General features: G+C 43.1%; 2 long non-coding RNA genes across 3 annotated transcripts; both read left to right on the forward strand.

The window, feature by feature from the left end:
* Positions 1-23,540: 23,540 nt before the first annotated feature.
* Positions 23,541-44,485, forward strand: LOC138107592 (uncharacterized). Its single transcript, XR_011149628.1, has 3 exons — positions 23,541-23,825; positions 39,365-39,412; positions 39,865-44,485. It is a non-coding gene; the product is annotated as an uncharacterized lncRNA (long non-coding RNA).
* Positions 44,486-59,420: 14,935 nt separating this feature from the next.
* Positions 59,421-62,939, forward strand: LOC138107127 (uncharacterized). 2 transcript variants are annotated; one of them, XR_011149247.1, is made up of 5 exons: positions 59,421-59,631; positions 60,299-60,369; positions 60,723-60,800; positions 61,370-61,453; positions 62,827-62,939. It is a non-coding gene; the product is annotated as an uncharacterized lncRNA (long non-coding RNA). The 2 variants fall into 2 exon arrangements; XR_011149248.1 differs by lacking the exons at positions 61,370-61,453; positions 62,827-62,939 and adding an exon at positions 61,106-61,363.
* Positions 62,940-72,089: the final 9,150 nt, after the last annotated feature.

Genomic DNA, 72,089 nt, shown 5'->3' on the forward strand with positions numbered 1-72,089 from the left:
TACCACCCACCAGTCTCCTCACTTGATCTCCTTTGCCTGGCTGGCTTCTCTAAAGTTCTCTCTTGGTTTTGGGGCCTCCAGGCCGTGGGGTAGGAGTTAAGCACAGCACAGCAGTGGACAGCTGAGCCCTTCTTTGATAAGAAGAAGCAGCAGGGTCTCTTCTCAGCCACCTAGCTGGAACTCCTCAGTAGCTCCCTTTAACCTTGAATTCAATATAGCAACTTAAAAGGTGTCTCCACTAGCAGCTGCCTTCCTCCACTTTTACTTGGCTGGGCATTGTTGTTATTTATTGTCCTGCTAATTCCTGTGTCACTGCATGTATCATGCTAGTGGTTACTGGGATCTGTTCTTTTTCCTCCCTAAATCATGGACAGTGATGCTGAGCAGCACAGGCCCAATATGTAGCCCTTGGGGACCTGAAAATAGTCTCTTAGATGAGGATTTCACCAGTCACCACTTAGTTATCTTGGCTGTGAAATAGTAGCACACTGGTTTGATTCTGCCCTGTGGACCCACAGGCAGAGCATTTGCATGACATACAGTTACTCAGGTGAGGAAAGGTGTGATGAAGAAACACCCACTCAAATAATGAGCAAGAAACTAATTCTGCCCAATATTCTCATACATGCCATGCTATTAGGAGTCACCTATTCCAATAAAAGTTTCAGAAAGGGCATCTAAGAGATTGGCTGGAAAGTTGAGTGTCCTGAAAATTCTCAAGTGGCTTTATTGCAGTGGGGTAAAAAGATTATTTGGTCAAAGACCTTTTAAAAAGTGTAAGGTGCATGTGTGGGTGTGGTAATGTCCAGTGAGGCTGTGTGAGATGCAGCTGGGGGGGAGGTGAAGTGGAGAGAATGATTAAGGTCCAGGTTAAGGCAGTCAGGATAACGTCACTGGAGTCACTCCTGTTGGTTTGTATTTCATAGAGTCATAGAATGGCCTGGCTTGGAAGAGACATTAGAGCTCCTCCAGTTCCAATCCCCCTGCTGTGGGCAGGGACACTTCCCACCAGATCAGGTCGCTCAGAGCCCCATCCAGCCTGGCCTTGGATACTTCCAGGGATCCAGGGGTGTCTGGCTTCTCTGGGCAACCTATGCCAGTGTCTCACCACTCCCATAAAGAACTCATTTCTAATATCTAATCTAAACCTACTCTCTGTCAGTTGGAAGCCATTCCACCTTGTCCTATCACTCCAGGCCCTTGTAAACAGTCCATCTTTCTTGTAGGCTCCCTTCAGGTACTGGGAGGCCACAGTTTGGTCACCCCTGGGCGCCTTCTCTTCTCCAGACTGAACAACCCCAGTTCTCTCAGCATTTCCTCAAGGAGAGCTCCTCCTTCCCTCTGATCACCTTGGTGGACTCCTCTGGCCTCACTCCAACAGCTCCATGTCCTTCCTGTGCTGAGCCCCAGATCTGGACACAGCAGGTGGGGTCTCACCAGAGTGGGGGTAGAGGGGCAGAATCCCCTCTCTTGACCTACACTCCAGGGCAAGTGAAAGTACAATTTGCATTTTAACCTGTAAGAGTAGCTCCTGGAAAAAGTAATAAATCCAATTGTGCTGCAGTCAGAGATCTCCATTAACTGTGGAAAGGGAGTTTGGCTGCATTACACTGGGAAAGCTACTTCAGGTTTTCACCTTGCTCTAGCATTGTTAGTCCTCTGAGGAATTACTCGGTGTTTCTCCAGCACTTTCCTTTCCTGCTGATAGAACACCTTGTTTGTCACAGCAACAACAGTGGTGACTCTGCTGCTCGGGCACAGGAGATGTTCATGTGAACTTTGGAAATTATTGGTGTTTCAGAGCAAAAGGGATCTGATGTGTTAATGAGATGCTAAGCCCAGAAAGTAAGGTATGCTACAAGCTCATTAACCAAGATTCCTTTGTAATCATCTTCAGTAATGCCCTTGTTTCAGCTGTTGGTTTTGCTTTCCTGTGTCTATGCATGCGCTTAGGGGAAAAAAAATCCTTGAGAAATAGAAGAATACAGTTGCAGGTGCTGAAAGATATTTTTAGCTTAGTGTTTGACAGAGACATTGCTAACGCTGCCAAAAACAACCAAAGGTGAGAGTGGATCCGTGTTTCCTTTAAGGGAGCCTGCTCCAGACCTGAAGGCTCCTGGATGCTTGTCTGAGCTGGCTGCAGAGTTTACAGCCAGTGACTTAGTTTCCTTCTGAAGCTGAGTGTGTTTGGAGGCAGGCAGGAGTCCCTGTAGCGGGTTCTTTTGGCTGACCTCTTTTTGGTCCTTCACAGAAACATTGCTGCTATTGCAAAAGGCAAAGCAGGTCACTGCTTTGTGATGTGTCAGGGCACAGGGATGGGCCGAGAGCAACCTTTGCTTCCCTAGCAGATCCCAAACTCATTGTCCTGGCTTGGAGTTGGCCTGGCTGCTGATCCATGTACTGGAATGGTTTACTCACCCTGAGAAAACAGACCTTCCTCCTGCAGGTGTCCAGCTCTTGTGGCTGGAGTCGGGGCTGAGCCCTCTGTGCAAATGCAGGGAGGGAAGTGGAGAACGCTGAGTAATTTTCCAGCCTTACAATTTAATAGCCGGCTTGGAACTGATGAAGTAGAGAGGGCTGCTGTAGAAATAAAGAGGATGCAGGAAAGCAGGAAATTGCAGATCACTTCCTGCAGCCATCCTCAGGTCTGATCATGCTCCCTTTGAGATCAGCTGAGGTTGCTGTTGCTCCACCAGTTCTGCGGTAATGGTTGGATGCAGCCTTTAAACAGGCACATCCATCAGATGCCTTTTATGCGGGTACCCCAAAATGTGCTTATCTCTTTTCCTGGCAGGCTTCTGAGCCAAGGCTGCAGGCAGGTGCAGCACCTGGGGCAGGTTAGCAGCTGTGGGAATGGATTTGCAGCAGTCTTTTGGAGCAAAGCATGCCAGATCCAAAAGCTCCAGGGCTTGGTAACAACTGCCAAGAGACTCAGAGCTCTGGATAGAGACCTAGAAGTATGGATAGCCAGCTGAAACTGAGAAAACCCAGTTTATAAAAATGACTGTTCAAACAGGCTTGATGTGGTTTTGCTTAAAATTTGACCAACAGTCAGTGTTTAAACTGGACAAAGTTTTATATTATTAGAGTAATCTCACTCCTTTGGAGTTAACTAAGGGCAAAAAGGAGATAATTCCTTTAAATGAAATTTCAGGTAAGAAAACAGGAGTCAGGACTGTTTGGTCTTTTAATAAACAAATAACAAAAACCCAGACTAAATGCACCCAGAAGAACAGAAATGTTTGGCAGGAGTTGGCTTCCCAGCAGGAGAACATCGCAGTTAACTGATGTAATGAAGCAAAGATCGGGGAAGATTAAATGGAGACTGAGGAGAAGGCAGCAGCAGCAGGTGAACCCTGCTTAGTGGAGAGTCTTCTTCCCCAGATTGGCAGTGATACATTTCATTTTCCAGGTATCGGGTAAAAGGGAAGAGCTCAGGATAAGGAATCAGCCTGACTTTAATCTGGAAGTCATGGAGACCAGTGGTCTGGGTTAAGGCCTGTAGCAGGTTGGGTTTGTAACCGGGCAGAAACACCAATTTCATGTAGTGGTTTGGTCCAAAATACTCATTACTGTTTATCTTCTGTGAGATAAGAATTAGGAGAAATGCAAAGCAGGCACCAAACTTGAAAGAATATAAAGAAGTTTATTAACAGACCTAAAAGAAGAAAAGAAAAATCATACCACACCTTCAGAACTCCTCTCCTCCTCCCACCTTCCTCCCTTCTCCCACTGACAATGTAAAAAGACAACCCTTAAGATGTTCAGTCTGTTTATCACTTCCATAACAACTTTGTTCAGTCCATTTAGGAAGAGGAGTCTCTCCTTGCTCGTGCTATGAAAACATTATGACAATGAGACAGCCGCCCACTTCCAAATAACTTTGTTCAGTCCATTTAGGAAGAGGAGGAGTCTCTCTGCTCGCATGTGAGTCCCTTCCCCCAACTTGCAGCTTTTCCCGCAACTGCTTTCGAGGGTCCACTCTTGAAGGTTTTTGGGGTACAATTTTAAGGTTGAGCTGTTCAGAAACAAAAAACAGAGGCCCTTCTCCTTCCCTGGGAGCAAAGGGTCTTCCTCATCTTCACCTTTAGGACTATCTCTGGGAGCATCTCTAGGAACTGAGGTTTTCTCCTTTTCCATTTGGAGCAAAAGTCCTCATCGCTTCCTTCTCTCCCTGTCCAAACTTCTCATGAAATTACAGCTGTGTCAGCCTCTGCCTATCTCAGCGCAGGTGCTTTTGCTTATGAGTTGAACACTCCACCCCCCATATCTTCATGAGATTACAACGGGTACTCGGATATATCATAGCTTCACAACAGAATTTCAGCTTTAAGTATCGCCTCTTTCTTTTCCCTCAGGTTTTCAGCTCTTCACAGCAATAAAAGGGTTAATCTCACCTAGGCCTTGCAGCTGGAATGTGGCTCATCTCAGTGGAGGGGGGGGAGCCGAGCCGCTCCGGCTGCCCACAGCAGAGCTGTGGGGGGGGTTCCACGGGTGGAACAGGCCCATTGGCTCCAGGCTGGCTGTGGCCCGGCCCAGTCTGGCCCGAGCAGGGCCTGGGCCGGGCCCGCTGACCCCCACATGGGGCCCGCAGCCACCTGTCCCAGCACTGGAAACGAGAGAGAGACTCTGCCTTGGGGTTTCCTATTCGTAAGTGTGGATCACAGAGGTGGTCACAACTTTAAGTGGCTCAAAGAATTGTCCATATTCAAACTGGCCATCTGATAGGTCCTGTTAGGTCACAGAGGAAGCTGTAAGCACCCCTTTGCAAGGACATCACTTCTGGGACCATGCTAGCTAACCCATGACAAGGCCTCTCTTGGCAGTGCTTACTGGCTGCAGCAGGAGCTGTGTTGGTAGAAGAGATTGAGCTGCAGTAGATGTTAAGAGTTTCTGAGTTTGTGAGGATGAGGTTAAGAACAGTCTTGGAATTTGTGTTGGGTTGAGCTTCTGCAACATGCTGTCCTTTTAGTAAAGGGCAAGACAGAGCAACATGCAAGGAAATGTTTGAAATATATATTTTTTAAAAGGTAATAGAAAGCAAAGAAACAAAACCCAGACACAGTCTTTCATTTGCACTGTGAATTCTCTGAATGGGTTGCTCTGTGAACTTCATCTTGTATTTGGAAACTCTCCTGAAATCCACCCTTTTCCTCTCTGCTGCTGCAAGGGACCCAGCTGGGTAATGATGGCTGGGTTTCATCTGCATGATTTTGGGAGTCAAAGGGATTGTTTTGTCCATGGCTTATTACTGGTACGAAGCCTACAGAAAGCACCCTTTATTTGTATTCCAGAACCAGCTTCCCCAGCTGTGATCCACTCTGGAGTTGACACTTGTAAAACAAAACCAAATTGGAGCTTTTGCTTTATCCATTAATTTAATAATTGTTTTCTCTGTGCAATGGCGATCCCTGGAACGGATGCTTGGACCTTCCTGCCTGTCTGATAGGTTATATTTTAAAGGAAAATTGTAAGAAGTGAGAGGTTCCCACATGTTCATGGTCCTACTGCAAACCTCTAGGAAAACTGAGATGCTAAATAGTTGTTCTGGAGCTTCCTGCAGCATTTTGTAAACCCTGGTTTCCTCAAGAGAGGCCTCTTTAATGTCATATTTTCTGCTGCTAACCTACCCTCCCTCCCTTCTCCCTGTCTTTTTCAATATCTACCCTGCAGAGGTGGTAGAACCCTGAAACATTTATAAGATTTTTCTCTTCATGTGAGCCATGGAAAACTCTGCTTGTCCTCTGCCCAGTACCTCCATCCATGAGGTCAGGGCAGGTTAAGGTGAGGGTTGAGGTCAGGGCCAGGTCCCCTGGCTCCCCAGAGGCAGCTGCAGCTTCTGCTTCCCCAGGACAGGAGTCCAGACCCTCAGGGAGAGTTCACAGCCCTGACAGAAGCCGAGCTGGGGTTCCAGCACCCTTTTGTGGTGCTGTGCTGTACTGGGAGGTGCTGTGCTGTGCTGTGCTGTGCTGTGCTGTGCTGTGCTGTGCTGTGCTGTGCTGGGAGGTGCTGGGAGGTGCTGGGAGGTGCTGGGAGGTGCTGGGAGGTTGGGGCAGAGCAGGGCTGCTGCCTGCACCTCTCACTGCCCCTGTCCCTCCTCACGCTGCTGCACCACTCATTTTCCTTATGGAAGAGTAACATTTTGTGACTAAGACCGAGCTTCATAACAGCAGCAGCAGCAGCCAAATTGCTCTCCTTTCTGACTAGTCCTTCAAAGGAAAATCTCTCAAATCTGACTCCCAAGGGGCTGAAATCAGTGTGGGTGTTAAGCAACGTGGCTTGGCTATTTGGGTAAAATGGCCTCGTTTTGATTAGGTAGGGAATCGGAGGATAAAGGGATTTATTTTTCTCTGAATTGGGCATAGAATAGCAATGTAAAAACCTGGATCAAATAGCTAAAGCCAATATCTTCCCCTTGAGGCTTTCTTTTGGTTCCTTTGTAGCACATCAACTTAAAAGGGACTTAAACTCCAGTTTCTGAAGGTTGCTGAGTGGGAGGGAAAAAATAAAACAGGTGTTTGGAGTTCACAGATGCAGCCTCTTGAGAAATTGTGGTAACAACCTGTCGTCCTTGGAGTCAGGGCTGATAACTCTTACGTGTCTCTCAGTCCTTACCTAAATTATCTGCTGGCACCTCTGCAATTTAATGATGCCATGTGACGCTTGGTACAATACAGTCCCTTTAATATGTTCCCACTCTCCTGGTACTTAGGAAGGCAGCGTGGACAGGAGGGAAAAAAAAGCATTTTTGCTACATTTTGCCCTGGATCTGTTAATCCTCTCCAGCCTGCTGAGCAGCTCAGGCTGTCAGCCACCTTTGGGCACTGCTGACCAAGAAGCTGATGCAGACACCTCTACCCACCTGCAGATACCCTGTCCTCCCTGCATATTCCTATATTTGGTGTCAAAAGGAAGGAACAGAAGTGCTTATTTTAACACCTCTCACATTAAGAAGCTGCTCCTGCTGAGTGGGCATAGGTATATGTGCTGCTTCTTGCTCCAGACAGAGCCTGGAGGCCCTGGGTGGGTGACAGGGTGGGCAGGCAGAGCCCCTCATGACATAGGGGGTGATGAACCCGCCCCCCTGTAAGGAAAGGGGTCAGCAAAGGCCTGACCCTGCACCCACAGAGCTGCCCCCAAGCACCAGCTCCGACTCCAGCTTCTGTCCCAGATTTCCCGGATTTGCAGTAACTTGTTTTACCCCTTCATGTTGCCTGCCCAGATCTTAATTTGCTTTACAGTACATCTGCTGCCACGTTACCTGAAATACATTGAAGGAAACAACACAAATGGCCTCCCAGATGTGACAACAAAAGAACAGAAAACAAAACAATTCCCTTAAAGGGGAGAAAAGGAGGGGGGAAGGGGGAGAAGCAAGGAAAGAAGAAAGACTTGGATATTTTGGCAGATATATTTGGTTAGGACTTTTTTCAAAGAATCTTTTGTTTTAATAGTCTTTGGTTAAAGGAGAGACTGTTTTATTAAGAGTATTGCTTCTGCTTCTTTTCTGTAAAATTAATATTTGCCCATGAAAAAGGTACAGCTTCTACTTTGCATAGTAGAATGCTAATTTTGACTGCTTATCTTTGCTCCCTTTAATTTTTTTTTATGAAATTCTACCTGGATCCCTGTAATCCTAAATTCAACATGAAGAAGGAACCTGAATGCTACTGCAGATCTGCTTGCTGGTTTCCAAGATATCTTACAAAATTTCCAAAACACCTTATGCAATATGTGACCTGGAGAGAAGGCACATCTGCTTCCGTGAAAAAAAAAAAAGGAAGAAACGGCAAGTTTCCCTGCCTCCCTGCTCCCAGAGAAAAGCTGGAACATTCAAAACCTAAAGGCATCAGTAAGAGAAGTTACATACTGAGCAGATTCTTAAAAATCTTACTGTATCTAAGTAACATCCTGGGCTTGTTTCACAGCATGTTGAGTTTTATTTTTTTGACACGGAATGGTTTCTATTCTGGAATTGCACTTTGCCATGGAGAGCGTTGCTACAACAGGAATGGGATTCCAGCATGATGGAGGCCCTCTCCTTTGGGAAAATCTTCCCACAGTTCGTGTCATTATTGCAGGGAGGCGATCCCTGGGGGTGCCCACTCCGGTCATGTCCCTGCTGTCCCGGGCACCGTTGCAGGATATTCCCGTCACAGGTTGGATATGGCTCCACGTTTGCCAAGAAGTTTCTTGTGTTGTGTTTTTTCTAGTGGGACACTGTCCAAGACAACCACTGCCCATCTCCCAGGGTGAGAATTCCCTCCCTGGGGCCATAACAGCCCCAACTGTGAGGAGCAGTTGGATGTGCATCGGTTGTGACATTGGGCTTGGATCAAAACCTTGAGTCCAGAAGCATGAAGCAGTTTCTGTCCCTGCTTTCCTTAGGAGAGAATTTTTCCCTCACTGAACTGCCCCACACCTTTGCAGACCTGTTCTGGCCAGCAGGCTACTGCTTCCTCATTAGCATGATGCATTGTTAATGAGCTGCTCTACAAGGAGCACAAGGAAGCCTTAACCAGAGGCCATGAAATTTTGTGTTATATCTATTTTTTTTTTTTTCAGTTAGTTCACAGAGATGCATTAAAACTCTGAGCAACAATGACAGAATGATCCTGGGTGAACAGGCTGAATCAATGGGTAAGCAGTTCCTTTAAGATTAAAAAAGGTATTAAAATAGTCAAGCTTTGTGCAGCTTTGAAGCTCACAGGCATGACGTTTTTGGTGGTTTTACTACATTTTTTTGTGTTTGAGTCAAGTAGATAGTGTCAAATCCTGATGAAACAAATTCCAACATCCTAAAGTCAAATGATGATATAATACAACATGTACAAATGGTGAGCTGGCTTTTTTCCTTTCCATTCACTCAGGGTATTTTTACTACAGCTGAGAATTTAACTATGTGTATCACTGCAGTTTAGAAACAAGCTGAGGGAGGTAGGTAGGTAGTTAACTCAAAATTATTGGAAAATATTAAGACCACTTGTAATTTCCAAAGATGTGTATATGCTGGGCAGCCTGTATCTCCATCTGAAGGCATTTTGCTGTAATGTTCTTCATCTTCTCTGCACTTTGATGAAAGATCAAATTATTTTGGTACTCTGTTTCGGATGAGGAATTGCCTTTTCAGGTAGTGCAATTTCAGCGTAATCGCTGAGGGTAACATTCTATCATTGTCTTGCTAAGGAAATCTATTCTTGCCTAAATTAGTTCTGTGACGAATCATCTGGGAGTATTTCAAAACAGAGCAGCACAAAAAGCCCATCTTGAAGTGTTTGGCTTCTGCACTGTAGCTTTCTGAGCTCTCAGCACAACAGGATCTGAACCCCTTCCAGCAGCACACTAAACACCATGACAAACATCTGCCCTGTTTCATTTGCTTTTGCATCCTCCCCTCTGGGGAAAAGGCAAGTGCAGTGACATGGCCAATTTTGGTCAGGCTTCTCTGTGTGAGATTTGTTAGAGTTTTTAAGCAAGATGCATTCTTCTGAATTCCAGTGAGGAAAGGCAAGGTGGAAGAAATGCACGGAGCATTTGGATTGGCAGGCAGAAATGTTTGTGAAGTGTGGGTGGGTGGTGCTCACCTTCCTCAGACTAAACTGGAGGAATTGCTGGTCATACTGGGATTTTTTTGTGTGGGAGAGAAGCAGAGCTGGACTTTCTGAGAGCAAGGGGCAGGTGTGCTCACTGCTAGATGGCAGGAAGTGGAGGGGCATCTGGCTGGAGTCCAGCAACGAGTCAGGGACTGCCCCTTGGAACACAGGCTGGGAAGGGGATGAGCAGAAGAGTCACTTCTGGAAACTGCTGCGTCAGAGCTTTGGTCTTGGAGTCACACTTATTCACAGGTTGTCCAAAGTGAGATTTTTCTGGCTGAGAGGTGGCAAACATGACACTACTTTGGGACTGCTGGTCCTCAGGTGGGAAGGACTTCAGCTTTGAGGGAGCCTGGAAATCCAACTCTGATGTGCAGCCCTTCTGCTGGCTCAGGTCTCAGGAGCTGGACTTTATCTGCATTGCTAACTGTGGTGATGGCTCACTGTTAACTCACTCATGAGAGAATCTCATTAACAGGAGCAGTGCTATTACCACTGCTGCTGTTCCAAAACAGGCACATTTTGAGATGGAATTCAACAGCATCAAACAGACCTGATGGAGGCACAAATAGTTAAATTGTCCTGAAAATCGACTCAACTTGCCAGAGGACAGAGGAGTTTTAGTAGTCGATGTTAAACCACTGTGGGTATTCATCTTTGCTCTCCATGAGAGGTGGCCAGGCCTTCATCCATTGGCAGTGGGAAGACCTGGAAGCCTGGCTATTCTCACCTCCACCAGCAACATCACTGCTCTGTGGCACAGGAGTCACTGCTCTGGCACCCAAAGGTTTCAGTCCTGTAAAATTGGCTTTGCTGTCCTGTAAAATGGCATAGTGCACAAACTTACCTGGACTCATTCCTAAATCCTAAGCTGCTTTATAGAATAAACTGGACACAAATTACAAACATCCTTTGTCCTTTTCAAAACCTCATGCACAGCTGCCTGTACTCACTAGTCCTGGGATAAATAGTCCAGACTTCAGAACAGAATTTTCAGATCAGTTCTACAAAAAAAGCACTAGGTAAAAAAGTACTAGGTAAAACAGTTCTTTAGTTCCTAAAACTGGGAGATCCCAGCTTCATATGTCCTCTGTACAATATCCAAAGCAAATATTTTGTCTGGATCCTAAGGTTTTTTCCTTGAATTTTATTTATTTCTGTTTCTCAAAAAGCATGCAATGACTGGCAAGCTGGGGATGATGGGACAGGAGACTGAATCAGCACCATTCTGAGGAAGAATGTGAATGTTTTCGGAGAGAGAAAGGAGGAGACTCCCAAGGGCAGGCAATCCTCAAAGACAGGGAGGAGAGAGAGGAGTGAATAAAAAGGCTATGCAGGCAAAAGAAAAATTTGAAATCAAACTTAGCATAAGATTAGCAAAAATGTCTGCACTTACATCACCGGAATGAACAGGTCATGGTTGGCAGTTGGCAGCCCTCTCCATGGGGAGCAGGAAAGGTGCCCTCTTGTTTTCTGTCTTCCAGCTCTGGGCTCAGCTAAATGTTTTCAGGGATGCTTTATGATTTCCAGCTGAAAGGCACATGCTGAGCTTTAACTTAACTCCTGTAGAGTGACTCCTGCTGCTTCTCCTAAATGCTTTAGTGTCTATTGCAGAGCTTCCCAGGCTGCACTATAAACAATAAATGGTTAAAAGCCAGTGAGGAAGGAAATGGCTGGTTAACTAATCCTAGTGAAAATTGGCCCTTGATGAAGTGCAAACTCTGAGCTGCCTGTGATGGGCACCAGGTTTTCTTTCAAACCCTGGGCTTTTTGTTTCTGCTGCTGTTGGCTACTGCAGAGTCTGATTCTACAGGTCAGGGGCTGTTTGTCACCACTGCTGCATGGACAGACTTAGCCTTCAGAAGGCGGTGGTTTATGTTGTTTCTTTCTTTTCTTCTGTTAATCCTTATTAGTGGAAAGAGAAGCTAAACTTGAAAAGTGAAAATGGTGAGAGGAGAATGACATGTCTGCTGATCATGATTATGCAATGAGAAGAATACTGGCATAATGAAGGGAGAATTGCTAACTATGCTGTGGTCTGTTTTCACATGTTTATGACAATTAGGTATGGCAGTGGGCAGATTGTCACTGATTTTAGGCAAAGCCCTTGAGCAGGCACAAAGGAGCTTAAATGCTGACAGGAAACAACTCATCCTTTGCAGCCCACCTCTGCATTTCCAGCAGGATTAAATTCACCCATCAGCAGCAAATGCACAGTGTGGAGCTGCACGAGCAGTACCCAGCCATTGTAATTTTTCATAGAAGCACAGGAGGGAAGGCAATAAACCCCCAAGGGCCTCAAACCCAGCAGGTACAATATCAGAAAGCTTTGTATCAACTTAGGAGCCCTTCTGCATGTGCGTGGAGTGTGAAGTCTTTCACCCAAATTTAGCTTGTCTTTGCTTTGGTCTAATGGTCCCTGGCAGATCCGTAGTTCTCCATCACAAAACCTCCAGCCCATGGTCTGTTGGCAGGATAACTTTGAGGAACAGCACTGGGCAGCCATTCTTCCATGGGATAAAAGTGTTCCAGCTCTTCGATGCGATATGGAAAGGCAGATCCTTGTGCTGCCACTGAACCAACCTGAAGGCAGGGGACCTCGAGCCTGCAGCTGCCTGCACAACCAGAGCCCAGTTTCTCACATGTGTCAGCCCTGGACAGCCTCCCCACACTCAACTTGAAATGCAGCGAGGCTCCCTGTTTTCAGTGATTCAAGCATCTACATCCCATGATCAGCCTTATGGATTTGCTCCAGGTTTTGTTGTGCTTATTGCCATCCCAGGTGGCTATGAGTTAATTAGTAAGCTGCATGTTTCAGGGTGCACCACAGCCCTGTATAAACAAATCATTACTGAATAAAGAATGCACAGATAGGATGTATTTGATGTTGTGGAAAAAATGCTTTGGTTTGACCAGGACAACTGAAATTCAAGTATTATTAGTGACCATATGTGGTTCCTTACATTAATTGGCTTCACCTGGATTTGGCTTTTGGAGATTTGGGAATAAGGACTTATCTAAGGATTAGATAGTAGGAAGAAATTCACTGTGAGGGTGGTGAGGCATTGAAACAGGTTGTCCAGAGAAGTTGTGAATGCCTCATCTGTGGAAGTGTTCAAGGCCAGGTTGGATGGAGCTCTGAGCAACCTGGGATAGTGGAAGGTGTCCTTGTCCATGGCAGAGGGCTGGAATGAGATAATATTTAAGATCCCTTCTAACCCAGGCCATTCTATGATTCTGTGATTTTAACTTCCTTTGTTTTCAGACCAGCCTTTGCTTTGTTGATGATCTTCCCTCAGATGCTAAAAGGAAACCTGTTTGTGTTTGGACATCTGGGAAAGATGATACAAAGCCAGCAAGATTCCTGTTGGTGAGGCACCACCAATACCTTCTGGTCTTGAGCAGAAGTCCAGTGTCTCTCAAGTATTTTCTCTCTATGTGTCACCCTCAAAGGTTGCCTTAGCACACAGATGGCCCCAGCACAATGAAGGATGAAGGAAGGCAGCCAAGCTTGAGTGGCAGGCAGCCCTAGTGGTGGGGGACAGATTGAGGGGTCTGTGTCACCACCAGCAGGAAGCCAAGCATGTGCTCTTCTCTCCCATCACCAAACCTCCAAGTTCCTTCACTCTGGGGTGCCTGTCCCCTACATGGGTATGTCCAGGCCTGAATCTACTGGTTTTCTGTGAGGAGAGATAACACAGAATTGAGCTGCGGGCTGCGGGACCTGCCTGCAGAGGCACATGGCAGCACAAAGGAGCACATGGCGGCACAGAGAAGCTTGTCTCCACCTGACCCTGGGGGGAGGAGGTGTCACACAGCAGACCCCTATGGAGAGGAGCCTGCCAGGAGCTGACAGACGGGTGAACAGCGAGTGACCATCCCATAGAAGGAAGTGTGCTGCTGATGTGGCAACACGGGATAGGTCACGGGGTAGTGAGGATTAGCATATAAGGAAATACTGTGCCTTAGAAAAGTGTATAAAACCAGCTCATTTCTTTGAATAAACGATTCAGATTCCCTGCCAGTCTTGGTCCGTGCCTCAATCACCAACAGTTTTCCATTCCTCTGCTCTTTTCCCAATAAGTCACTTTGCCAGTTTGCATCCTTCCCTTGCAGGGCAGTGTTGGTACCAGGGAAAAAGAGTGGGATGGGGGAGTCAGAGACGATCAGCAGGATGTGACTCTTAAGAGACAGTTTGGCATCTCACCACCCCTGGACACCCACCTCAGTGGAGTCAGGAGATCCCTGTGGATGGGCAGGTCCATTCCACAGCAATTGCATCCATCCCATCCCTGCAGCCAGGTCCCCGTGACCATAGCCTCACATTTAATTTCTAAAGAGCTACAGAGGGTTTTCTGGTGTTAAATTCTGTCTTGCTGATATGTTTGTTGAGTCAGTGCCCCACTCAACGTCAACCTGAAACACAGCTTGAGACTATTAGCACAGTTCCTAATTTCAGCTGTGCTTATGAGCCTTCAGCTTGAGTTTGTTCTCCCACTGGAGTCATCATTTACTTCAGCATAATTTTTTTAAATTCATACCCCTCCTCTCAACACATACAGACCTCACAGAAATTTTCATGCATTTAAATGAAAAAGACAAACAGTTCCCTTTCCTCGTTCACATTATGCAGCATTGCCCTTCTCTGTACTTTGTCCTATTTCAGAGCTGTCATGCAAATAAACCCAACTTTAAAAAAAAAAAATCATTAAAAAGCATGCATCCTATCAGCCTCCTGTCTCCTCATCTTGCTGTATCTGCAGGAAGAAATCCCTTCTCCTGCTTGCCTTCCTATTTCAGGTGTTTCCACCTCTTTCCTATCTGTGATCCAGTATCTTTATGGTTCCCCAGTTGCCCAGGAAACAAACCCTGACTCCCTTTACCCGACGTGTAGTATTCAGTATTCCATGAAGCTAGTGTTTCCTGAAGTGTTTTATTGTGGGTTTTTCTTCCTAAACTACTCCAGAAGTGGAAATTCTCCTTTTCTGTAAAATCTGTCCCTGTACTGCTGGGACACCCCCATTTCTTTATCCACCTGAGTGTATCTGGATGAAGCAGTCATTGCATTTTCCACCTCCATTACTGCAGTATCTGACTGAGTTTAGTATTATTCCTTTTGCTCCTTTGACTGTACTGAACAGTCATCCTTCTGCAAGGCATTCTGCATGGATCCCATTGGATGGCCACAGAACAGCAGTCCTCTTTGGCGGGCACTAAAGATGGAGAAGGCAGACCTGGCTGCGGGGTTCGTGGTGGGCAGTTGCTGGAGGCAGGGGGTTGTCAGCAGGAAGAATCATTTGTCCTTGCTCTTGGTACAAGTGCATGGCACTGGTTATTGGCTCTCCTGGGCAACAACCACAAGCCCACGTACTAGTCTGAAAACAAACCAGTGCGAGACTCCAAGTCAGAACTACAATTTAATAGGAAAATTAAAAATAAAGGCAGGAAACACTGGCTTAAACTAACAGAGACAGAATACAACCTGACACCCTGTCGGTCAGGGTGGTGGTAGCAGTCCAATTAGATGGTGGCTGCAGTCCTCCTGAAGTGACAGGTGTGGTTCTGTTGAAACTGTGATCCTGTAAAGGGTTTGGTCTTCCTCTCAAGGTCCAGCAGTGGTTATGTAGCTCTTGTCCTCTGGGAATCCAGTAGGTAAGGGCTGACTGTGGTGTTTCAAACCTCAGATTATATCCAGGATGGAATGCTTGGTTCCTCCCCCTGGGCAGAGCATCTCACAATGGGATGATGTAATTTTATGAGTCATGCAGTGAGGCTGGATTATCAGAAGATATCTTTCCGGAGGGAGTTATCAGGGACGTGTCATGGAAGACACAAAGAACACTGCCCCACCTGGTTTTAACAGATGGTGATAGAGCACATACTTTTGGTTACATCTTACATTGTAACCTAAAACAACCCAACTCAAACAGTGCTAATAAAACCTTCCCAAAAGGAGAAAACCACCAGAAAACAACAAAAAACAAAACAACCAGCCCTAAAAATTATCCCAGGATATATGATGGGGTAGGGCTTTATGGAGCCAAATGCAGGTTGTTCCCATGGACCGAGTATCTTGTTCTTGCTGCAGCTGGAGCTCTTTGTGAGGAGATGTGGATGTTGGTGTGGCTGTGGTGGGCAGTTTGCACAAATCACAAGTGCAGTGAGCAGGAGACACTGGAGCAGATATGGAACAACTCAAGGCTTTTGACTGTAATCCTCCCATCTCTGATATATCCCACAGAGACCCCTGAGGCCAAGAGACTGCCTTTTCCAAAAAGGAATATGTCCTGGAGTAAGATCTCCAGTTTGTGGTAAAAATAACTATTATTTACTTCACAGGCCCATGGGAAAGCACCAGCCTGGGCAGCAGGAGACCAGCAAATCACAGATACAAAAATGGATGTGCCAACTTCTGTGCAGAACATCCACTGGTGGAGTTAACCTGCCCCATCTTCACTTTTCCCTTGTAAAACTTTGGATTATCTTGATTTTTAGTGACACATGTAAGGTGAAAATGGTCTAAATCTTAATGATTCATGGGATGGGGACTGTTTCTCAGCTTCAATAAATCCATTAGCCTCTTTGTCAGTGAGGAGGGAAGAGCTGTTTTGAATTCATGGTATGTTTTTAAAGTTTCTTTCAAAGAGTACTTTTTTTTTTTCTCTCCTCTCATGTTTCTGAGAAGAAACCAGCCTGCCAAACTGCTCTAGGAAGCTCTTCTGAGATAGAGACATCCATCTCTGTGTACGGTCTGTACTTGTGAAGCAGAGCATAAAGCCCTTTTTCCATTTAATCCATATTAATTATCTCTCTACAGCTCCTCTGTAGTTTCCACACAGCCCAGGCACCAAAAACTTGTGTGGCTGCATCTTGAACAAATCAGAGCCTTTCAGTCCCCACCTGGTAAGTCAACACTCCAAAAATAAAAATAAATAAAAAGGTTTACTGCTGAAGGATTGAAGCTTTCCACGCTTGAAAACTGAATGCGGTGGGACTGTGGACTAAGGCAGATATTTTTAGTGCCATCAATATCTCCTGGAGTTGATATCTCCCAAGACAGATGGTTGTTTCCCACAGAACGTTGTCAAATGTTTGCTCAGCCAAGATCAGTTTTGTTCCAAGTCCTTTCCCACCTTCTGGTGAAATATATTTCACTTGCCAGACAAAAAATAAAAGAAACAGCATGAAACCTTGCCACTGTAGAGGGTTCTCATTCCCATGGCTCTCCTGTGTCCTTTAGCCGTGTGACTGACATCTCTCTTGGTGCTGAGGAGGAATAATGATGCACCCATGGCATGAGCACATAGGGGCTCAGGTCTCATGTCAGATTTCCTGTGAGACCAACACATCACTTCTCAGCCTGTCAAAGGCTCTCGCTGCCATGCTTTGCTCTTACATCTCCTAAGCCCAAGGAAATCCTGAGCTCTTAACCTGCACATCCCAAACTGATCTTGTAAGAAAATGAGGTGCAAGGGGGAAGGAGGAGCAGAAGTGGTGCTGAGGAGGGGGCACAGAGAGGCTGAGTTTGTGCCTGTTGCTCAACAACTGCAGCATTTCTTTTAAGTACAAGCCCATGTGAGTCTGGAGACACAGAGACCCTTTGTGGTGTCCTGCAGTGTGCAGGGCTCTGAGGGGATTTTCAGCCAAAATTAGTGGGGGGACAAAGGACTTTTTAAAGGGTGGCATGGAATGCATTTATTTTCTTTTCCTTGCTGGTTGCTATTTTTAGCTGAGCCTGACTTGTCACAGTGTAAGAGACAGAGCTGGTTCTTTCCAAAGTACAAGTTCCCTTATAATGCCTGATTGTTACAAGTGAGAAATTACAGCAGCCAGTGCCAGCAGCAGTTTCTGAAATGTTATGATGATTCCTTCCTGCTACACTTTAGCTTGTTGTGGCTCTGTATTTGAAAATTGTTAATATATGGTTGTTTTCTAGCGAGGACTTAGGCAATCCAGGCTCAGTAGGGTATCTCTCATCTTTATCGCTTCATACACAAAAATAATTCTGATTTAGTTTTGTAATTCTAAATCCTTTTGAAAATGCTATGAAATCAAATTCATTCTTCTGCACACTGAAAGGTACATTGGATCCTCTGGAATAGTCTTTCCATGTTGATCCATAATCTTTACTATTACAGATTCAGAGGCAGGTGAGGCTCTCATTGGAAGGGAAATCAATGCTATGATGCCCAAAAATATTTTTCATCCTTAATTTAGTTGTCAGAGTGATCTATTCACACCCTCCTGACTTCTTAAACAACCCCTATATCCTCAGACTGCTTTTGCAGAACAGGATTATGGTTGAAAGAAATGTGCTTGCCTTGGTATTGTACGGCTTGTTGGGGATTTGCCTGGGATTTAATAATATTTCACTCCTGCATTTTCTTTAGGATTACAGATTCTTGATCCTTAACTCATGTAAGAGGCATTTTCAGCCTCTCCTGCCAAATGAGCATCTTCACTGTTACCAAAGTACTATGGATACATTACCATTTATTACATACGTATATGCCCAACTTATCACTAAATGTTAACCTGCAGAAATCAATTTCTGTTACCTGGCACAGTCAAGTGGAAGCTTCAGTGTAAAGCTTTTTCTTATATGAACTCTAATTGCCTATATGGATTTTTTTTATGGCAACCTGTCAATGGAAGCAAGGTTTGCAGTGCCACAGAGGCTCCTGGGAGGGAGTAGATGTGAGGGTAATCGATCATTTGGCCTGCAGGTGGGTTTGGGACAGCCCAACCCCTACCCTCTAGTACAAAGCCTTCTTGTGCAAAGAGAAACAAGGGGAATTCAACAATTCCATATATAAAAATCTGAGAAAGGAAAACCCAAAACATACAAAAACTCTGTGTGTGTGTGTGTGTGTGTGTGTGTGTGTGTGTGTGTGTGTGTTTGTGTAAGGTGGTGTTATTTATTAAGCCTTATTTTATCTATGCCATGGAATCATGGAATGGTTTGGTTTGGAATGGGCCTTAAGGGCCATCCAGTTCCAAACCCCTGCCATGAGCAGGGAAACTTTTCACTAGTCCAGGGTGTTCCAAGCCCCATCCAGCCTGGCCTTGGTCACTTCCAGGGCTGGGGCATCCACAGCTTGTCTGGGCAACCTGTGCCAGGGCCCCACCACCCTCAGAGGGAAGAACTTCTTCCTAATATTTCATCTGACCCTGCCCTTTGACAGTTGAAGCCATTCCCCCTTGTCCTGTTACTACATGCCCTACTTAGCAGTTGTCTTCCCTCCTGCTCTTTTGGGGAGCTTTCTGATCTACTTTAAACTGTAAGGAGGGAAAAAACCTTTTCCTTTCTCCTTAAGAATATTCATGTGCAAAGGCCAAGCTCCTGCTCTTACATCTTTGCCCTGGAGTTCGTCTCCCAGATACATTAATTCGTGGAACATTGTCATTGTTAAGATCCAAATTAAGCTGCCTATCCTGTAAAGGATCCCCCCAGCCTGAAGCAAAACAGAACAGTTAATGCATTTTTTATAAACAAGGCTATTAAAGATGCATGAAAGATGTGTTGTAAATATTAAAGCGGGACTATCACTTTTTTTTTTCCTTACTCCATAAAGCATAGAAGAAAAATCTACAGGTCAAATTCCTTCTGATGCAAATTAAGCCAGATTCTTTGATTCCAAGTGTTTTGTCCATTTCTTGTACTGTGGTATTACAGTTCTTGCTCGAGCTCTGAAACAGCCCTGTTAGGATGTTCGAAAATGTGGCAAGTTCAGTTATGGAACTATGCAATAGTACAGCTATAAAAACGCTAGAATGTGAACTGAGCAATTATAGAGGACATATATGAATATTTCAAGACATGTCGTGGTCTCCTAAACCTGCTCCCTGGCCAAGGCAGGTTTGACACAGAGTGCAGGGCTTCATTTGTGGGACCCCTGCGAGCCACGTTGGCCCAAGGCTGGGTGCAGGCATTGCCCAGGCACATTGCCTGCTAGGCTGTTATCCCACCTAGTGGCTGCTCTCCCATCCCACAAGGTGATTTTTTTCCAGGATGTTGGTGAAATAAGTCCAGGTTTGATGTATTACTTCAGTTAGCAGTGAATGTGCTTCCACATTGCTTAGTCAGGTGGTCCAACACGTGCCCTTGCTTTAACTGCGTTACACCAGGGATGGGTTTCACATTCACATCATTGAATTAATGCATCAAATGCAGATGCCTGTCTGGTACAGCCAGCTTTCCAGTGAGAGTGCTCTGCATCACTCTTCTTACTTACACAGTCACAGAATCATTTCGGTTGGAAACCTAAGATCCAACCATTACCCAGCACAGCCAGGCTCACCATGAACTCATACTCCAGGCACCGCATCGACGTGGCTTTTAAATACCTCCGGGCTGGTGACTCCACCCCTTCTCTGGGCAGCCTGTGTCAATGCTTAACCATTTCAGTGAAGAAATCTTCCCTAATATCCAATCTAAAGATCCCCTGGTGCAACTTCTAGCCATTTCCCTTTGTCCTATCACTTGTTACTGGGGAGAAGACACCAACGGCTCTGTGTCTGCCTCTTAATATGGGCCCATGAGATAATGTGAAGAAGGCCCTCCCTGTCCCTGCTTGTGGGACCATCTCAAGCTTCCCTAAGTCCCTAATGGCAGTCACAGGAGTGACTTTTATCTTCTCTGCTGTCAATACACAGCTGTACACAGTACACCTACTCACTGTCCATCCACTTCCCCTTCAGCCCAACACTGGCCTGACTGAAGGCAGAAGAAAAGTTTGATTTCCTTCCAAAGAAGCAGGGTTCAAGCCAGACTTTGGAGTTGGAATCACGTGAAAAAAAATCCTTTGAAACATATTTTGATGACAACAAGGAAAAAAATATGATTTGCCAAAGCACTGCAAGAAACTTCCCCCACCTGGACAGGGATAATATTTACATTAAGCCTTCGAGATGGAGTCCACCGTGAAATCGTCTGTTGCTTTCTTCCAACCCTGCTCTTTGCCCCTCTATTTCTATGCCACATTTTGCTCTGTTACAGCTTTCCAAATGTTGCTTTATTGTGAAAATAAGTGGGATCTGTCCCCACTTAATTCTTTAAGTCCCTGCAGTTGTTAAATGCATGACTGGCACTGACTGGATGGTCCAGCTTTTTAAGTTGACTTCTGTACCCAGAAGAACCTCTTCCTTTCTTTCATGATCTTTTTTCCCTGGTTTTGATGTCCGTCTTCCTTTGTGGGACTAAAGCACTCAAGAGTAAAGGCAGCTGAAGTTGCTAGCACGTGCCTTAAGAGTGTCTGCTGCTCAATGCAGAGCAGAGATTTATTAATGAAGGTCACCCCAGAAATTTAATGGTTAAACTTTATCTTTTTATACAGAATAAACAACTCTTTTTCAGGATGCAGAACTGTCAGAATTGTTTTCACGTGTATTATGAAAAAAAACCAACACACTGTTACAAAACAAAACCATTGTCCAGGCCATCCCTTTTACTAAGTAAGTGTCAGTATTTAATTTCTTTTTTATTGAAAAAAATATAAGAAAATGAATTGCTTCAGCCTACTGGCAATTATTTAGGTGAAAACATTCCCACCTGTGCTGTATCTGCTGGTGTACTGGAAGAAAATTTTCCCTAGAAGAGTGAAAAAAGGCCCAGAAAGCTTCACACATATTTTCTTTTTCTTTTTCTCTGTTGTACTTTTTTTTATAGATATATAATTTGGTGATGAAATGCATTTACCATCAGTACTGTACTCAGTTTAACAGTCAGCTTTTTCTTGCAGAAAACCTGTAGCTCCTTCCTCCCTGAGCTGCTTGCTGAGTGCAGCCGGGAAAGCTTTTCCCATGGCTCCCAATTAGTTGCCTACCCAAGCTGTCTTTTCCAACCAGATTAGATATCCAAGATTCCCTTCATATGTCTCCCTGCTGCCTGCTACACTTTCCTTTCCATTTCCAGCAGTATCCTTTACAAGTGGTCTGCCACGTGGTTATGCCATGGGAAGGTTTGCTGGGTCTGTGAGCTCATTGCAGGGTGCTGGGGCCAAAGCTTCTGCAGCCCCTGACTGCTCCAGCTTCTTGTCTCCAATTTTCCCAGGGCAGAGGGAAGAGGGATGTCCCATGGCACAGTGGTACCTGGTTGCAGTGGCGGGGCCAGGGCAGAGCTGAGCATGGTGTTGTTTTCCCGCTGGGCTGGAGCTCAGTGTCAGGGCGTGCTGGGAAAAAAATTAAAGGAAATAATTTCTCAAATTTCTACCAACACGTTTCATAGTTTTTGTTATTTAAATCTTGTGGGCAGGCACTCACTATCTGAAACTTATTTCTAGACAAAATCTGGTAATGAACTCCCACTTAGCTGATGATCAGTTTCTAAAAATAATTGCTGTGAAATTAATGATGCAGGGTGGGTTTTTTGTTTAATCAGGCTATCTTTATACCAAGGTACACCAGAATTATCAGATCAACTCTAACAGGATCCTCTGCTGTAGTCTGAGATCGTAATTCTCAGACTAAACTGAAAGCATTACCTTAAACCTGCAGCAAAGGCCAGGCCAGCTTCATGCTTGTTGCACTTGATGCTCCCTTGTGTAACAGCACATTTGACGCTGTGTTTTGAAATGTGAGCTTTTAAATGTACCTGAAATGCAAATAAAAAGACCCAAGGAGGAAAATGAGCTTTGCACTGGGTGATTCTGTTGCATGTTTTAAACATTTCCATGGAATTTGGATTGTAAATAAGACAAGGGGGTGGGAAACAGCTGTGTGTCTCCAGCTCCTGCAGAATCCAGAACCAAGTCCAAGCTCTCAGCAGCTTGTGAGCTGAGCACTGGTAAATTGAGCAAACTTTTTTGTCTAATGGGCTGTTCGGTGCAGACAGAATTAGGAGCTTAAAAAATAAAATCCCCTTTGGTCCAGTTCCTCTGGATCTGGTGGCTGTGCCTTGGATCCCTCAGTGCCTGTGAGCTGTGGGAATGGCATCAATGTGAAGTGAGTGCCTGCTCTGGAAGGCAGGAGGGGATTTTTCTTTGCTCTCAGGAGTGTCCTGTGCTTTAAAGACTTCATTGGTCTAGTTTCTGTTTAATGTGACTGGTGTATAAAAAGGTTTTTCGGTGCTTTTAGTGTCTTTTCTTGAGGAAAAGGAATTTTCAGGCTGAACCACTTTCAAAGTTCAGGCAGATGCACCGTCCAGGTATCAAGCTTAACAGCTAAGGAAAAACATTAGGTTCTGAAACACTCTGCTTTTGTCTTTTGCAGAGATCACTTAGCTGGAGATGACTAGGGAGATGCCTGAGAAAAGGAGCAATTACAGGTAATCAATAATCCTCAAATGACAGCAATTAAAATTCTGAAAAAAAGTATTAAAAAGAAAGCAGGCAAGGTAATAGCAAATCATCCATCAGCCATTTGGAGAGGTTTTGCAGATCTCAACTTGAAAAAGGAGGTGTTTTTAATTAAATCATCTTCTGGGAACGCCATTGATCCTTCATGTGCAACAATTTAGAGTGCAAGAAACAGCTTTGAATGGCCATAATCATAAAAGATGTGTTTGTTTTCCCCCAGAATGAGCCCCTTGCCTGGCTATGTAAAAGAGATGATTCTGCTGAAACAATACGGGAGAGCTCTCTGCTTTTAAATGATCTAATTTCCATCTCCTTTAGCTGAGACAATTTAGTGCAGTAACATATGCATTTGTTTCCAAATAGAGATGTCTGTAGACAACATTTTCTGTATAACTTTGTCTCCTGCCCCAAGAAGATAAAACCAGTGGATTATGATTCAGCAGGGCTTGTGTTTCCATGATGTGACGAACTTGAGCAGCTTGACTTAGGAATTGCTTTTCCTCAGCTCTAACTAAGGCACAAATACCATTTTTAGTGGTTCTCAACAGCCTTTTGGAAGCTCAGCCCTGGAGCCCTCTCCGTGTCTTGAAGGGGCAGCACAGGTGGGTGTCCTTAAAGAGGACAGCTGCTGCTTTCAGAAGCAAGGGCTGGTTTGGGGTGGTACCTCTGAAGGCTGCACGAGTGTCTGCTCCCACTCACTGATGATGATGATGAGGAGGAGGAGAAGAATGAAGAGGAGGGAGAAGAGGAGGGGTTCCTAAATCACTCAGCAGCTGGCCGAGGCTGGGGGAACTGGAGGTGGGGATGGATTTAGCGCTGCCCAATCTGTAGTGGCCTCAGGCTGGGGTGCCTGTGAGTTCTTCCTTGGCTGGGAGAAGTGTGGCATTTCTTCAGGGCCGGGAAACTTACCCATGTTGCAAGGAGCAAGCCCAAAGGGGTAAGGGAGCTTTTTTGTCTTTTTTATTGTGTGAGGTTGTTTTGAGGGTTTTTTTTAGCATTTTTCCCTGTGTGGTGGTAGAATTGACAGTTTATTGAATTGGAGAACATTAACTGCTGTGTCTGGGGCTTGGGATAATAGGAGTGGTTTGCCACGAAATGTGACTGCAACCTTCTGTGTGTTAAAAGCAGAAAGACTCGACTCTGCCAGGGCTTTGTGTAACTGAAAACATTGTGGTGGTGATGCTCAGGTTGGTGCTGGAGTTGTGCTGCAGGAGGCTGCTGCAGGTGGGGGTGGCTCAGGTGAGGGACTGTGCTCTCTGTCTCCCACCCCCAAGTGCCTTTGGAGACAGGCAGTGGGTTAAAGATCTTTTCTCTTCTTGATTAAATATCTACAGCTGTATTGAAGCTGGTGAGACTGCTCACAGGAGAGAGATTAAGTATTCATGCCAGCATTTGCAAGGTGAGCCGTTCGACCTTGCTCTGCCTGATTTCCCTGCCCAGCTGTACGGCAGAGCACTGAACATGACCTGCCTGTGTCAGAAAGGAAGGATATTTGCCATGTCTGTCTCTAGCCAACTCGGGGTATCAAAGAGGGGTGCCTTCTGGGACACAGAGGCCTCTTTTTCTTGTAATCTGCACCTGAATTAGGTGCCTGGGGCAGCCTGAAGGAGACATTATGAATTCCATGTCTGTACCCTTCCTGCTGATCTAAACCTACAGCTCCCAAGCTTTTCCCAGGGAGCAGCTCCTGCTGTCAAGGGGCAGGCAGGGGTTACAAACCAAGCACCTGCTATTCCTTTCCTTATCCAGCTGCTAAATAACTCCAGAAACCTTTTCTGCAGTACCCTCTCTGTTCAGGGCTTCAGCTGTGGGGCCGCCTCAAGGTGACCAAAATCAGCACACCTGAAACACTCATTTGAACAGCCCAAAAGCTTTACATTCAATATATGCACTGGGGTGGGTCCAAACACTGCCTTGCTCTTTGTTCTGTGCTCCTTTAAATGGAAACCCATGGATAACTTTTCTAAAAGAGTCAGATGTGTTAATTATCAGCTGGGAGAGGCGAGATAGCTACTTAAGAGTAAGTTTAGTCTTGGTTTTTTGTAACAGCAGGGCAACAAACGAAACCTCGTAGTGCAATGGTGGCTATTTAATAAGAATTGATAAGGAGGCACCATCTTGTCTCAGATGTGGTACAGATCCCTGTAATGGATACCACATCTGGGCCAGTGCTTGGTCTCTTGCAAGACATTTAGTCAAGGGAAAGCTCTGCAATAAGGCCAGGCTGGCTGCTGCCTGGGAGATGTTGGAGAGGAGCATTCCCAAAGTGCAGATCATTGCCTTAAAAGAAAATCACCCTCGTCCTCCCCTAAGTACCCAGCACTGCTCACATACAAATTGCAAAACATTTGTGCTTCTCTGCTTCCTGCTTTGTTAGAGCACACAGCTCATGCCTCTGTCCAAACACTAAACTTTAATTAGATGAGTTTTTCACTCCTTTGATTTCCACCTGCCTGAAGTACCATCAAATTGTGCTGTTGACTGCCTTGGGGCTTTTCCAAGGCTGATAAGGGGTGAAGAGCAGGATCCAGCTGATGCTGGATCCATGTTTCTTGCTTGTAGGCAAGAAAATATCTTCTCTGCAGACCATGACCAGCAGTACTTAGAGGAAAAAAAAATAAGGAATATAGAAGATGCTCTTTTCTATTATTTTTCTTTTCGATAAGGTTTCCATCAGAGCCTCTGCAGTTACCAATGACTAAACATTCCCGTGTGCTCTCTGATTTCTATGATTCCTGTAGGTTTGTGAGGAGGAAAACCTGAGCCACTTACAAACTGATAAAAAGAGGAGCCTCTCTGTGACAGCTGATGCCCTCATTTCCTAGGTCAGACTAGCAATTGGAAGACAACTTTCTTTATCTTCCCTTTGACGAAAAAGGTGATGCTAATGTGTACATCCTAAAGTAACAAGAGCAGCTGGTCCTGGTTGGCTCTGAGATTTCAAAACATGTAAATACATGTTTAGCCTTAAAGAAACCTAATAAAATTGCTGAGATTTGGGGGTTTAAATAAGTTGCTTGGTTATGAATCACTAACAACAGTGAAGCAGGAGGAGTTTGTAAGGGCTGGCTGTAACTCCTCCATGGAACTGGCCGTATTGGAGAAGCCAGGTTTGAACTAGAAACTTGGAGACCGTGGTTGTATGCAAGGATAGATTCCAAAGAGAGGTAAACAAAGCTAAGAAAGCTCTGCTCTGTGAGTCTGGTCCAGGAAACCTCTCGTTCTAATTGGAAGTCTTTTTGGAGTCCCTTGAACGCCAACCCCTTGAGCCCTGCAGAGCATCTCTGCACTCTTTCCCTTGCAGCAGGATGAAAGCCAGCTGCTGAGGAGCTGCTGCTTCAATTGGTCCTTCCCTCCCTTTGGGGTAAAAAGGAGAATAATTGGCTTAAAGATCATCTAGGGGCTGTAACTTGAATCTCCTACAGCAACGGAGCAGCTCTTGGCATCTATAAATCCCTCCCCACTTGCCCACATTGGTATTTGCTATTCCAGCATGCTGGCCCAGCTGCCCTCTGGTTTCTCCAGAGAAGCTCAGAAAGGCCTAAAAAGCAACAAAAGAATGATGATACTTTCCAGTGTGTTTCTGGGGCTTTCCAGTATGTTTCCAGTATGGTTTTGGGGTTTCTTTTTCTATCATCTCTGGAAGAAGCTCAAGATATGTTCTCAAATGTGCCATCAGCAATACTCCTGGGCTTCTCCTCTTCCTTTCTGCTGTGGTGCAAAGGTTAAAGCAAGTGCCAGTTTTGCTTATAACAGGTTTAAAAAGGAGCAGAACTCAAAGGAAGCCTCGCCAGCAAGCCTTGCTTTCCCACCCAGCAGGGATGAGCCGTGTGGCAAATTGTTTGTTAAATTGAATCTCACGTTCTGTGCTCCAGCAGGAGGAAAACAAGAGGTGCCACAATTACAACTTCATTCCCTGATTACCTGCCTCAGCATGGCAGCAATAAGCATTCACAATTTGTCGCTGCATGGCCGATTCATCTTTAAACTGAAGCGGCATCTTAATTGTATCCGCTAATAGTCAGCCTCAATCAAAAATCACTGTGAGTCGCTCCAGCTAGACTGGCTGGGGCTCCCAGCTCCTGCTTTTGCTGGTTAAGGGACTCAAATGAGATCATTGTGGTTTTATTTATGTATACAATCAACAAAGGGGGGAGGAGGGGGGCTGTGGCAGCCACATAAACTCTGGGGCATCTTTATCACTTGGCATTAGGCTGGGGAGACAGGACAGCTCGGATTTATGGGTTGGTAGATGCGGCTCTTTTTTATGGCTTTTGCATGATTTAGGCAGAGCTGGGCTTGTGGATGGAAAAACTGATGGGAGGGAGGGTCTTGGGTTTTAATTTTGCAGTTCCTGTTGATGACAATAGTCATAAATTTCAAGGTGTTTTGTGGTGAGGCTGCAGCTTTCAATTATTGGTGTAGAGATGCAAATGTCAGCAAGCAGAGCAAGAGCAAACCCTTTTCCAAAGCAAATGTTTGGGTGTGAGAGTCTGCAAAAATTGCCTGACGAATTCTGAATCTCTTCGCATTTTGTGGCAGACTGAGATTAAACCTGTGGGCTTTTGGGTTCAGCAGCTGAGCACAGAACTGAACAATCTCCCCTTCTCACAAGTCCTGAGGACTTTCCTCTCTCGTGAGTATAGACACCCTCTCAGGGCACCTGGAGGTGAAATGCAGGGCTTGAGCTGGGGATGCACAAGGGTGGCATGGAAGCAGGATAGGGCCAGCGGAACCCATAAGGACGAGGTGAGGTTTCCCTAACCTAGAGAGGGACTTGTGCCTGCTTTTCCACCCCATTAAATCACACTCTGGATCGATAGCAGACAAATGATTCTGGTTGCCAGTGGCTAGTTTGTGAGATTTTTCTTCATTACAGCTTCAGCTGAAGTGCTGCTGTGGAGGAAGAAGGATGTGACTAATTTAATTTCTCTCCTGGATGATACTTACCCAGATATGTAAACCCTGCTTGCCAGATGTGAAAACCAGGGTTTCTTGGTTAAGCTCCTCCTATCAGAAGACTTCAGCTCCCCTTGCAAACTCTCAAGTACAGCTCAAAGGCTTCAGAATTAATGTAGCAGTGCATAACTTTATGCGGTAACTTGAAGAGAGGGTGTGCTGGAAGAGATGGGTCAGTGAGTGACAGCTGCTGTGTGGCACTGTGAGGCATAGGAGGAAATGGCAAGTGCTGGGGACACAGCAGGCCTCAGCACGAGGCAGGCAAAACTCAGCTCCTAAGTCCTGTAGGAACCTCATGTCCTTTCATGTCGCAAATGAGGTTTCTGATCTATGAAAAGTGCTTTCTTGACTGCAGCACTCTGGATCTCTCTCCCTTGCTTCTCTGTTGACTTCAGGATCAGGAAAGGAAAAAGTTTCCGTAGCACCCTGAAGGCTCAGGAGAAGCTGCTCCACCCTAAGGCATGTGACAAACATGCACTGCCCGGCCTCTCCCCAGTTGGAGGTTCCTGCTGGTGCTCTTGCACAGCTGGGAAATCAAAAGCACTTCCACCAAATAAATAAATCTGCTCTGAGATTTCCTCCTTCCTCTGCCTGCCTGCATCTGTGAAGACAGGTGATGTTTAATAGCTCTGTTCTCTGCTGTTAACTTCACTGCTTCTTTTGCATGTTTTTATTTTTGTGCCCTCCATTTTCGCTGTAGGAAACTCCTTTCCTTGCTCCTGCATATTGCCCCTTGCATCTCCACTTCCTTGGAACTGAGCACCTGTGTCCTCCCTCCCTGCTTTATCTTCTTTCCCCTGTACTTCTGAATTGCTTGATACAGCACCCAGCTCTCTGCCCTGACCTGTCCTGGCCATAGACCTCAGCCTGTTTTCTGTAAGACACCCCATCCCTGGAAACATTCAGTGCCAGGCTGCACAAGGCTCTGACCAGCCTGATCTAGTGGAAGGGGGTTGGACTAGAGGGCCTTTAAAGGCCCCTACCAATCCAAACCATTCTATGATTCTATGGCTCCTGGGCCCCAGACACTCTGCCCAGAGGGATTTTTCTTGCAATATCCACAGGTTTTCAGAGTTTAGGCTAAGGTTCGACTGCTGGTGCTTTTTCAAAGCTGCCTAGATGAAAACATGATGCTACGCAAAAGGCAAAAGAATTCCATTGCCTTATTCGCGTGTTTCTGATGCCAGACACGCTAATAAACAGAAGAAATGTTGGATAAAGACCAGAGGAGTTTGCAATTAACACATTAAACAGATCTACTGACTGCAGGATCAGAAGCAGAGTAGGAAGCGAAACCCCTGTGCAATGTGACCGTGGCTTTGTGTCAGTGATTTGATTTATGCCAATGGTAAAGGCCCACAGGAAGCTGATGCTGCCATGTAAACTACTTCCCAAAGTCTGGCACCAAACAGATAATTTTTCTCTCCTTCTTGTCTCTTTATAACAGCATAATCTTCATGATCTGATTCCTGCCTTTACTGTGTACTCATTCACTGCTAAACAAACTTCTGTACGTGTGCCAGGAAGTATTTTGTTGACAAAAAGTCACTTTGTCACTAGAATTATGTGTATGCGCCTGATGAAATGCCTTCAACTGACCAAATCCTTTTAGTCACACAAATTTACTCGACTAAATGATATTAGGGGGATTAAACCAAGAATTTCATCAAACTCCTTCCTCTCAGGAAAGAATTTCATTGATCCTCTCTGTACTTGGAGAGACCTGTGCAGTCAAATGTATTTATTCAATGAACAAGTCTGTCGTGGCCTTAAAATTGCTGCAGAGAACACAGAGATGCAGGGATGTATCAGATGAGCAAACTGATGTGGTGGGGTCAGAACTGAAGTTTCTCTGTGAGATGTAGCATTACGTGGAACTTGGGATTTGGATGTCAGGTCTCTGTGATCATCACCACAAGGAGTGAGGCTTTGTTCCCCATATGACTCTCGCTATAGAAAATGGGAGTTTGGCAAAAAATTCATTCTTTTAGACATAGGAAGGAGAGTGTCAATATGCAAAAACCAGAATAAGCAAATATTGCAAATATATTGAGATTTCCACCTTTTCTTGCAGACTTTTCTGCTTCATGATCAGCTCTCCTGAATGTTTTCCTAGGGCAAGCTTGGCTGCTGCTCTGTGAGTAGCAATGCTTAAAGCAGGGAAATGCCCTGCTTGTCTCTTCTGCAGCACCTTTAACTTTGTGTGCTCAGTGGTGGAAGGAATTGGGTATGGAAGAAGGAAAGAAAAAACCCTCTTGCTCTTTGTACCCAGAGAGGTCACAGGGACTGAAAATGCTGGTTGCTTTCCTGTATGGTAATGCCTAATGATATGCTGTCATCTCTTCTGACATAGAAAGCTTTGATTTCATCTCTTGGGTCCTTCTACAGTCGGATGATGGGTGAAAAGGGACCCCAGGCATTCATCTCTGCTGGGAGCTTGCATACAGCTACAATAATTAATAATAATGACCCAAATTATTATTCCTGGCTGTGTTCAGAGGCTCTGAAAGCCTTTTGCACAGAGGGATAAGAACTGATTCCCTGTTCAGCCCGAGTCTGTCTCAAGCCAGTGTAAGGCAGTTTATTTGGAGCATTACTTTGCTTTTTTTTCCCCAGAGTGCCAGGTTTGGAGAAATCAAGCCATAAGGGTTATTTACATGCCCTTTACTCCTTATGTGGATGCAGAGCCAGGATAAAGCCACCTGCAAATTCATCTGGACATTTACGACCCTTGTGGAAATTTCTGGCTTGTGACCCATTGCTGTTACCTCTAATGAGGTGTTCTTTTTGTAACTGTTTTTGTTTCGGGCTGAGATTCCACACAGATTCTCAGTGTGGCTCTTCCCAGGGACTCCGCTTCCATGCATGCGTTTCCTCCACATCCTTTTTTCTGGGAAACGTGCAGGGGCTTTGCCCCACCTCTCTTCTCCATGGTGACAGGGCAGGGGATGCACTTCCATGGCCACAGGCTGGCAAGAAATTAACACTGCATTAGTTAACTGCTCCCTCTCTGACCTGCAAGTCAGTATTTTTATAATTAAAACATTAAAAATGCCACAATGTATGTCTGTGAAGTCAAAAACCCACTAATTTTAAGTCTGCTATTGAATAAGGACAAGTGTATATATGGTGTTGGAGTTGGTGCTGCTTTCTGTTCAGGCAGGGTTTCTTCCCTTTGCCAACTGATTCATCTCTAAAATAAACAACCAGTGTTGAAATTAAAGCACATTAATATAGCTGATTTGTAAATAAAAAGGAGAGTTAGCCAGACAGAGCAGAAACATAGAAAAATAGAGACCAAATGTTATAATATAATGAGAGACGATGCTCCTGTTTAGAAAAAGACTTTCCTTCTCCTGCATGCTCATGGTAATGGAGCAGGAGGCACATGGGCTGCTGGTGTAACAGAAATGCCATTGCCTATGGAGATAAATCTGTTATTTGAATATTCATCAATCATAAAAAGCATTTTGAAGGTCCACAGCAATTATCCACTCGAGGGGTTTTCCTGGAAATTCTTTTCAGAAAAGTTTATTTTGGTGAATTGCATTGCAAATATCCTGTCAAGCCTGGGGGAAGAGAGGGAGAAAGAAGCCCAAATCTCCTCTGCTTCCCTTGAAAATTACCTGAGTGTGTGGAGGTGGTTTGGGGGCTTAATAACTTGCAATAGAGAGAGGTTACGGTCACAGCCACGTAATTTAGGGGATGTGGCTGAGCGCTGCTGCTCCTGGGTAAGGACAGCTCTTGGATGGATATTAAGACAGAGATTATTCCATGCAATGCACTTGAGCCGCACGGGGAAGAATTAATTGACACCTAGACGTATTGGGGGTAGGGATGGTGACAACATATGATAAATGAAACAGGCAGCAGTGAGAGCAGATGTATGCTGGAAGGACAGCATGATAAATGTGCATCTTGATACTTACAGTGCCTGAGAAAGCGCTCCCGATCTGATACCGCTTCAGTAGCTGCGGTCGTGTTTGAGTGCGGCGGTGACTTGATTGATTTAATTAGCTCTCATTAATGGCATTGAAGATTGTTCAACAACAAGCAACGGAGAGTTGTGCTGAAGTGTTGCATGTTAATTGCTCGATGATTTGTGTTATGGGATGGCTCTTTTGCATAAGTACAAATTAGATGGTGAGTTGTTTGGAAACACTGGTGTCTATCCTTGCTAGGAGCAGGGTCTGTGCTTCATCGAGCACCTTCCCTATCTCAGCGTGGGCTCTCTGTGTCCCAGGAAGGTTTATAGCCTCCAACAAGGCTCTGGCCACAGCCTGCAGGGCTCCTTCCCCCTCCCTTCTTACAGGAAGAGAAGGAACCTTACAAATCAATATTCTCATTAAAGCTTATAAATTATTCTTTTGATCTACATTGACTCTGAGGAGTGAGCAAGCTGGCCCAGAGAAAATTGAAATAGCCCCTAAGGCTATATCTACTAAAATTTATTTATTTTTTTAACCTTTCTCATAGTAGCATTTTCAAATTCAATTTGGTGCTCTTAAATCAACTGCAAAATGACAACATTTGGTCAAACAAGCACACTTCCTTCCAATATTTATTATTTCATGTAAGAAGTAGCTAAGCTTGCTATTGTCTGACTTATGCGGGAGTTACCTGTCTCTGCCCTGGACTTCACTGTTCTTTGTAGCTCTTCATGTCTGACCTGGCATTTTCCATGCCCAAAACCTGCCTGGGGCTGAGTTCTTTGGAGATGGCAGACAGATCCATCTCCAAAGATCAAGATAAGGGTGAGAGAGCACCCTCTGTGCAGTAAACTGATTGTAAGAGGTATTTACTTTCCTCATGCTCGGGTGAGGAGGGGAAGAAGGGTGAGGGTGAGCCCAGAAGGTGAAAACATGGGATGGCCCAGAGGGACAGTACCAGAGTGCCTGGGCATGGGGAGAGCAGGAGTTGTGTGGTACTTCCTAATCCTGCTGCACCTGGGGGGCAAGGGGGGAGAGCTGGGGCAGAGGATGGAGGTGGTGACTTGTCCTTACTGGGGTGTAATTGCCAAGGAGCAATAAAATTACAGACTATTGCTTTTGAGTAGGTTAAACCCATCTGGGCCAGTCATAATTCTGGTGTAGCATTTGTTTTGTAGACTTTGTTTTGGTAACCTTAGGACTGTTTAAAGGGATATTGTTTGTGGGTGGTGTTATTTGCTGATAAAAGAAACCACAACAGGACCATCCGCCCCGGCAGGGCAATTCCCAAACAAGGTGTACATCACCAGAGGGCTGCACCTTGGAGCAAGAAATTGTGGAGGTGGTGTGTTTGTCCTTCAAAAGAGGGGTAGAGCTTTTTTCTGGTCTTCAAAATGGTTTAAAATAATGGGAATTAAGAAATCTGTCTTCTCTTTTCCATTTCTATGTGAAAATAAACATATTGGGTCCGTGCATGTCACCACACCTCCATTCTTTCTTCAGGAGCCATAATGCTTGATAGCATCACAGGGAGATCTAATTTGACAAGTGAAAGGCTGCTTTTGACTCCAATTCTCCCAGCCACAGACTACAAGACCTCTTCCTGAGGTTTTGAGTCCCTTGATCTGCCTTGCTGTGAGCCAGAGAAGAGCAGAAAGATGTGCCTGCCTCTGCCAGCGCTCTCTGACTGCAGAGGCACTGTGAGATGGTGCCTTTCTCAAAGGCCAGAAAGAACCCAAAAATGCCTTTCGTGGATAAAGATTCAATTCCAGCTGTGAGTGCATGGGCAGAAATACACAGCCTGGCTGGAGTCATGTGGATGAAGCCCAGAGATGCTGTATGCTGGGTTTCAGTGCTGAGAGGGGACAGTCCTTGTGGAAGCAGTTTAAGAGATCATCCTCCACAACTGCAGTTTCAAGCAGTCCAGCCTTGGGGTGTTCGGGAGCTGTTTGCAGGCTGGGCTCAGTGTCCCTTGCCCACATTGGATGTGCTGGGTAATCTCTGTGCCTGCACTGGGCTTTGCCCTCTGAGGGACAGTAATAAATCACAGGTAGCCACTCAACTCCAACTGCAGGGCAGCATCATGTGCATGGACATGGGAATGGTTTATGGAGAAGAATTAACTGTACAGCTGTCCTGGCTCATGGGGACCACTTTAGAAATTAAAGACAGTGTTTAGGAGCTGGCTCAGCTGTCTCCTGGCAAAGCTGTTCCCAGTGAACAGCATATGCTGCTGGATGAGCATAGGTGAAATGCAAGCTCTACTTCCCAAAATAACTGCTTTTCCCCACCTTTGTTCTTTTTTTCTGCCTTTCTTCCATACCTGATGCTGTGCTCAGAAGTGGTGGGAGAAGCAAGGTGTGTGTACTGGTGTGTGCTGTCCGTGTTCCTGGCAAGCCAGGGCTTTCTGGTCTAGAGGCTGCATCGTGTTCAAGCCTTACCTGTTTTGTGTTTTCACTTTCTACATTTACTGTGGGAAGCATTTTTTGCACTGTGAGAAAGTGGCTTGTGTGGTCACCTTAACTAAGCTATTAGGGCTAAGCCAGGAATTTTGGGCTACAGTGACAGAGCTGGTGCAGGCTGGTGAGGGGCAGACCCAAAGGGACAATGCCTCCACCTTTGCACAGGCTTTAGGAGGCGCTCTGGCTGCTGCCTCCGTGGGGCTCAGAATGTAGCTGTTTCATGGGTAAGAAGAGACACAAAACAGCATTTGTCTCGGTGGCAGAGAGGAATCAGGTTCTGCATTTATGGATGCAGTGTGGAGTAGTCACCTCTTCTGTAAGTTATACCTTGTGATTAGACAGGTCACTGAACTCATTTAACCTGTAGCTTTGGCAATGTGATTGCATTAAGAGAGGGCTGAGAAAAGAATTTCTCTCCTTGAAGAAATTCATAGATGTTGACCTCCTCTTTTGCCCTGGAGGAAGGCAAAGAAAGATGAAGATGAAGAGGTTTTGCAAAGGCAAAACTCACAGTGTTTTCAATTTATTGCAGCTCTTTTACTCCATCAGGTTGTTTTGATGTTAAGATTAAAGTGACTCCAATAAAATAAATTCCCCAATTATTTCCCAGAGTTTATTTCTGTTGAGTGCAGTTTTTCAGAGGGGAAACCCATGTGACTGGGAAACTTCCCACTAGATCTAGAGACCAGCATGTTGTCTGTGCTGGGAAGGAGAGTGAAGCCCCAGCACTGTGTTGCAGTGTGTCAGTACTCATGGCTGCCCTTACAGCAGCATTCCTACATAGCCACAAGCTGGGGGCAGCTGAGTTTTGGGACAGGGAGGACAACTCATCAGCAGGAACAAGAGATCTCTCCCCTTTGAAACAGTGAAAGACTAAATGCTCAATATTGTTAGAGATTTTTGTATGTTTTTCCTAATGTGACCCTTTTTTGTGCAGAACAGCAGGATTCCTGCACAAAATCCACTCTGAAGCCAACATGGAACTTTCTGAGTAACACAGCTGAGTTTCCTGAGGTGTAACCCTTTCTCAAACAATTCTTTTCTATAATACAGTCCCTTGGTTTATAGATTTGATGAGAAGATAACGTAGTGCAGAAGGCTGCTCTACAGCCTGTGCCCTTTCTACACCCAACAAGAATGCTGTGCTTTTCCTGAAATTGTCTCCAGCCCTCAATTCTATGAAGAACTTGTTTTAATAATAACTAGTCTAAAGAAACAAATTTCATTATCTAAGAACAAAAGGGACCCTGGCTTTTAAAATATACAACCTGCCCATGTGACACACAGACACCCTCTTTGAGCAGGAAGGGTATGGATCCTGTACCTCCAGACTTGAAGGTGTGTGAGAAAGACCTTGGCCTTTAATCCTGTTCAAATACTCGTATTAAAAGCCCTCCCTTGAAGTTCCCAACTCGGCAAAATTCTTTGTTGCTGTTGTAGAGGGAAGTGTTGCTCATCCGTTTGTCATCTGTATCTTGGGAATTACTGACAGTTTTCATTAAACTAGGATTTAGAATAAGCAAGTTGCAGTGGTCCAAGCATAAATATCAAATAGAGGTTGTTTGAGAGCTGATATCACATTTTTTATGGGGATAGCTGAAATAACTTTATTTTTGAAAGGAGTATGTGTAATTTGGTAGAAACTCAGTGTACAAACTATCCTGGGTGAATGGTGCTTTTTACTGAATGAGTAAAATCCTTTGGCTGTCTACAGATGAAACCATAAACAAATCCTGTTTGAGTAAAAATCCTTCATTTCCATTATTATCCAGGAAAACCTCAGGGGACCAAAGGTGTATATGAATGTCTTGGCTTCCTTTTTACTGTGAATAGGAAGGTTGTATCTGCAGCATAATCTGTCCTTCAAAATATGTCAAACCTTTCTCTCCTGTTGGAGCAAAAGGTAACTGGCCTGGTGACTGAAGGTGACTTCTCCCAGGCTGTCACTCAGTACTGAGGCTCCACAGTCTGCTTTTTCCCTCTTCTTTTATGGGATGATGAAAATTCAAAATCATTACTTTCATTAAAAAAGCTCTTAATTTGACATGTGTGGATCTGGGTACACCTTTGCCCTGTAGGTTTGGCTGGATTTTTTTTTTTCCCCCTAACGCTCCTTCTTGGACATGTGTGTTAGGGGTTTTGGTTTGGTTTTACCTCAAGTTTCTAAATTTAGGTGGGAATTATGATGTGCTTTCACCATTTCCCATGTGAAAGGGTTCCTAACAGCTTTATAGGAATAATAATAGCCAAGTATGGAGGCATGTGCTCAGAGCAGCACAGAGGGAGGCCAGTTGAAGTGAGAAGAAAAGCTAAGACCTACAGTTCTATAAAATAGGGTCTTCAGGCAAAGCTTTTCACTTGCTACAGACACAAATCTCAGCTAATTCTTACTGCTGTGCTCCCGGTTTTATTGCCGTGGTAGCACTGATGGAATTGCCCAGCAGTAGGGCATGTGGCTTCCCACCCTCAAACATACTTTTCTCTTCCTCCTGCTGAGCCTCGAGCCACTTTCAAAAGGTCTAAAAGGAACTTGTGTGGTACTGAGCTTTAGTGGCACCAGGGCTCCTGTACCCACCTGGTCTTTTCCTTGAGCAAGTGAGAGCTGTTTATGACTGTGGAGGAAGGGCAATTAATTTTCATCAGTCATTTCTAGTTTTAGCCCTTACCTCAGAGTTTTAGGGATGACCACAGCTTCCCAGCAAGAGTCTGCTGTCTATAGCATATTGTGTGATGCCCTCACGTCCACACAGCTTCAAGCAACTGAACCTTCCTTGGTTCGTCCGTTTTGCTCCAGAGAATGTCTCAAGCTTTAACTGTGGCTCATTAATAGGTTCAGGGAATAAAAAACTGCACCAAACTTATTTAACATCTCCTGCTTTTTACTAAGCCTTATTGCAGTGCCCACTGCACACAGATGAGAGCTGCTTGCCCCTGGTTAAGACTTGCCAGAGAAGTGCTCAATCAATGAGAAAAGTGGTTGGTGTCAGGGGTGTTGACAGGTTAAGGCATCACACTGTCATCAGGTTTTTGACTAAGGAAGGACTCTTGCTAGGAGAGCTCTCTGAGCACTCTAGGCTTTCATTGCTCACTGTCAAGAAGCCAGGTTTGGGATTAAGGAGGTGACAAAAAGCCGACTGAAAATCACCCCAGGGCTGGCCTGTGGTGGGAGAGTTGGATGGCGTGTTTTGCTCGATGAAGGTGCTTCAGCAAGTGAGAAGGGAAATGGTGTCTGCTCTTGCCATCACAGTGAGCTCTTTGTGAGGATGGTGAACCTCAGAGATTGTTGTAGTTAATGTATTGTTAGCCTGTTGTTACAGTGGTTATGTAAATATTGGTGGTTCTACCCTTTCTGGTCGTTTGCATTTAGAGAAGTGAAAATGAAGCTTAGAATGCGAAAATTAAACTTAGAGATTATTTTCAGTAAAAAACCTCATTGGGGAGGAAGTCTTTTATCTGGGTATTTAAGGTGTGTGTAAAGGAGGGTTGGGTTTCCTCCCTAAGCAAATGCATGCTTAGATCTGTTTCAAAAGAGGCAAATAGGAATGCTTGCTCTGGTCAGCACTCTGAGGAATTTCTGGCCTTTCTAAAGGTAAAGTGGCTTTGTACAACACGTGGTTGTTCACAGGCCATGTGTCAAATGAATGGTGGAGAGGATTCCATCCACTCTGGCAGAGAAAGCAAAGCAACTCAACGCCAGGGTGTGCAGAGGGAGTCCTGAGCATTTTGCACACCCGCAAAAAGCTTGGCTGCTGGGCCCATGGGAACACAGAGCTTTGGCTTCTGGGCTTGTGGGGACACAGAGCTTTGGCTGCTGGGACCATGGGACCACGGAGCTTTGGCTGCTGGGCTCATGGGGACCACGGAGCTTTGGCTGCTGGGACCATGGGACCACGGAGCTTTGGCTGCTGGGCTCATGGGGACCACAGAGCTTTGGCTGCTGGGCTTGCAGGGATGCAGAGCTTTGGCTGCTGGGACCACGGGAACACAGAGCTTTGGCTGCTGGGACCACAGGAATGCGGAGCTTTGGCTGTTGGGCTCGTGGGAACATGGAGCTTTGGCTGTTGGGCTCGTGGGGACCACAGAGCTTTGGCTGTTGGGCTTGTGGGGACACGGAGCTTTGGCTGCTGGGACCACGGGGACACGGAGCTTTGGCTGCTGGGACCATGGGACCACGGAGCTTTGGCTGCTGGGCTCATGGGGACCACAGAGCTTTGGCTGCTGGGACCACGGGGACACGGAGCTTTGGCTGCTGGGACCATGGGAACACGGAGCTTTGGCTGCTGGGCTCGTGGGGACACGGAGCTTTGGCTCTGCCCATTTATAGAGGCAGCAGCAAAAAGCATGTGAGTCCTGCATGCTTCAGTGGCCAGCATAATTGAAGTCTCTGATAAAGTGTAAATTAACAGGGGGTCCTTCCTGTGCCATGCCGAGGAATTTTCTTCCATTTTATTCAAGATGACTGCGAAAAGTGGGTCTGTCACTTGAACGTCCCTCTCTAATACAAGTTCAGGGTGAAACCCCTGTATCTTTGATCCTATAAATTGTAACCTCTGATATCATGGGGACAGAAAATCATTTTTGCAAACGGAACGTGATTTTAATAATTGATGTGTGTGTATATATATGTGTGTATTTTTAAGAAAATCTTGATAACTGTTGTCACAGAAAGTACAAAATTTCTCCAACAAATGGCGTAAAATTTCTGCCTGTGTTTGCTTATAATTAAGGAGCCCAATGCTGTTAATTGGACAGATAAGTAGTAGGCCCTGATTTGACAGTGCACTGGTGAATCCCAGTGTGGGAGATGTTCCCAGGAAGCCACAAAGATGATGTTCCCTCAGCTACAGAAGGATATACAGAAGTGCTTTTCTGGAGAGAGACCATCAGGATTCAGGTGTAGGGACTGGCAGAAGCAATGCTCTAATAGAGCAGTAAAGTTGCTCTGGGTAATGTTCTTACAGAAAGGGATTCTAATTTCATGAATAACGATAAGAATGGGGAACAGGATGCTTGCAGCTGAAGGGAAGGGGCCTGCATGTTTCTCAGCAGAGACACAGGCCCAGGGTGATGGTATGGATTTTCTGTAATTAACTTTTTTTAACTTGCTAAATGTCTTAATCTTGTAGGATAAAACTATCTTGCTTAGCTGACTGCCGGTGCATTCTCTGAGAGAGGTAAGAATTAAGCTTGTTTCAGGTTATTTACTTGAACAACAGAAATTTGTATTCTCTTATTTAATCTGTTGTTGTCTTGTTACGAGGCTGAGAGAGGCTGTGAGCAGTGTTCAAGAAACAGGCTCTAAGGGGAGATGTCTCAGTTTATTGGTCCCTTTTGAAAAATTACATCCCTTCATCTCCTCCAAAAAAGAGCTGTGATCTCCTCCTCCTCCCACTCATCACTTGCAATATAGCAGCTTTGTGCAGCTTGTAATCACAGTGCCAGAGCAATAATACTTCTTCCAGACCTGCAAGGAGCCTGCAGCTCCCTAGAAACACAAGGGAACTGCAGGCAGAGTTTTTCCGCCTTCTCACCAACATGCAAAGACACGGCTCTCTGGGGCCCGGGGGATCTCAGCCCATCTGCTGAAATAAAGGGATTTCTGAGGATTTTTTTTTTAACCCTGCAGGCTGGAAGAAATGGCATCCACAGCTAGCTACCCCGTGGGGGCAGTGGAGAAAGCCGAAGAATAGAGACAGGAGTATGTCACTAAATTAATGTACCTGCTCTGCTGTGGGACAGCCACATCAGCATCACTGCTGTCACCTGGCACCACCACGGGCATTAAGTGAGAATGGGTCTGTCACACTTCATTTACCAGGCTTTGATGGATTTGGTGAAATCATTGTCTGGGATGATGGACTTTTCTCTTGTATAAATGACACAGGAGCACTTGATGGGTCTGATGGCATCAGCGTGGTGGTGCAAAGGCAGCTGTAATATATGGGGGGGGAAGCAGAGCTGAGCAGGAATCCCAGCTGTGGAAAGGTAAGGCAGTGGAAAGTCTACAAGCTGCTGCAGCAGCCTGGCCCAATGTATGGGTGTTCCCCTGTGGGAATAAACTCCAATTACCAAAGGTCTGATTCAATATATGTGCAGGGGAGCCCTGAGCCCTAGAAGTGCATCTTGTGGGGGCTTCACATTATTATCCTAACTCATGGATCAACCTCTCTGCTTCCAGGAAGGAAGCACAGGGTCTAAAATAGATATCCACAGGAGATGTAAATAATGTGAGCTGTTAGTGTGCAGGAGAGAACCTGACAGATAGGTCCTGCAAAATCACAAAATATGTAATGAGGGATGGAGAAGCTGCAGGCCATCCTTTTTATTCCTTCTGTGGAGATTTTCCATGGGTGGGTTGTTGTGAGAAGTCCCATGCTTACTAAATGATAGGTCTTCCTAATCTGAAGTCAAAATTGAGCTAGTCTGTAGGCCTTGGAAACAGAGAATGATTCAGTGGGGCTGGGCTGAACGACTGGATTTTGATGCATTTAGATTCCTGGCTTCCCTGGAAATCGATGTCAAATGTACCCTTTGGCATGTGAAATGCTTTTAAAATCTGGCCCTAAATGTATTTATGCTGCAGGAAATGTTGGAGATCCAATCAAAATGTGGAATTTATGATAAAATCTGACCTGTGGCAAAGCCTAAATGCTTCTCACCCAGAAATTAACAGTGGGTGCAACACTGGTTATACTGCAGAGAGAACTGGGAAAAAATACATATTAAGAGAAATTTTTTTTCCCCTGAATTAATTGGTAAAGTATCCCAATCTCCATAGAAAGTATTTCTGGACCATGTTGCCAGTAGAATTATATGGGCTCAAATAATCAGTGGTCTCTGTCTGAAGAAGCAGCATTTGGTTGGTGTCCCCTCATAGTGGTGGGGCACGGCTATGCCTGTCTGTGTGCTCATCATCCTGGTTTCTTACCATCTGATCATCACCTGCAGTAGCACGAGACCCAAGACAAGTTTTGCATCATGGCCCACGCTGGCACAGGCAGAGAGGGGCTGGCTTAGCAATTCTCCAGGTGTTGTCCTGTAAAACCTTCTGGTGGGCAGCAGCTCCCTGTTTTGGGTGTCCCTTCTCACCCTTCCTGCCCTCCCCCTGGAGCCATGCTGGCCTCTGGAGGAGCCCCCTGTGAGAAGTTTCCATGTCTCCAGCCTCTCTCCACCGAGCAGTAGGACGTGCCTTTTCACCTGATTTTTGGAGCAGAGCCAGCTAAAGCAGGGCTATTAAAACTAATTCGATAAATATATATGTATTTCGTAATCAGGCAGTTAATTATGGCTTAGGGAGCAGATGGCACTCCCTGGCACTTGCTCATCTATTCATGGCTGGTTTCAAGTGAAGTATATATACTGCAGCTAATTATGACTCAATATAAAATATGTAAGTAGTTGTGAACTTAGCCCTTGTCTCACTGCATGTTGTCTGTCTGAAGAGCTCAAGTTGTTCTGGGAGGTCTTTAGGAAGGGTCCCTGTGGTAACACCTCTCTCCTCCCCTCTCCATGGTTTGGATGACTGTGCCTCTGACTTGTTACTAGAGCTCTTTCATAGGAGAGCTCCGGCTCTCTTTTCTTTTTTCAGCTCCTCTTTTCTTTTTCTTCTTTGAAAGGTTAGAAAATGTTTAACTCAGTGTTTTTAAAATCCAGATGGATGATACCGAAATAATGAGAGTCCTGCCTCTGCTGGAAAAATATGGAGATAGGAACTCATCAAAACATCAAAGAAACATTTGGTTTCTTACCAATGTCATCTGTAAAATTATTTTGCTAACACCTGTGAAACGTTATATCATCTTTTCACACACTCCCCCAAGCTGGAGTTTCTGTTAGAAAAAATATTTGCAGAAATATAGATTAGGAAAAGCTTTGAAACAAATATGGAAAATGAGGAGGCTGAGTTTTGGCTTCCAATACCAGTGCACCCTCCATATGCTTCTTTGGGTCTTTTCCTGAGCAGGAGAGGGACATCCTGAGCCTGGAGCATTTGTGCTCTCTTCACTTTTCAGACTAGGAGATTTTCAGGTCTAATTTAATTTGAGTGTGTGCTGATTTCACAAAGGAATAACAGGGAGACAGGAATTAAATGTCAGAGGGATATCAGCCTATGTGCCTGATGAGCTATTGGTAGGGTTTTTTCTCAGCAATTCCAAGGCATTTTGTTCCTGTATGAATAACGCTTTCAGAAGGGCAAAAGGAAACCCAGAAATGCATACTGAGGCATATTGTGGCTTCTAATTTAGGTCACAAAACTTGAAAACACTAAATCCATAGGTGCTTACCAGACCAAAACTTTGGCCACAGCATAAAGCTGCTTTTAAAGGAAGAATCGGAATCACAGAATCAACTAGGCTGGAAAAGACCTTGGAGATCAAGTCCAACCTAAGAAGCTAAATAGGAGGCCAGTGTTGTCTTCAGCTGATGTTATAAGACCTAAAATGATGTGAGCTAAATTTTTTTGAGATTTTTTAACTGAGTTCAAGGTATATAAGAATAAGTTTACCTATAGGCATTGCAGGTGAAATCCCTTAAACCTTGTAGATCCTGGCACTGAAGAGTTAAAAGGATCCATCACAGAAATGGTTCATGAAGTCCATACTGTTGTTCTGGTGAAGTTGTTCAGTCTATACATTCCTGGGTCAATGTATTTCTGCCTCTTGTTGCTCACTATATGTATGAAATGCTTTATATATCTGAAAAGCGTCAGCAACTTTGTAACAGCTTACATAAAACTTTGTGAAAGGCAGGCAATGACTCTTTCTTTTCTGTTTTTATATTGTGACTGAATAAGCAGAATTTTTGGGAACATGTAGTCCTTGTACATACAGTCGATTAGGTCCATGTGGATGTATTCATATTCTGATGACAGCCTGTCATGTAGATCAGAACAAAAACGGTGGTTTGTCCCATATGTGGTAAATGTTGAGATCTAAAGTGAAACATGATTTAGAACAGCAAGTTGTGTTTGGTTTGGGGCTTTATTCCCCAAAGAGCAATAGTATTACATTTTAAATAAAGAACAAAACAAAACATGTTTGAATCCAGCCTATGAAACTAAGCATTTCATTTGGGTACTCTTGATAGAAAAATAAAAATCAAAAGTAAAAATAAAAATAATCATGGTGTTTTCCCCATAGCTTGATATTTTCTGGTGTACCCATTAGATCTGATGGCAAAATTATATTACAGAAAATGTTCATTGTTTCCAGTAAGCTGGTAAAAACAGGAGGATCCTGGGGTCTTGCAAGAGCGCCTTGTACTTTAGGAGCATCTCATGCTGAGCAAAATAAGAAAGTGATTTGTGAAAAAGTTCACTATGCATTGTGTCAAATTATAAAAACATGTAAGTAAAGGAAGTCAGCATTGTTGTAACTGGGCAAAGACTGCAAAACTAAAAGCATCTTCCTTTGGCATCACAGTTGCCAGAATTTTAGGAAGACAGATCTTTACAGCCCCCATGTTTCAGAGACTCCTGTGTATGAGCATCCTCTGTTAACTCAAGCTTCTCCCCACTCCTGCTGCTTTTGGAGCTCTGCCAGGAGGGTGCTGCTCTCTTTCATTTTGCACAGCTTTGTCCTTTGTAACCTTCTCGGAAGGATAGAGAAAATCAATTGAATTATACTTGTTTTGGGGGGATTGGGGAATAATGGAAGCAGCTCTTATGGATGTGACACACAGGCTGCATCCATTCATCCCCAAGGCACGATGAATGGAGGTGTGAATTGATTTTGACTGCACTACCTCGAGAGCCAGGACTTCAGCAGGAACCCTACAAAATAAGACAAATGGCATTCTGCATTGTATAGAATTATATCCTTTGTTCTTTAAACAGCTCTTACACTGAATAGCACCTGGGCAAGTTACATGATTAGAGAACGCCTTGGGAATCATGGTAGTTTCTGATGCTCTGGAAGGGCCTCAGGGAAACTTTAGTCTGATGCACACAGTTAAATTTGCCTGCTGGGGAGGTTTAGCAATGACTCCAACGAGGTCAGCCTTCTCAATTTGTTAACTCTGTTGTGTAACGTTTCTGTCTTTGTGAGTTATCTTTATTTCTAATTGGTTTTCTTCTTATTAAATCATAATTTTCAATTGACTGTACCAGAACACTTTTGCCATCACATCCAAAAATAAAACTGACATAAGCATCACCGTGTAACCACAGAGATGTGCTGAAGGCTAGGAGGCAATTCATCTGTACTTGATGCTCGGTGTTCTCCTGGAATGATCAGTTCCTTCCTAACTTCATGATTGACTGTTGTGTGTATATTGTAAATATTAGCCTAATTTGGCTGAAGGTTTTTGGATGGTTTCCATCAATAATTTTATAATCTATAACCTTTCTCTTTTGTCTCAGAGTTTTATAAACATCATATAGGAACATAAATATATATTGAATTGATTTTAGTATTGAATACATAGCCCATTTACAAGCATTCATTGTTCTCAGTTTACTGAAGAGACTAAAAAACATCTGGGTTAAAATATCCAGGATTCCCCAAACTATATCATACAAGAAAGGGGGGAGAAAACCCAATCCAGAAAAATGTTAATGAGCTCCTAGCATAGCAAGGAGCTTATTGGGAAGTACGTCATTTTCTATTAACTTTTCATGAAAGAATGACAAAAACCTATTTTAAAAGTAAAGATTTTTTTACCAAACAACATATTCATCCAGAAGTTGTTGTGGTGCAAGTTTTAGGTCCTTGAAATGACACTTAGAGCATAGCAGTAAGTGCTGAAGTCTTTTATAACCACAGGTGATCAGAACTTAGTGAAACTGTTCACCCACAATATGTGTATTCTGTATGTATTAAGATATATTTCAAGGCGATGGAAAGAAAGTTAGGCTAAGGCCCCAAAGTGACGTGAGCACTTCCAGCTCCTAGAAACACATGCACATCTTAGAAAAATACAGGCTTTTTCCCCTTCAGCTAAAACTTAATCCTGCTAATTTAGTCCTGGAACTCATAATTTGTTCATTCATAACTGGAAGTTAATTGCTATCACAGTACAAATACTAATAAAATTATTATACTGTAATAATCATATTATAAACTCCAGGAGAAGGAAGCACTTAGGAAGGAAGAGCAGTGTATGACCTCACACTGATCAAAATTGCTGTTGAATTTGGTGTGTCTGTGGCATTGTTAATAATAAACGCAAGCGATGGATCCTGCTCTGGCAGGTAATTACACTTGACCACACTGAATTGATTTGCTTTATGTTCACTTGAGCTGAACAGACATACAAGTAAGTTTATGGCACCTGCCACTCATCCTTGAAGAAATGACCTTTTCAGAGATACAGAATTAATTTTCTGAAATGCTTCTGATATGGAAAGAAACTACCTTATTTATTAGCTTAAGAATTAAGAAATCGAGGATTTCTTTCCTCGATTAGGAGTCTCAAGGAACGCATAAATAATGTTTAATATATACTATATATTGAGTCTTTGAAAATTAGAATGAATCTTGGAGAAAGCCTGTCCTCATAATTGTGATTTGTGAGATACTTTTATTTGTTCTTATCTTTGATATTGAATTGCTTAGTACTTGATCGCTTCCCTCAAGGCTCCTTGATTTGTATCAGCTCACAAAAATTTTAAAAACACGGACTTGTCGCTATGATGTGTCTAAACATCCTTTTTATCACACTCAGCCTCTGGCTGGGAAGGCAGTGCTTCCTTTAGTGGCAATCTGCTCCGTTCATTTTCCACCCAAGTGCAGGTAGAGTTTGCTCTTGGTTAAAAGATGGCCCTTGCAAGAGTCAATCATTTGCCAATCATTTCCAGTAGCTTAAATGTATTCACCCAGATAATTTCTATGCTCCTTGTTTAGTGAATGCCTTTAAAAGTTATCCTGTAAGGTTCCAGGGCGTTAGCTGCTCTCGAGGATGTCCGTCTATCCTCACTCTGCACACAGTAAATGCTTTGTGCTGTAACGTTCCACTAATAACAAAATCAATATTTAAAGTCCCATACTGTTACGGTCTTCAAATTCACTCTGTTTAGCTGTAAATTTTTTAATCTTCTCTGGAGATAAGAGCAAAGGAAGAAGCCCTAGAAATTCTGTAAATGGATTTATATCTTGAACGATGTGACTTACAGGACAACATATCTTGCCTCTCAGGTTTAATGCTGAAGAAATGTATACACAGTCTTTGGAATTGAAGTGACAAAGGCAGCAAGGACAGACTGTCATGAGGCCTGGTCCCATCTTCTCAGGGTGTAAGCAGGCAGGGAAGGAGACAATCCCTTTGGACTCTCTGTAACAATGCAGATTTCTGCTGCAATGTGGTTTGCTTTCTGCATGGAAAAATCAATAGACAGTGAGGAAGGAGAGTGGAAAATATTTGGGTGCCTTTAGTAGGCATCAATTAATTCAGCTTGTTTCATCATGACAATCTAAAGAAAGAGCATAAAAGTTTCTAACTCTTTGCTCTTGGTGCCAGAGCTGTCCACACAGTGGATCATAGTGCCATTGCAAGCAGGGTAGCACTGATTTATTGCCTTCCTCTTTTCTTTCTTCCTTCTCCTCCCACCACTGTTATGGTCCATATGGAGTGAGGAAACTCTATGGGCTGATGGAGTAATACTCTGGCGCAGCAAAGACTGCTATCATTTTTCCTTTGTTACAAAAAAATTGAGGAAAAAAATAGTGATGCTGGAATGCGTTGTGCTTCCTTGGGGAAAGGTAGACCAGGAGGTGGGACACAAAGCTTGGAAAAGTGTGAGCTACAGGCACATCTTCTGCTTTGCAACATAGCTCTTTCAGGACAGTATCGCTGTTCTGCCAAAATCCATCCTGTCCCGACCTGGTTGTGTGAATTGAGCTACATGGTAAAACTCCTCTCTCCTCTCTGACCCCAGAGGGTCAGACCCTAGCGAAGGGCAGTGCTACCAGGTGCCCATCCATCACTTGCTTGTTCCTGTGCCCCAACCAGAACAAGTTTTCTCCAGACACTGGCAGAAGTGTCAGTAATTTAAATAGGTTTTGCTGGTGAACCGTGCTCCCATCAAAGCCTTGCTGCTCAGATCCTCTCCCTTAGCCCACAGTGTGTCCCTTGGGAAGCCTGGCGTGCATTTGGAGGTTACTGTGGTGTATCTCTCCTTACATGGAGGGAGTAGGGGGATGTCACCCTACCCTGAAGATGGTTTGAATTACGAGCTAGTTTCCTCCTCTGCCACTGTTTGCAATGGGGAGATGACAATTTCTCTTTTCCCTTCTTTCAAATGCTTTTGGAATTTATGAGCATGATTTCAAAAATCCTGATGGGTGTAATTCATGAAAATATAACTTGTGCTTGTAGTTGCAAACACAATGTTAATGCATTATTAAGAACAATGTAATATATTGATTATTCCATAAGTATCCAAGCTTATGTCTTCCTCCAGTTAGTTCTTGATGCTCTAAACTATATAATTAATAACCTATTGTCATATATTGCATCAACTATCTATTTTAAGGCTATCTGAAATTTTCTCAGGGAACCAATTCAAATAATGCTGCAAAGAAATCACCCCTCTGCCTCAAAAAATTTTAAATTTATATTGAATTCAAAATAACCTTGGTTATGTGATTTAACCCTTCTGGAGTGGGAGGCCTGAAAAATGTGTCAGACAAAAATCTGAGTGAGGCCTGGATTACCCCAAAGTGCTTCTGTAGATATTCACCCTCACAATCCAAACAGTGGAGAAAAGACAAGGCCCTGGGACAATTGTTTTCATCAGCATTAGGCTTCCAAATTGTGTGAACTAGATAATAACTGGGAGGAAAGTAATTTAGTAGCAATTTCTAGGAAGCCAGTAGTCCCGTCTCAATGCCCATTTAACTTAGCACACTAGGGAGCCTGAAAATATAGACAGTAAAATTCTCTTTTCATAATGGATGAATTAATTTAGCCAGCCTAGTTTATTCAAATGCAAATTATGTGTTGAAAGTGTCCATTATTTATTGCTTCATCTAAGACTGTTTCTGTTTCTCTCTTTAATTTCTGAAGTGCAGCAGAGAAGTGCTGAGCCACTAAATGCTCTCTCAGGCAGCAGCCAATTTTAGTACGCTTTCAAATGACGTTTGATTTTTATTCTCTGGTTTAAACCTAATTTTGGGATTGTTTATTTGCTTTGACTCGTTCATGTTTTCCAGCTGTGGCGCATTTCTACTGCCAAGCGTTTCATTTTCAACCAAGCGGTTGGATACCAGCAGGAGGAATACCTCATCCCAGCTGGATGACCACTGCCAAATGCATCCTCAATTATCCTTCAGGTTACGTTGGAAGCCAGTGGGTGGTCCTGTTCTGTGTGAGTATTTGCACATGTATCGACATACACGTGTGCACACACATGTACTGGAGTATGTACGAGTCCTCCTGAATATTTTCCTCTGGGCAGCAGTGTTTGGTGTTCCTCCCCCCGCTCCCCACAATTATTTCACAACATGGGAAACTTTCGTGGCTGTGTTTGGAAGATGGACAACCATCACTTAAAATTTCTTAGCTTCACAGAAGAATGATATCCTTTCCTGGGGGTCCAGCAACTCATCAGAGGCCCACCCAGCAGTCCTGCAGTGCCAGTGCCACAGTGACCTCAGGCACTGTCCATTGCAGACCATCCAGGGTAATAAACATCTTATATGAGACAGACATAAGAAAATGAAGAGAGGGACAGAACAAAAGAAAACAGTGGGATCCACGGAGGTTGTCTTATTGTGGTATTTCTAGGGCTTTGTTTATTAGCATTCAATATCTCTCTTTGGGAATATTACACCATAATTACAGAATCATTTAGGTTGGAAGATACCTCTAGGATCATTATGTCCAACCCTCAACCCAGCACTGCTAAACTTACCACAAAACCAACACATCAGCGCCACATCTACATGCCTGTTAAGTACCTCCAAGATGGTATTTATCCAAGATGGGGATAGCCACTTCCCTGGGCAGCCTGTTCCAGTACGTGACAACCCTTTCAATGAAGAAATTTTTCCTAATAGCCAATCTAAACATCCTTTGGAACACCTTGAGGCCATTTCCTATTATTTGGGAGCAAATAATAACTGAGTGGAGAGCAGCTCTTTTTTTACCAGTGTCCCTCCAGAGCAGAGGTTCCCATTTGTGTCGCAGGAAGGTGACATTGTTGGAACCGTCAGTCAATTGCTCAGGGGGAATCTATTGCAGATATCTAAAAAAAATGCTGGAGGACTCCTACCACGTAGGAAATTGGCTAATATATTGTGGAGAGTGGATGATGATTAAATGGTTTTGCATTTAACAGCAAGGAAAGTCCCTTTCCATTCCCTTTCATGTAGAAGAGGGAAAAGGATGTTATTTTCACCTGGTCAGATGGGTGAAGCAGAAGGGTCGGACACCCTTGCAAGGACTGCCAAATTGTTTCTTTTCATATGACGAACACTTTTTGCTAGACATTGCTGTCCATCTACCATTTTCCTTCAACATTCTTCAAAATCTCTGCTTAAAATGGATGAGGGAAGCACTGTGATCATTTCCCTCACAAAGGGGGATGATGAATGATTCTTCTTTTAAGATCCTGAATAAAACTGCCAATTTGACTGGTTTTCCCACCCAGACTTACCAAAAGCCTAAAGACCAACCTGGAGCTACATTATGCTCTGTGAGCTCTGCAAAGCAATCTGGAAAAGACCACCTGAAACACCATATGTTTTCCCCCACTTATGTTTCTTTGAGTGGGGACAGTCTTTCCTTTCAAACAGCATCTTTCTACCCTGTGAACATCATACAGATTAGATGACAAGGGTCAAGCTGTGCATGCTACATTGCTCCATGTCCTGTCTAGTCCTTGTCTTGGATCTATTCCACTCGCAAGCATTAGAAAGACTTCTGTCCTGGACACATACCTGGGAGAGCAGGGTTTGAAAGGAAGGAGGACTAAGAACTTTGTTTTGTGCTCTTCGGGTACTCTGAAATTTCCAAATGTCTTGGATGTTGTGAGCTCTTGGAATTTATTTGGGAAAACACCCTTGATGGTAACAGAATTTTTTTATATTACCTAGTGTTCATTTTCTATTAATTTCTTACATTGGTTGATAATTGTATTCCTACAATGCACATAAAGGAAAGCGATCCCAAATGTTCATAGTCTTTTTTCTCTATTGCAAACTATCTTGTTTATAAAAATAGTGAGAAAATATTTTTAGTTTTTTAGAAAGGTTTTAGTCCAGGTTCTCTTATTTAGGATTTGTGCTGCAATAGCAGCCTTGCATAAGCACTACAGGTCCATACAAATTTGATAACTATAATCTATATCAGTTTAGTTCAGCACGTTGTTTGCAGCCATTCCTCTGTTACTTGTGGCCTTACCTCAGCTGAAGGGGCACAAGGCAGGGAGAAGCATTTGGAAATGAAAGTGCAGTGGATCAGCCATCCCAAGTCTCGTCTGTGCATGGGGATACTTAGCAAGAGGTATCTCTGAATCCTTCCTTATACATGGATCTCTTGGTTCAGGATAAGGCAAAGAAGCAAATGCTCGGTTTCAATTTGAGCCAAGTTCAGAGGAATTCTTCCTACAAAATAGATATCCCAATTTAGGTAATATAGCTGCTGCAAATTAAATGTATACGCTACCTCAAACTGAATTAATTTTCAAGTGTAGGCAAGCTTTAAGCACTTGGAGGCTGACTTTTAATTAGTGAAGCTCTGACAGCACCACCACAGAGCTGGTTTATCTTAATGACAGACGATAAACTTCATTAAGTTTTCCAAGCAACATAAGAAAATGCAAATAAGGCAGAACCCCTTAAAGGGTTTGTGATTCCTTCTGTCATTTTCATTACTGTTGTGATTTTCAGTCATAATCCCATCAGCTTCCCCTCGTTATTTTCTGTGTCAACTGTGTTCCCAACTTGGCACGGTACCCAGATATTTGGTATGGCAGTGCCTCTCTGTGAGCATGGCTGGTTTGGGGAATGATGTACAGCCATGGCCCCCAGCAGTCCTGTATGGCTTTGCACCATGTCTATGTGAGATGGTGCAGGCAGAGTTTGGCTTTCCTGCTTTCCGAGACACAGACCCCCACTGTGCAACCATACCGCAAGAAGCAGAGTGGCTGCAGCTGGTGTGGCCCCATCCTTCAGAAAACATGTATTTCCCAAAGATATGTGTTACCTTGGAGGATTTGTGTAACGTTAAAGTACCACTCTCCCTCTTCTAGGAATAATCAAAAATCAGCGAAATCAGGTTGGTTTTGCTTGCAAATGGCAATACTCTCTCAGAGGTCTCTGCTTTCTGTGCATATCAGCTGGTTTATTCTGCAGCCTGAAAACTGGAGTGGCTGCAGTGACCCAGGGAAGGATGAGGTTGCAAAGCACTCACAGCTGCAGCAAAAGCAGGGCATCACCCCAGCCTGGAGATTAAATGCCGCAGGCGACTTTCTGCAGCTCAGAGACAGCTTTTCTTTTCAATTCCGTATCTGGATCTGGATGGTGACTTAATTCTTTTCTGCTCATAGGAAGCAGGGTTTGGGGAACAAAAAGAAAGCCCCATCAAGAAATATAGTGACAAATATGTTTTGATTTAGTGGGCAGCAGCAGATTCTTACTGACATTTTCCCACCTTCCCTGTACTCTGAGGACTGCTGTAAAAACCAACAGCAAACTTCTGGAGCTGGCCCAGGTCCATGGAAAACTGGGGCCAAAAGAAAAATCTATTTTGGGGAGTGAGAAGGAAAGAGATGGAGAGCAAATAAAGTCAGCTTGTTATTAGAAAAAGGAGGAGGAGAGTAGAAGGGGACAATGTGTTTGTTTAACAATTATTTTATTACAAATGTGATGTACAGTGACACTATGTTAAAATTCCTAGTCAACAGGGATCTATACTAAACAATTTGTGGCAAAAGGAAACAGATGCAGTTCTGTCTACAGCTTCACACATCTGCTCTGCAAGCCACTGCTCTGTCTATAATTCTCTAGGAGGGATACAATAAAAATGATATAAAATTTTATTGTGTTAGTGGCAGTAGTTATTAGAGTGAGGAGCCAGAAAACTTACCCAGGGGCTGAACTTTTCCCATTTTTAGTGCAGGGTAAATTATGAGGCTGTTTCTGGTACCAGCAATACTAGTGTGAGACAGGTAAAAATCCTTTTGGAGCATTGGTCATGCTGGGGGGGGAGGGGGGGAGCGGTGAAGGGGGCAAAACCAGAGTGGCAAAGCTTATTAGCAGAATAATAGGGAAAGATGCATTGGAAAGCATGGAAAGGAAATGTTGAACTGGTGTTTAAAAACAAAAGAAAAGGAAACCCCAACATTTATAGAAAAAGTCTGTGGAATCTGCCCCTGCTCTATTGTTTGATGCTATCAATTATAATTTGCCATACTTTTATTCTGTGTTTCAATAGTTGTAGCTTGGGAAATGGAGCAGAGTGGAAAGAGGTAAAATAAATAATGGCAGCTTCCATTCTGGATCAGAACATGTAGAAAAGAATTGAAATGAAACCCTGCTGACCTCCCTTAAAAGCAAAACTTTGTCTCTTTTGAATTAAATCCCATAGATTTCCCTTTGTGGGGAGGCCCAGCACAGGATTCTGGGGTACTCTTGGACTGGATAACACATCCATGGAGGAACATGAGATGTTTCTGGGATGTTGGGCCTCACTCGCTGTTTCTGTTCCAATTTTTTCCTTGTGATTGCCTAAATTTCAAAGGCCTGATCTGAGAGGGTATTTATAAAGCCATTTCTTCAGGGCATGGCTGCACTGTACTTTCAGGGTGCCCCAGGTCAGACAACTGAATCTCCTCACCCTCTTTTGCAGCCCTGGCGTTCCCACCTCAGCCTGAGCTGACAGCAGCCAGCCCCTATGGCTACCTCTCCTCAGCACGGCTGCCCTGGTCCCAGCCTGGGAGGAGGGTTTTGCCAGTTGTCTGAGGTATTTTGCCTCCTGCCATTGCCTCTGGGGTATCAGAGCTGGCAGTGGGAAAGAAGCAGGGACAGCAGAGGGAGGGATGGGGAGCCGCCATGTCCTGGAAGGCTGACAGAAAATGGCCACCACCTCCCCTCATGACGCCTCATGGTGCCTTGCCCTTTCCAGAGCTTTCACCACTCACTTGGGCCATACCCTCACATGCTAAAACACCAGGTTTTTCTATTTTTTGTGTGCTGTGGCTTTTTCTAGTGTTCAATAACAAAGAAATCCCAGGTGATGGTACCAGCTTTTCCTGAGGTGTTTGGTGTGGCAGATTGGGAGCGACCGGTGTTACTCCCTCTCCCTGCCTGCCCTGGGTGTTCATAGTGCTGAGGTGCTCAATAAAAACTTCTCATACAGCATAAGGACAGGCCTTAACCGTGTCTTGGAATGTTATTTTTATTAGCAGGGTCCTTTATCTGCCGAAAAGGAAGTTCAAAGCACTGATGGAACAATCCCTCTCACCTCAGTGAGGGCACAGCAGGGAGAGCAACACGTTCATCTTTCTGGTCACGTATCTTCCAAGAAATGGAAATAAATACTAGGCTATGAAGCTTTTGCAGAATACAATGTTATTTAGAAACTGGAAGACTTTTGCCAGGTAAAACAATGTGCAGACTTTTTTTTATTTTTTCTCTAACAACAAACATTACCCTTCATCCCTTAGGTCTTGTTAAAGCCATGTGAATATGTATTTGGGACAGACAAATTAGCGTATTCTTATGTTTAAGGTAATTTAGTTTATTGGATTATGATAAACATATTCAGATACTAGGAATCCTAAAACATTATCATTTATTTTACTGTGGAAGATTATAAAATAAATAATAATATTGACAATAAATCCACATAAAACACAACAAAAGTTAAATCCAGAACCAAAGTTCAAAGAAACTCTTCAGATGGGAGTGTCCAAATACAACTGTTCAGGACTTTAAGATGAAGTGATTTAAATTTTTCACATAAAAATTAATTTGTTTGCAGAGCCACACTGAAACACTTTATCCTGTCTTATGTTACTGAATCCTTGCAGTGTCCTGTGGGAAATTCCTCTGCAGGCTGAGGGGTTTTGTCAGAAAGTTGCATGTTATCGCTATAACGATGCTAATATTTTGACTCTGTCTCACAAACCAAATATTGCAATACCAGTTTACTTATCCTGAGGCAAAATATTTTGATCTCACTTCCTAAATGAAATCCAAATGTTTTTGAAAGAGCAGAGCTTTTCATTCCAAGAATTTCTTTTCTAGCATAAGTGTATTTCAGTGGAATGATCCTGAGCCATTACAACTTCCAGCTGCAATTTCAGAAAGCACAATCTTTTACAGTCTTCCTTGCTAGATAAGACCATACCTTTCTGTCTGATTTTTCTGAATAATAAACAAACCATAATTTAGAGCTGTAATGAAGGAAACAAACTTTTCAACATCGATCTTATACTGGCTGGTTAGAAAATGTTTGAGGAAATTTATTGCCAGGTAAATACATTTTTGATTATTTTAGAATAAAATGAACCAAGCTGATAACTAGGCAAATAGAATGGGTCAGTATTTAAGAACACTTTTATGAGTTCTACACAACTGCACAGGAAAAGCCAATGGCAATGAGATTGTGGTGGCAAATATGCTTAACAAATGTGGTGTTTCTGATGATGTTCGTGACCCATTCCCTTCTCTCCTCAGCATACTGAACAATAAAGTAAGACAAACTGCTGGCATGGCCCCTGGGAAGCAGCTGTCTTGACCTGAAGAAGCTCAGAACTTACCTGAGAATGACAGAGAACAGAGCCAAATTCCTTACTGCTTAAGATTTTGAGACATAAACAAATAAAAAAGGGCCATTGGCATCTTAAATCTGTAAACTTTGCACTTCAGCTCAACATTTCAGACATCTCGTGTCTCAGAAACACGGTGACCTGAAACTGGGACTTGGGCCTATGCTGACAAAGGGTCTATTTGCTAATTGCTGAGGATGATCCAGCTGGAGAATTTGGATGCCCTCAGCACACCAGGGTGCACAGTCTATTCAGAAATCTGGAACAGACTTCTAGAAGGCTACAAATTCAGATAAATGCAACAGGCATAAATTTCTGGTAGCATAAGCTTCTTCAACCTGACCTAAGTGAGAATAACTGAGTCCACAGATTAACATGAGGTGATGATTATTTGTTTGTACTTTGTGCTAAAAATTAAGCTGGAAAATCAGATTAATAATTCTGAATGTGGTTTTTTCCCCTTCAGCTCCCTTTCATTCATTCCTGGCTGAGCAAATGTTTTCCTTGATTAAAGGACTGCAGACAGTGTCAGAAAAGAAGTGCACTTTTTGCATATATGCTTTATCTATGATGCTTAAATCACTCTTATGTCAGTTTTCTGGTATTTTTCATGGTTCAAAGACCTCCCCAGAAATACTTGAAAGGGGCCTCTTGCAGAAATGCAGTTAGCAGAAAGCAGTGTAATGAACAAGCTTGTTTTGGAAACCATGAAGTGCTATCATCCGTAAGAATAATCCTGAATAAACTGTCTGATAGCCTCAAGCCCAGGCTGTTCTTTGTGGACTTGTGGGTAATTGCCACGGTGAAGAACATGCATATATTAAATTACAGGTATGATTTTTAAATTTTTTTTTTTACTTAGTTAAATGCATTAAATTCCATGCTTGCTTCACTTAATGTCAGCATAAGGCTCCAGGCATCCTTGTAATGTAATAACCAACGGAGTCATACACACAGCTGCTGTTCTGTGCCAGGTGACAGCACAGCTTTGCATTCATGTGAGGCTATTATTAATAACACTAATATATTCACTTGTAGAGACAGTGCATATTGCAAAAAGGTTATTATTTTTGAATCCTGTAGTCTGGCTGTTTTCTATACTTCACTGACTAATGCCACATTTGGAAGCAGCCAGCCATGGGTGTGTCACCTGTAAAAATAAATACCTTGCACAACTGTATTAAGTTTAACCCTTGTTTTTCTCTGCTTGGGTTCTGAGCCATGGCTGCTACCACAAGACAGATTAATAACCATGGGATTATCAGAAAATACTTTGTGTGTGTGTGCTGCAGAGGATATGGCTGATCTTTAGGAGACGACAAAATAAACTCATTTATGCTTCAAGAGAAGCAAGACAGACTCACAGACCAGCAATACTTTCCATCCTATTTCACAGAAGCATTCTGTAATCAGCCTCTTAAATTGTATTATCTATAACATAAGGTCATAATGCAGGAGCCTGGTGGCTTATGTGAACTGCAAATCACTTCCCTGGTAAAATAGCTTTGCAAAGAGACACCATAAAAGTCACCCAAACTGAGACAAGCAAGGGAGAAAGCTATGCTTTTAAACACAGAGCAGCTCATATCACAAGCCAGGTGGCTGAGAATAAATAGTTTACAGTTGTAAATTGGTGGTAATTTCCAGGTGATATTTCTCTTTGTATTATGAAGTCACTATGAGGCAGAAGGCATTAATTCTCAGAATATTTATACATTAATGTTTCACACAAAATACACTACAGACAAGAAGAAGAGTTTCCAAAAGCAGCAGACTGACCTAAACTACCTCCCAATCACAAGCCTTTTAAGGAGCTTTTAAAAAATCACAGCCAAAGGGTTTGGTTTTGGTTTTTTCCAAGTGCAGGCAGGAGCAGGGACCTGCTGGGGTGTGCAGAAGGTGTTTCCTGAAAAGGTTATTGGAGTGAATCTCAGAGGTGGCCATGGTGGCTGCCTGGTTTTGGAAACAGGGTGTCCTGCCCTGCCAAGGGATGCAGTTTCTGGTCACCTTGTGTGACCTGGAGGCAGCCCCGGGCCTTCCCTCCCTGTGGCTGATCCACCTGTCTCTGGATTTGGTTCCCAGTCAGTACATTCATGCACCTCTGTGGTTATCAGTGTCGCCCAGGAGGGACATAGAGGAAAACAGAGAGACTGAGGGGCATGTTTCATAGCACACTGGAGGATGAGACACAAGTAGCTGGTGCTTCTGGGGGCGTATGGTTTAGAGACAGGACATTTAGTTCCTCCAAATGAATTGCCAAATGTTTCTTATAAATCCACTATCTAAAATAGTAAGATCTGCCAAAGTTCCCTGGGATTTATAACAGCCTAATAACCATAATGAATGACTGTATTAGCATGCGGTGATCAATAGATTTTTCTTGAGGTCACGGATAAAAATGAACAGCAGAGGAAAGGAAGCCCTTCATATTAACACTGTGGGAGCTCTTGTATTAATTGGCACATAATCAGGTACAACTGCTAATAATCAGGCAGCTCTTAAAACTGACACACAGAGTACTGCCAATGCAGCCTGAAGAGTTAGAGAATATGTAAATATTCATTGAAATTTATGTTGCTGGATGAAAGTCATGTTTTCCTCTAAGCTTACAGATCGCTGGTCCTGGGTTCTGCGTACGTCAAGATGTGATAGTGTAGGATTCCCTCATGCCATAAACCATCTCTTCCCCTACTTGCAGGTAAAAAGTATCTGTCAGAATATACTTCTTTTTCCTGTGTCCTGTATCTTGATAACACCAGTCTTCAGAGCACCCAGTCTTCTTGATGGGATATTCTGCAGATTCTTTGTGGGATCTTCTTTTACTTATTTTATTGTTGCCCTCTGGAGAAATTATGTACCTCAGCTTGCCAGAGCTACCACAGGGTCACACAACAGCAGGTAAGCTCAAACAAGAATGTCAGCTCAAGAAAGCAAATTGATTGTGTAGCAACAAAGGATTGAGCTCTTGATTACAACCTTGGAAGTGCTTACAGGCACAGCAAAAAATCCCCAAATATTTAAGAAACCTACAGTGACTCTAACAGCAACCTCTTGTTCTTGTTGTCACTTAGGGTTTTTCCTCTCAGCTATCAAAGTTGAGGGGCCAATTCAGCCAAATTCCCCCTCCATGTAGCTGGCTTTCTGAGTAGGTTGTCATCCTGGTGTTTCCATTAACTTTAATACTCAAGGGCTTTCTTGTTGCTGTTGAATGCAAACAAAGCTTGAAGGATCTCTCTGTTTCTTTGCTCACTTAGGGTCTCCTGCCCCCCTGCAGCCTTCGTGTGGGTGTTGCATGTTCACATTGATGCCTTTTCCTGGTCTTAAAATCAAGAGTCAAACACAGTTAGAAGGGAAAAAGGGATTTTACCTTGGTATTTATTTTAAGGATCCTTAGGTGCACTACAAGTCGAATGCACCGAAATGCACACTTGCAATCCACCCACCAAAGATCTGGTATAACATTATAGGTCTTATTAATTAGCATATCTATCAAAGATTCCCCAATGAGAAGCTCAAGTGAGCCCCCCTCCGCAAGGAGCCTTCCCCTGGATGGTTCTATCTTGGAATGTGTTCTGGAGAGGACCTTGGGGTCTGGGGCACACTGATCCCTAGCTACGAAGCTTCTCAAATGTTTAGTGTCTCAGCTTGACAAACAAGTCCAAGAATGTGGGCAAAAAGCACTAAGAATACAGAAGTTGTAAAATAGTATAAAAGGGGTTTAAAAGAAAAGGCAAAAAATTATCACATAAGCTAATGGGATACCTTTAACATGAAGCATGACAGCTCTGCTTTGTGAAGAAGGTGGCTGAAGGGCTGAGCTTTTCCTGTTCTCTTTAGAAGGTGAGCTGAATTGCATTTAGAAGCATTTATGTGATGTTTTATTAATCCCATGAGTCTACTTGTACAACATTTATGTCCTTTGGCTTTGTGACACTTTTACAGTGACCACACAAGTGACCACGTTGCTGCACGCTGGTCATTTCACGGTTTGTCCTCCCAAACAGAGATATCCCGAGTTTTGTATTACATTGCTTTAAGAATGGCTTTTGGGACACATGAAACACCTTTTCTTGCAATCAGTCACAGCTGTGACAGCTTTCATGTGTGCCTTTACAAAGCTTATCAGCAGCTGCATTTGTTTCTTCTCTCCAAAACACCATTCTCCATCTCGGCCTAGGTGTTCCTCATATGAATATTCATAAATTTGATCTTAATTAAGTGTGAGAGATGTGCTCTCTCTGAGGTTCTTCCTTCCCTTCATATCTGCAGCATGCTGACTTTATGATCTTTCCCCCCAAAGATGTGAAAGGATAAATGAGTAAATACAGACACTTGTGTAAAAGCTGGCGCCAGGTGTTGCCTGGCGACTAATAGCTGTCAGAGCTCAATTAGCCAACCTGCTCTGGAGACAGGTGATTAACAAATGGGGACCTCAGGAACAGGAAAAAGCACAAAGGGGAGGAGATTAACTGAGTTTAGAAGAGGGAGCAAGGGTTAAACACTTAGAGAGGCATAGGCTGATGTCCCTGCAGTAATCATGTTTTTTATTTATTCCTGAGTCTTTTTTGCTATGCTGATGATAGAGTTTCTTTCCTTTCTGTTTTTTGTAAATGCCTTTGTTTTCTTCCTGGCCTGACCCTATGGTTTGCTTTTTCCAATAGAAGTGCAAAGGGTTTGGATGTGGGTTTTGTGATTTTTGTTCCAAATATGTTATTTTCTTGAGTAGACCTTGAAAAGCACTTGAAAGGCACAAGCACAGTAAAGCATATGCAGAGTGAAATCAAAAGTGGTGTAAAGTAGGTCTTGTTGAACATCACACTGATGCTGCTTACCAGCTATGGTGGTAGTTATTTTGTGGTTTGGTTTTTGGTTTTTCTTTTTTTTTTACAAGCTCATCAGAGCAAATAGGTACTGGAAAAATCCCTACAGCTTGAAAAATATGCTTGGAAGCCTCTTCTGCTTTTTTCAGAAGTGGCGTGTACATTTGATTCCATTTTTCAATGTACTGCATGCGAAGACTTTCTCTTTGAAATATGCAGTAGTTTCTTATCTGTCTGCATAGCAATTCTACAGAATTTATTTCTTTTTCAATTTTCAAATAAGAAAACAGGAAAGCGGCTTTTGATTGGAAGGAAAAATAAATATGAGGAAAATAACAGAAAGCTGGAGAGAATGGGAATAGAGTGTAAGAGACTTATTGAACACTCTGAAGAGAGGAGCAAGTGTGGGAAACTGTCCTAAATTTGTGATTACACTTCAAATTCTGCTTCAGCAGTTCCTTGTGTTTTGTGAATTAATTTTGCCTAGATTGTATTTGAAGCTTATAGATTTTATGTTTATTTTTTAGTTTTCAGGAATGCTCTGCTAAAGAAATGTGAAGTATGAAATATGAAAAACAGGACACAAATCCGCTCTGGGGTACTGCTGGCAATCTCATTTACAGGAAAGCCCAACACTGGGTTATTTTGGATATACCCTGTGTGTATCTCTCTCTTTATTTAGTGTGTATCCAGCATTAAAAATAACATTTCACCATATGTGAAGAAAAAGAAGTGATCAATACAAAGTCAGGCTACCTGCCAATGAGGGGGGTTTTTTATTTGGTTTTATTTGTTTGGGTTTGGTTTGGTTTTGTTTTTTTTTTTTTTCCCCAAATATTAAAAACATAAAAATATGAAAGAATAATACTGTTAAGAACTTTATTCTATGTTGTTTGAAGCAAAAATTAATCCTTAAATACTACCTTTTTTTGCTATTTTATAATTCACAAGGGTGTAAATCCTGACAGCTTTGGAGGTTTTGGATACTTCTGAAGATGTACATCAAGAGCTGTCATGCCTTTTCTGAAGGTAAGAATAGTTACCATGCTTCCTTTTGGGGTAGAGGGAGAACCAGTGAGCTTTAGTTTCCCTAAATCCATGGTTTGTGTCTATCCAAGTTTTCCTATATGAAAAAGTGCTGTAATCAATCAAAAGCTTAGATTTGATGTCCCCCTGAAGGAAATAGGCCTTTTTACCTCCTTGAACTGCAAGAGCGGTTTTGGAAGAATCTTAATATTGCTGTGATGAAATATACTGCAATTGAAGTAGAACCATTTGGGCTAAGAATGAAAGGGCTTTTTTCCATTAACTTAATATACTTTTACTTGTTAAAGGTATGTGCTGTGGTTAAGATATAAGACAATGAAGAGATGAGGAGCCTGGTGCATTTAAGATCTTCGTGATTCATCTCTCTCAGGAGAGTGCTCAGAAATAGAAAGCTTACTGCAGACACTTAATTCCAGTCCTGTCATAGGATCTTGGGATAGCAATATCAAATATTAAAGCAGCAGAGATGAAATAAACCCTAAACTTCATTGGGAGCAACTGAAATAGATGGGTTTGCTCATTATGTTTTTCCTATCTGATAATACAACAAGTCCCCAGCTGGAATGTGCATGTCTGTGGGTCAGCCCCTTGGCTACTCCCTGGTATTTCTGGTCTCCTCAGGCTCTGGGACTTCAGTAAGTTGTGCTTTATTTTTCTTGCGTAAAAATGTGTAAATGATAACAATTTGCATGAATTGTACACAATACTTCACTCTGGCTCTTTTGCAAATGTAGAAGCAAAGCTATTGTGTCTGTTCATGGACAGCTTGGCTGTTTCATTCTGTCCCTTATGCCTGCAAGCGAAAATTTGAATTATAACACTAGAGATGTTCTCTGGCTGATACTGGGGGACGGTTATGTTTTTCTTTTAATTTTAAGCATCCTTATCCTATTCTTGATACGGCTTTCCATCCAAAAGGAGTCTTGAAATGCACTTTTCTGTAAATATTTCCATTTACTCTGTCCTCAACTTGCTACTCACAAATTGTATTTCTGATAAAGCTTTGAATCATCATAAGTGAGAGAGATAAACTGAATGTTTCTTATACCTTGTGAGGAATGAGACAACTCTTAGTAAAAATTAAAATAATTTATTAAAAACGGAAAAATTGAAAAATTACAAAAATTAGCAAAATATAAAAATTTGGGATCCTATGGCTCGGTAGATGGTATGCCCCAGGAGTGCAGGGATTTTAGATCTTCTGGCTGAAGCAGCACTGGACCTCAGGTAGAGAAAAAGGACTTACAGTGCTAGGCTGGCTTTTGGCTGGTCCAAAAGCCAAAGAAAATATTTCTAAAGGCTCCTTAATAGGAGTAGGCTTCCCCAGCACTGAACTCCACCTCAGCAAGGCTGGAGAGAAGGGGGGTGTCTTTTCTCTGACCCCTTTTTTTATAGTGCCTTTGCTCCGCCCACAGCCTGCCCACAGCCCGCCCCTTTGGTTTAAGGTGATTGGTGTTTTCCCTTTGACAGATTATCTCTGTCCACCAATGGCTCATCCTTGTCAGAGGAGTGGTATTAGTTGAGATAAGGGTCATTAAAATTCAGGTTGCTATGGAACTTGCTTACAGGATAATGGCTATGGGGCTGGGCTGTTTGTTGGAACTGGGGTTTTGAAATCTGCCTTGGAACCAAAGTACAAGTAAAAACACCTAGAAAAGTAGTAAAATACATCCAACATCTTAAAACACTTGTAAAAGTATACAGTAAACACAGGAAAGATAACTCTATGGTGTATAAGTGATTAATGGAACTTGATTTTTGGTACCTGGGCTGATGGGTTAATTTTAACATTCAATTTAAAAATATTTAACTCAATTAATTAAAGCACTTAATATGCAAAGACCAAGCTAATTAGGGATTTCATGTATGACATACCTGTCCATGAAAACCTCAGTATAAATCCACCTGGGATGCAAGGGGCAGGGGGAGAAGAAAGTCTTGTCTCTGTTGCTGCAAGAGCTGGCTGTGATAGCAAGCAGACAAGGTTAGTTGTTGCTTACCATCCTAGGGCTTTTCCTTTCATATGTCCTTCTACTAAGTCAAGCTGGGGTCATTGGGAGTGCATGAAGAGCTTGGGAAGAGCCTCAGGCATCCTAGGGAAACCTGGAGCTGGACTCTGGCTCACCTCAGGTAAGAAGCAGAATGAAATGTCGAACACTGAGTGACCTCATTCTAGGAATGAGCTTGTGGAGTGAGAAGAATGCTGCATGTCACATACCGAGAGGAAAACTCTTTGCATCTGCAACTTCAGACTGGGAATGATGAAATGATGGTGATAAGGGTGCAGTTTGTGGGGAGGACCAAATATGAAGCAAGCCAAAATTATACTGCTGGTTAGCTACCTATGCCATATGAAATAAGTGCATCTGGTTTTAATAAGAGCTTCTGAAAGATGTGCTGAACTAAAAGACATTCTTGATGGTATGAAAATGGCAATGCAACTTTCTTCACTTTGCTTCTGCCTTCTTCTTGTCTCAGTTCCACCTCATTGAACACTTCCCTTTTGTTAATCATGTGGAAAGCACCATTTTCCTAGCACCTACCAGCATATAAGCCTCTCTCACTTTCCACCTGCTTCCTTAAAGATTAGTTTCATGTTATGATCCACCAAAGTAACCCACCTAACACCTCGCTGCAGAGATTGCAGGAGCAGTTTCACATCGCCAACAAAATCCCATCAAAGCCGGAAATTGTTTTCTTTATGTGAGTGGCAAGGCAATTACTGAGCTGAGTGACGTGGGTGGAGGAGTGCATTTACACCAGAAGCTATTGCTACGGCAGAAACTTCTGGCAGGAAAGCAGTGACTGACATCCCTTGGCTTATTATTATGGGCCTTGTATAAAAGGAGTAGAAGCAATGACTGTTACTGCATTTCTAATCAACAAAGTGTTATGCCAGTAATTAAGTTTCAACTGACTCCCATCTCCTTTCTAGGCATTAATTGGAGGAAGATATGCAGATTGCTGGTTAATAATAGAACATTTATAGTTCTATAATCATTTTCTTCAAGTTTATCAATTTGTTTGATTGCTTGTGTGACAAACATTTGATCCTGTATGTGTCTATTTAGCCATCAGACTGTTTTTAAACATCACTGTTTATTGTGTTGGTGACATCTTAAAGCTCTGCAACTTGCAGAGCCTAAGAGCAGCAAACGTGGAACTTTATTTTGCAAAATAGAGCAAGGCCTTTCAAAGAAAGCTCCAAATTGTCCAAGCCACATATGGATGTCAGAGATGGGAACAGTGTGAGCTGTATGCTGAACCTATTTTAAACTCCCACTCATGATTTCCAAATGCAGTACTCTGTCAGAGAGCAGGCATAGAGAATTTTGGGAGCTACAGCACTCATGTAAATAAAGGCTCCAGAAATCTGTTTTGTCAGAGGTGTTAATAATTACATTACTGTTTGTGGTGGTGCAACTAAAACTGGAACCTAATGGATAGGTGCAGTTAGATTGTGACTAATTATAGAACATATTTATGACGTTTACTGCCAAAGAGGCCAAAAAATTGGCAAAAGCATTTTCATTGTTTTGTAAAGGGGGATGCAGGGCTCTGGGGGGTGGGAGGAAATACCTGTGTATCACATAGTGGCAGATGCATGCTTTATCCATTGACCCAAAAGCCAAACCCAAATGCATGTTCCCATACCTTTTGGTAGGTGTTGCTTACCAGAGAGCAGCTCTGCACTAGCACAGCTTTCAGTTTGATCTGTGCCCACTTGTTTGCAGCTGTCTGGAATCTACCATCACATATGAACAAATTGACAATTTATTGAATATATTATTCAATAAGTATTATTTAATAAATATTATATTAAATATTATTGAATGGGGAGCCAAGCATCCATTCCCTCTGTGTGGGCTTTGTCAGTATATCAGCTCTCCATAGATGCAGTCCTGTTCTCAAGAGTTCTCTGAAGTGTGCCCTATTCCCTCTGTTCTAGTTGACCAAAGATGAAGTATTTGGCCAGAGAGACAGTCAGCCAGTCTTTTTATACAATAAACTGTGGTGTTTGGCTTAGCAACACACAGTTGCTACTTTCTTGCACCTCCTGGGGAAAGAGAAAACTGCTCGGAGACAATCATAGTGTAGCAGTGTGAACAAAGAATTCAGCAGAAATCCAGATGTAGGTTTTATTAATACCGAAGGGAAATACTGGTTCTTGTAACAGCAGAGTTCAGGTTTATGCATGAAGCCTCCAGACAGTTCTTGATTCACTAGGTGACCGTCATACACAGGAGCTAGCTGGTTTGAATTTTTGTGACTTTGGGATTGCACAGGATGGCTGAGTGCTGCCCTCCAGCCTCTTTATCCAGCAGGAAAAAATGAAATTGCTTAATTCTGACTTTTCCCTTGTTGCATCTTTATACAAATGACTCTCCATAAACTTGCAGCTTGTTTTTAATCAGTTTCTGGAAATACTGCTTTGAAAAAAATCTATCAAGGAGCTCTGGAGATTGAGCAAAAAGCCTTATTGCTGCCTGCTTTTTCCCACTCTCCATTCCTCTGACATTTTAGCAAATAGATTAATTTTATATTTGAATGGCTGCTGGAATTTGCTGATTGGGCAAAGTCTGGGTATACGACATTAAACAATGGCTTGGAACTGGTGTCAGAAAAGGGCCTCTTCCTTGAAGACCAGCTGCTTGCCAGTAGTTCACAGCTGAATTTGCAACCAACGTAGTGCTTGTGATATCTCTTCTTCCTTTGGCAGGTACTCAGTGTGGATGGGATAAAAAACTCTCAGGCAGCTGCTTCTGCACTCACATGCAACTTTCAGTCTGGGATTGCATGGGGTCACACAGATGTGTGTCCTGTGCATGTATTGCTTCAGCTAAGCACTTGAGGGTGGTGCAAGAAAGCAGCTGTATAGGAAAAAATCTGAACTACAAACAGCATCTTAGGCTCCCACAGGGAAATGTCTATGCAGGAAACACTCTCAATACCCTTCAAATACCTGAAAAAGACTTTAGGGATGATTTTACTTTTTCAGTCTTGTTTAATCTTTTCTTGAATTAAGAAAAATGATGAGACCCTCCAAACTACCTCTGTAAAGGCCTCCCATTACAGCTCACTCCTCTAAACGTGGTTTGAAGTTGCTTCTTGCTCTCTATGAAAATTTGATTTCTCAGTATTCTTACTGGACATGAAGGTTTGAGTTTGTAACTATTTCTCTGAAATTACATCCATGCCACAATAAATATACTTTCAGTAAAATTCAAAAGCTAAAACAATGAAGGATCTATGTACTTTTAGAGGGGTTAAATAGTGGAAGAATGAGGAAGAAGAATGTGCTTCTGAATGAATTGATAGGAGGAATGTGCTCTTGGACTTTGGACAGGAATCTTCTCTGTTATAACTCAAATCTCTTCCTTCTTTTCTGATCCACCAGTCTGGACTCCTGTCCTGCGAGTGCTTTGGAAGTACTACCATTTTTTTTCTTGAGGATCATCAAGTTCAGTTCTGTAGCTCATGTTTTCTAGGTCTCTTATTGTTTTCCTGACTCTCCTCTGCACTCTATCCAGTTGAGCTATAGGCATCTACACATAAACCCACAAGTGGGATATTTGAAGCTGCCAAGACACCTTAAGAGACTGGTTGAAAAAAATCTTTAAATGAGAATTCTATCTCTGCAGAGGTTTAAGTCACTGCAGGGGTAAAACTGGTGCATTTGTCTAACAGCTTTCAGTCAGAAGGAGCTACATTTTTTCAGGTTGGTCCTACTCAAAAAGATTTCCAAACTAACATACCTGCAATTAAACACAGACTTTCATGTAGGTCTTAATGATACTCAGTGGTCTTTATAAGGCTTGTTTCAAAATTATCAACATTCCTGTAAGACCATGGGGTCTGGATGTGTTGTGGTCTCTAAAGTAATATTCTCAAGGGTAAAAAAGTACTATTATACTCTGGGAGCTGAAGCATCAGCTGCTCATTTAACTTTAAAGATACCATTCAATTTCCAGAACTGACAGGGAAGGGAACCACTACCTTAAGACAATTTAGCCTACTTTCTACTGCATATAAGAAGCCTTGAAGAATTACAGACCTAGCTGAGGCATGTCTGTTGTTATCTTACAGAAAAATCAAGAAAAATTAGGGCCTCTAATTGCCTCAATCATGCTCTGCAACATGCTCTGTAAATATTAACTGTGTGATTTCTTTAAAAACAATTTAAAAGACTTATCCTTCCCTTTCTCACAGAAAATCTCTAGTCCAAGTCACTGGACTTTCTCTTTTCCACTAAATCAAAGTGAACTGTGTTATAAGCAGTAGTCTTTGTATGTGGTGGTGCTGCATAAAATGCCTATAGAAAATGAATGGAATCTAGTTTACTGCTGGAAGAAAAGGAGTGGCAGTTCTGCTGGGTGTTGCAGGGCCTGTTAACCTCAGTGGAGACCAGCGTTTTAGGGGAGAAGGAACTGTTAATGTGCTCTCTGGCTAAAACAAGGAATTTTCATTATCCTGAAAGGTGTTATACTGAAAGCACTAGGGGTTTAAGGCTTTTATTCACTGGACACAGAATTGCAGAAAAATTAGTGTTAAATAAATAAATAAACTTTGGCTGGTAACAGCTGGCCATAACTTTTTGAGCCAGCAGCCCTGAGCACTTCTCTGTTTCTTCTTCAGCCTTGCCTTTAGCAGGTAACATACAATTTATTTGTCATGGAGCCAGCCCACCTTACCATATGCTTTAAAAAGTCATTTTCCCCACTCATCTCCCTGGTGCAAGCACAAGCTGCTTGCGCCATGTTCTGGTGGAGGTAGGAAACACCCTCAGGAAATGTATGTGCAAAGACAGAACAGGCTGTTGATTAAAACACCAGTGTTGACTTCAAAATGTTGGCCTGGATATTTCTGGTATCTGCAGAATACACCAAGACACCTGCACATCCCTCCAGCTGCAACATGCTCTGTAAATATTAACTGTGTGATTTCTTTAAAAATAACTAAAAAGACTTATCCTTCCCTTTCTCACATCTTCAGGCTTTCTACTCTCTTCCTGTTTATCTGGACTGCTTTCTTCTGTCTCCTGTGACAGTTGTTTGGTATCATGTAACTTCCTTGCAGTTCAAAAGGAAAAAAATGGATACTTCAAATATTAACACTTCTGCTAAGACCAGATAATATTTTCGCTGAAACAGCAGTGTGAAAAAATTATCTTTATGGTGCAAATCTATTTTAATACTAGTTTTTAAAGAAAATAAGCTTTCTTTTTCTACTGTGAGGAATAACTCAGAACCAGGGGAAGAAAAAGCCCACCCAGACCTTTGCTCTACTTTGCTTTTTGGTGTGCTGAGCTGCAAACTCAAATAGATGTGTGAATATGTACCAGTCATTCTTTTTCCAAAAGAACATCTTGTTTCAGCAGATAATTGTGGTCTTCTGTTGTGTATCATTAGGCATGTGCATATTTTCCTGTCATACTCCTTAAGTATCCCAGGTATAGTTTTGATGGATGATGTGTTTTGATCTAGACTTCCCCTTTGATTGAAATTGTAATTCTGATTTATACCAGCTGCTGAGCATCACAGAAGTAAAATTTTCTGACTTCAAGTCATCTAAGTAATTTGGAGGGTTTAGTGGTTTATAGGAACAATGCAGGGTCTCGGCACAGGCATGAATAGATTTACAGGAAGTGATTTTGTAGACAAGAGTGCATTAAAAAGGTGCTACTCACAGCCTGGGTATAAGGGTGTCTTACTCTTTGCTGTATCTGAATGTTTCATATCTATTTGATGTTTCAGCTCTTCAGATCTCTGGACAAAAAGCTGAAATCTCTAGCCATTTCCCTGGAGAGTAACTCGCTTTTCATGTACACTGAGGAGTTTCCTTAGGCTGTGGTTCAGCAGAAACCTGCTTTTCAACTTCAAGGCAGCTATAAATGCCAGGGATTGGGGAGAAGTAAAATATTTCTGAAAAGCAAAGGAGAAAAATTGATTTACCCATTATACTTCTGTCCTCTGGTCATTGCCTGCATCTCTCTGACTGGAAACCACAAAACTGAATCATTTTCCTGATACCAAGGGAAAATTCAGTATCAAAGAGCATTATTTTGTGTTTTGCTATTGTTACTCTACTATAAATATATAGATTGGGATGCAAGGTGCTCAGAAGATTCCCTGTCCATAGCTAAGAGTAGACAGTCTTAGTTACTGACAGACTGCATTTTGTTGATTCAGAACAGATACATTTCTATCATTTCAAAGAAATTTAATCCCTTCTGCAAAAGGCTGTTCCCCAGTCCATTCATTGTCTTCAATACCTTAAAGGATGAGGCATCCTTCTTTTTCAGGTCCTATAAGTTAATCAAGGAAACTTGCTCTAAACTTGGTTTTGTGAAGGTTTTTCACCCCGTTGTTGCAAAATGTGCTGTAGCAGTTTCCTCTTTTGTCTGTTTTCCCCTTGCATCCCTAAATAACTGTCATTCACATTGGAGCTTTGCAAACTCAGTAGCTTTTAAAGTATTTATCATTCTGCCTTGAGAGAGGACACAGATTTCATTCAGAAGAAGTTTAGTGATACTGATGCCATGATGACTTTTTGTCTTTTCTTTTATACCCCTTTTATATACTTTTAAATAGATTTTTGTATTCTTAGTGTTTTTTGGCCTACATTCTTGGACTTCTTTGTCGATCTAGGAGATTAAACATCTTAGAAGCTTCATAGTTAGGGATCAGTGTGCCCCAGACCCCAAGGTCCTCTCCAGAACACATTCTGTAAACTAAGATAGAACCATCCAGGGGAAGGCTCCTTGGGGAGGGGGGGATCACTCGAGCCTCTCACTGGGGAATCTTTGATAGATATGCTAATTAATAAGACCTATAATGATATATCAGATCATTTGTGGGTGTGCATTGCAGTGTGCATTTTGGTGCATTCGACCTGGATGTGTGCACCTAAGGATCCTTAAAATAAATACAGAGGTAAAATCCCTTTTTCCCTTCTAACTGTGTTTGACTCTTGATTTTAAGACCAGGAAAAGGCATCAATACCACCACAAAATAACATATCAACTTCTAGCTGGCAATTAGTCTTATAATGCACATTTCTCTTATATAAGATATGTAAACGCTGACATAACTGTCAGGTTTTGGATAATTCAGCTGTGGATACTGGTGGGGGTGTGAGGAGAAGGGGGTGGTAAAGTCAAAGGGAATGGTTTCCATTGATGTCAGAAGGCATCACATTCAAGAACTCTGCTTTCAGTTGAAGCTTTTGTCCCAGAGGGGTGTACGACCTTCTGTGTGCTGTTAAACCGCTGCGTTTCCATGGTAGGTGCCAGGTCTGCCTTCCTTGGGATGGACCAACTGTGCCCTCAGTTTCAATTGAGTGACTTGTGTCTCTTTCCTGGGTGTTCCATAACATTGTAATATGAAAATGCCCTCAAGACAGCCTCAACTTCGTCAATACTAAGGGAAAAGAGGAAGGAGAAATTTGGCTCCTCTAAATAGAACTACACAGTAAGAGATGTAGTTGCTTTCACAGTGTTTCTGTGTTACTGTTGCCATTCTTTGTGTCTAAAGTACTTTCCTGTACTTGAAAGAATAGCAGCACCTGGAGTATTTTTTCCAGGCAGTAGACTTGTAAATCTCCTTACAATTACTTCACTGTCTTTTCTCTCCTATTTGATTTACCTATGACTTCCTGACAATATTTTTAGCTTGCTCTTGAGCTCACATTGATGTCTCTATGTGAATTAACTGATTAAATTCTGTCATTCAGAATAAATATTTGGTTTAGGCTTACCTTTTCCCATCCTGCCTGTTTTTACAAACAAATGTGGCCTGTGTTTTATCAGCTAAAGAACATAACTCCAAAGGAAAAAGAAATGGAAAAGAAATTATACCTCCATTTAAAAAAAAGTTATTTTCTGAAGTTCTAGTTATTGTTCTGTGTGCATATTTGCAGTGTGTTTGAGCAGTAGGAAAGCCCAGGATCTACAGATTAGTCAGCACCCACTGCTTACACCAGCAAGGCCGGTCTGTGGGGAGTGTGCTCGTCCTTGGCTGTCTTGGGAATAAAAGAAGAGATGAATCACCATAGAATGGTTTGGGTTGAAAAGGACCTTAAAGATTGTCTAATTCCATCCCCTCTGCCTTGGGCAGTGACACCTTCCACTAGACCAGGTTGCTCAGAGCTCCATCTGGCCTGGCCTTGAACGCTTCCAGGGATGGGACAGCCACATCTCTGGGCACCCAGTGTTAATGCCTCATCACCCTCATTAGGAAGAATTTTTTCCTAATATCCAATCAAAACCTGCCCTCTGCCAGTTTAAAGCCATCGCCCCTTTGTCCTGTTACTCCAGGCCCTTGTAAACAGTCCCTCCCCATCTTTCTTGTAGGCCCCTCCAGGTACTAGAAGGCCAAAATTAGGTCACCCCTGAGCTTTCTGTTCTCCAGGCTGAACAACCCCAATTCTGTCAGCCTTTCCTCATAGCAGAGGTGCTCCATCCCTCTGCTCAATTTGGTGGCCTCCTTTGGACTCACTAAAACAGATCAATGTCCTTTTTGTGCTGGAACTTGCTGACAAGCTGACTTGTTTCCATCTGGAGTGAATCCCATGCTGCTCACTATTTCAATGTCCTCCTCATTCCCACTAGCCTTAGTGGTGTCTCCATGTTCAAGAACAGATTTAGCTGGCTTTATGGGGTGCACATCAACTCTAAATCCTATGCATTGAAATACCTTCTGCAGAATGAGACACAAAGGAGGGCGGATTTTGCCCTCTGTGACTACACTAGACATAGTTTTTAAACCAGTTTTTTTCTGTGGTGTGAACTATAAGTAACAACAAAAAACACTGAACGGAGCTGAAACATATGAAAGACCTTATCACATTAAGTAAATGGTAGTGAAGCACAAAAATATTATGTAGCACCTTGTTTGTCACGAAAGGATATCTGAAGGACAAGCAATGGCTCTCCTTTCTTTGTTTTTCATTCTTTCTCTGATCCCTCATTCCCACTAGGAGTTGAAGAGTCTGAATTACCTCTTCATAAACCTGTTGTCCTTGCCTGGATAAAAGAAAGTGGCTAGGCAGTCAGCAGTCAGGTGGGGAAGGAATGACCTCTGTTCCTCTTTGGAACAGAGATCCTTGATGATGTACCATCAACTTCCAAGTCTCTTTTGGGTGTGATTTTTTTCCCTGCAGGGCTTTGAACATTTTCATGTTGGTGGGATTTTTTTTCCTCTCAAGTCCTTGAGCTTGTAACTCTCCTATCTGAACAATCTTACCTTTGCCTACAGTTTTACTTTTCTTATC

This window comes from Aphelocoma coerulescens, chromosome 3 (genome assembly GCF_041296385.1).
Source record: "Aphelocoma coerulescens isolate FSJ_1873_10779 chromosome 3, UR_Acoe_1.0, whole genome shotgun sequence".
In the NCBI taxonomy this organism is placed as follows: domain Eukaryota; kingdom Metazoa; phylum Chordata; class Aves; order Passeriformes; family Corvidae; genus Aphelocoma; species Aphelocoma coerulescens.